The following is a 71,623-nucleotide window of genomic DNA, read 5'->3' as shown; positions in this document are numbered from 1 at the left end:
CCTGCTCTCTTGCCTTTAACAGCACGCTTGTGACTATAGATAGAGACCTGTCAACCCTCCTGAGAATGCTGGTGGGAGGGGCCTGGCTAACTCTGTCCCCCGTTTCCACGGAATAAACAGATGCTTCGCAGGCCTTGTGAACAGAAGGACGAGGCCATGACGGAATCTGTACAATAGTTAGTAACTTGTACCAAGGGCCTCTGTGTGCCCAGCCCTGGGCCAAGCTCTCAGAGGATTCAAAGCCACTTAGGACTAAGTGCATGGTCTTGAGGACCTTTGGTCCGAGGACTGATTATTTCTGACAACACAGCATCTTGGGAGGCAGAAGGAGAGGACAGAAGGAGCCCTGGTTGGGCTCCGGATAATCTGGGGTGAGCTATTTAACCTCATGATCCTGAGTTTTTCATCTGTGAACAGAGGGGCGAAGGTCTTCCTTTGGGGGCTGTTGTTGAAAGGATGACATTAGATAATGTGTGCAAAACAGCAAGCACGGGCCTGGCACACAGGTGTGAAACAAATGTTTGAGGGCTCCTCCCGGGGTGTCCTGGACGCCCCCATCCACTGTAGTCACACTGGGTCTTGCTGTCCCCAGCACTCCCTGCCCTCATCGGGCCCCAACTCTGGGCCTCGCAGCTTCCCCTGACTCAGATGCCACCTCTGTCCACTGAAGCTCAAATGTCTTTGCTCCCGGAGACCTGAGGCGACCTCTCTTACCCGTGTGTGTGCGTGATGCTTGCACTCCACTCTACGTTTTGCGGTGGAAAAGAAATGGCCATAAGTTTGAATGCTGGCTTTTTAACTTATGGATGATGTGCCCATGGACCTCCTACTCCGACACTGCCATGCCTCCTTTTCCTCATTTATGAAATGAGGGTAGGAATAATAGCATCCCAGGCTGGTATGGAAATTGGAATAAAATCATATGGGCAGAGCACAGAGTCTGACCTGCGGGGTCCACTTGGTAAGTGGTTAACTGGACTGGAAGTGCCTGGACGGTGGAGTTTCTGTCTTGCTCGCTGTTCTGTAGTCTCTGTAGTGTGTGGTGTGGATTAGCACTCAGGACAGATCAGTGAACCGAGAGTGAATGGTGCTTTGGAATGGAGCTCTGTCCCAGAGTCAGCAATGTCCTGGAGAGAAACGCAGCCTCAGCCTCGCCTGTGGAATCGGCCTGACCTGTGTTCGAATCTTCGCACCGACCCTCACCCGCTATGCAGTCTTAGGCAGTTCAACCCATGTCTCAGTTTTCTGAACCTAAAATGGAGATAATAACAGCAACTTTAGATGTGAAATGCTGATGCCTTTGTGGGCACCACTCAGCGGCAGCTCGAATGCTTCTAGCGAGGCTGGTTTTGTAGGACACTTCTCCAGGGCGATTCCAACCCCAGCCCGGGTGAGGGCGGAGCCCGTCCTGAGATGGGAGGAACAGGTGAAGAAGCGCCAGGCTTCCCTGGGGCCAGGCTCAGTGCCGCACGTGTCCCCAGCCATATGGCGCGAGAGACACTGATACAGTTGTCTGTGCACAACTGTAACTAACAATCTGCTGATTGTTTGTCTATGGCACCCCCGCCATGTGACAGGTGGTTCTACACCACAGTGGAAGCACTGTGGGAGGCAGAACAAACCCTGTGTGCCCTGGGGCGCAGGCTGGAGAAGGGACAGAAGCAAATGGAAGTGATGGCAATAGGAGAGGTAACAATTTTGTTTACGTAAAAAGATGACCGTTAGGAATTGGGGCCCACCTGCCAGACGGATTCAAGGAAGATAACTTTCCCTTGTGCCTCAGTTTCCTTCTCTCTAAATTAAGGGATTAGGCTGGTTCAGGGCTGAAGGCCTTTCCAGATCCACCATGCTAAGACTTGAAGACAGATGCCTTCCACATCCACCAGTTGGCTTTTTAAGTCTTTGGCCAAAAGATCTCTTGCTAACAGCATTTCAAATGCTCCACGTTCATCTGACCATGTCACTCCTCAGCTTAGAATCTTTTATGGCTCTCCCTTGCCCACAGCATAACCTTCATCCCCCTGGCCTGGCCTTCCAGGCCCCCATGCTCTGGCCCATGCTTCCCTCCAGCCCGCACACCCCTCCCTCTTTGTGCCAGCATTCCCAGAGCATGCCAGGATGCTTTATCGTCTGTGTCTGCTCAGGCTTCTGCTACTCCCAAGACCTACAATGCCTTTCCACGCTCTTCACCTGACTCACTCAGCTTAGGAACTGACTCCCCAGGAACCTTCCAGAGCTTACTTCTCCCTTTCCTAGGTCAGTGCCCCTCCCTCATGCCCACCCTGTGCAGACCTCAGCGTGGCTCTTATCACACTGTTTGGAAATGAAAGGTTTAAAGGCCAGCTTCTCCTACCGACCCAGGAGCTGGCGAAGACCCCTCCTCACTGTCACAGAAGCAAGAGGAAACAAGTGAGATGCGAGAGACTGGGGGGGGGGGTGGGACGGCCCCTGGGAAACTGTAGGAGGGAGAAAGGAATACAGAGAACCTGAGGCCAGGGAAGGGAGAGAGGGAGAAAAAGCAGGGAAGGGAGAGAGGAGGAGAGGGCAGGGAAGAAACAGACAAAGAAGAGACTGGGGAGGAAGCCAGCAGTCATTTCACTTGTTGGGGGTCCCAGTTTCACATCTGTAAAATGAGCATAAAAACCTTCCTGCCTAACAGCTTCATAGTCAGAATCAAAAAGAGAATCGTGTGAAAGCATTGTTCCACCTGGTAATAATCTTGGGGACAACATCAGTGATTACAAATGAAGAAATCACCCAGGGTCTGCAATGGTGACATCTTCTTTGGTGGGTTATTGAGACGATTATAGGTATATATACAACGTACTTCGCTTCCTGCCTGACCAGAGTAGGTACTCAATAAGTACTGGTTATATTAGAACTATTATTATTGGCCTATTGAAGGCCTGTCCACCAGGAAACTCTGACTTCTAAACTTGGCCCAAGTTTCTGAAAGTCTGGTGTCGGACCCTGTTCTAGACCCTGGGGACACGAAGTCAAAGAAAACATTTATATACAGTGCAATCAGAGTCAGGATGCGCCAGAGCTCTTGGTCCTCGGGTCATCTGACCCAACGGCTTCCTTTTCTAGGTCGAGAGAGTGGAGAGCTGGAGGGGGCAGCCCGCCACCTCCACCCTAGGTCACAGCTTCTCCAGGTCCAGAGCTGGAGGGAGCTCATTTCTGCGCTCCAGTGTAGAAGGCAGCCTCCCAAACCAAGAAGAGAAACAGCAGAAATCAAGAATTATTCAAGTGGGGCTGGCCTCGTAGCCTAGTGGTTAAGTTCACGTGCTCTGCTTCAGCGGCCCAGCGTTTCACCGGTTCCGATCCTGGGTGCGGACATGGCACCACTCATCAGGCCATGCTGAGGCGGCATCCCACATGCCACAACTAGAAGGACCCACAACTAAAAACACACAACTATGTACTGGGGGGCTTTGGGAGAAAAAGGAAAAATAAAAATCTTAAAAAAAAAAAATTATTCAAGTGGACAAATATGACCAGAGGGCCCAGAGGGAGGAAGAAGGAACCGTCTTCTCGTTTTTTTCTGAAGTCATTTCTAAGCTGTCTTTTGGAATCAGGCACGTGCTTCAGTTGGTCCTCAAGGTGCTCTGCTGTGGCCGTCAGCAATGGGGCAATTAGTGCAAATTAGCCAGAATATACTAAAGTTGTAACAAGCTCTAGCGATCGCCTGGAAACCATTGCACGTCCTAACGCATAGTCATTACTCATAATATGTTCAAAATGCACTCCCTGGAACCCCAGCTTGAAATACCCAGAGATCAATTTTCAATAGACTGGCAAATAGACGACATTAACCATTATTCATAGAAACAGTGTTTATTTAATCTTTAATGCTACCTAATGCATTTTGGTCAAAGTCATCAGTTCGTGTTCAGGCTTTATTGCGTGGAAAATGGATGTGCTATTAATAAGTCAATACAAATACAAATATGGTTTCAATTGGAAATCATTAGGTTGCATTAAATGGCAAATGAAATCCATAGGAAGGATTTGTTTTATTTTGTTTGCAAGGAGGAAAAGGGGCCCTGAGAGGCATTTCTCCGCTCAGTAATGAGGAGGAATGATTGGTTTCTGCGCCGCGGTGGATTACAGTACAGGCTGGCTCTATTCTCCTTAGGACGGGGACCGGGGCGGTGTCTTTCCTGCGCACAGCTGTTAGCTGCTGTGGGCCAAGCTTGCTTTGCAGAGTAAGCTGGAGTCCCCAGGACACAGGGGGTGGAGTGAGGGGAGGTCTTCTGCTCTTCTCCTCTCCAACGCTGGCTGCCCTGGTGGACCTCAGCCCTCTCTCAAAGTGGCCAACTCTGAGGGCGCTGCCCTGGGCACCTCCCCTCTCCTGGCTCACCAGCAGCACATGGGAAAGAGTGTGCAGGTCTTTACGTGATTAGAAGCTCATTATGAGCAAAAACCAGCCTTTGGTGACCCAAAACACAACCCTCGTTAAAAAGGAGACTCTTGGGGGAATGCAGCGAGCACGTGACTTCTAGGCTTTTTCTGGGGAGATGAGGGTGGAATTTGAAGCTGAATAGATCTGGATTCAGGTTCTGGTCCCTCCGTCTGTATTGGTGTGACCTAGAGAGAGTGACTCAAGAGGTCTGAAGCTCAGCACCCTCGTCGCCCTGCTGACGACTCCGTGAGATGATGTGTACAAACTGCCCAGCACAGAGTAGGGCTGTGCCAACATCGGCTTCCTCCCTCCAACCCTGGGAATCTGTGATTCCATGCTGGAACCTTCTTCCCAAATCTTGCCTTTTCCCACCCGAAGGCAAGGAATATTCAGGACCGAGCAAATATGGATAGATGTTAGTGCTTGCTTGGTATTTTTAATGAGTGAGGTCATCAGTGTTTACCTCATCGTGTTCTTTCTGCTGTGATGATGTCTCACGTAAACCAGGCGGCCGATCGGTCCTCCCGCTTGGCGCTGAGGAGGCGAGACTGCGTGCGCTTTCACGCCAACAGGGCCCCTTTGCTGGGAACCTGGGGTGTCTCTTCATTTCAGTGGGCAGTTCAGCAGGGACCAGAGACTGCTTGTCTGGCCCCCAGGTGCCCTCCACACAGCCTGCCAGCTGCCTGTGAAAATGTGCATGCTGGATGGGCAGTCGAGCTCCAAGAAGTTCCAGCAGAGGCCAGATTCAGGGTTCAAGGTTGCTGAGGAGGGTTTCCTCAGTCTGCAGAACGTCCTTTTGGTTCCATCTCCAGCTGATGGGACCAATGATGATCAGCCCCGGTGAACAGACTGGGGAGTCAGGGAACTGACACTCCATAGTTACTTTTGAGCAGTTTAAGCTACCCAGATAAAAATAAACGGTAATAGCTAACACTTGTATAGCACTTACCGTGTATCAGGCAAGGATCTAAATGCTTTAACTCAGTTCATCCTTATAAGTATCTCCATTCACAGACGATGAAGCCAAGGTACAGAGAGGTTAAGTAGCTTCCCAAAGGTCACACAGCAGGGAGTGGTGGAGCTGGGGTTAGAACACAGGTCTTGCTCCGGAGTCCCACCTCTTAGAACACTATTCCAGTTTTCATGGTGTAAACATTCACTTCTGCTCAGGAAGGCAGGTCACTTCTCAGAATTCTGGTGGTTTGGAGCTGTTCTGCCAGTGCCTGGCCGTGTGTCCTTGCCAAGTCACTTCGCCTCTTTGAGCCAAGTGTGTTTATTTGAACTACCTGGTGGGATTGGGTGAGAGCTGAGAAACTGGGAGCAATGTTGTTAAATGTCTACTGTATTGCCTGGCATACTGCAGACATGCAGACACCTCATACACAGTTGCCATTATTATGATTTCAATGCAGGGAAAAAAAAAAAAGGCCCAGGCACCTTCTCGCTGGTGATTTGCTCTTGATAGCATCTGAGTGGTGACTCTTGGGGCTGAAACTGTCTGTCTAAGTGATGAGTCCTCACTGCCATCCCTGCCGGATCCCTCTTCTGCATCACCATGGATTTCTTGCCGACTTGCCATGGCAGGGCCGCGTGACCTGCTGAAGCAGCTCCTCTTCACACAGCTAGGAGTCAGGTAGAGCTGATTCTAATCTTGACCCTCCCTCTTCCTGTGCGCAGGGCCTGCTACCCCTTGAGCCTCAGCTTCGGAAGCTAGGAGATGTGGATAATCACATTTGCCTGGTGAGTGCTCGTGAGGATTAAGGGGAATAACACGCCCAGTGCCCAGCAGAACACGGGACACACAGTCGGAAGCCAGCGCGTGGGAGCTGTGCATTTTCCATCCCAGAGTCTGTGCTGTGCGGTGCTGGAATCTTTTGCTCTGTGCCTTCCACTCACTGCTTCTTGCGCTTCCCCTGGAGACCACACAGCCGAAGACTAACCCCTCTTCCACATGACAGCCCCCAGGCGTGTGAAGGCAGTTTTCCGCCCGCCCTGAACATTCTCTTCTCCAGGCAAAACAGCCCAGGTCTTCAACGATTTTTTCCCAATGCCAGATTTTGGTCATTTTGCCATACCTGTGGTCCATCTCAGTGATATATACATTCAGTACCTATCTCGTTGACTTTTGTTTATCAGATTGTAGCCAAACCGTGGACATTTTCGAGAATCCGGGGCCTGGGAAGAGAGCTGGCATCAAGTGCTGTGTGTGCAGGGGCCGCCCACGAAGCAGGAGCAAGATGACAACCGCCGCTCTCGCTCGACCTCAGGGGACCCAGGGAGTAATTTAGGGCTTGAAACGGGGATGCAAATGGGGGTCTGCCTCCTCCCTTGCTCCAGGAAGATGGCTTTCATTTCTGAGGGGATTACAGTAAATTACACCTGGAAGAGAGAACCTAGAATGACACCTCAAAGTGCTGTGAATCAATCGAGGAGGACTCGACATCCACACATGTGTCTTGGAAGTGGAGGAGAAAGACGGAGACGGCAAAAGAGAGTGTTTAATAGATTAATTAGGATCAGGAAATAGCTTAGTCCCTGCTTTATTGTGACAGTTTCTGAGTGGCTATGTCTTAAGTATGGGAATAATATGGATAATCAGTAGCAGTCTCTTTACCTGGGGTTTCTAGAACCGAATATATTATCCCAATATAACTTTCATGGATACTTAACAGCAACCACAGAGCTTCTCCTTTGTCTTAGAACATATCATGAATTAAGTGTGGAGAAGCCAAACTAAGAAAACGAACGGGGTGATCGTTTCTTTTCTAAAAAGAGGGTCTGGTATGTGCCTGACTTCTCGGGGTAAAATGAAAAGAGAGAGATGTCATAAGACGCTCGACGAAGGGAGGCATTTTTTGAATTCTTCACCTAGCATCCAAAAAGGAGCCAGGAATTGATACCAGGGCAGTGGTCTAGGCGAGTGGAGGAAGTTCACGGACTGAGGACCACTTAACCGGAGGCGGCGGCCCAAGGGGTCTCATCATGGTGAGGGGGGATGTGAATGGGTCTCATTCAGAAGGGAGCCCCACTCTGTCCTTGCGGGCTGAGAACAGGTTAGGCAAGGGAGGGGTGAAATTGTAGCCCCAAGGACTGGGCCAGCGTGGGTGAGAAGATTCCGGGGGCGAGGCTGCTACAAGAGATTGTTTAGGGAAGGTCCCAAAAGGCTTTGGCTAGAATTTTTCTCACTTCAAACTCATGTTTTCAGAATGGTGTAGACTGGAGTCCTGCTGGGAAGTGAGTCGGGCGGCTGTGGCATGCTTCCCCATGGAATTTTTCTGCCAGTGCCTGTCTAGGAATGTTTCCTAGCAACGAGATCAATTGGCACCTGAGGAGTTTCCTAAGGAAGGGAACCGATTCCTCTTCCTAGGAGCTGGCAGCCCCGGGCAGACCAGGCAAGGACTCTGCGGAGAAGGCCCTGTCCTGGGGTCCCCCACAGAAGGGGCTTCAGGTTCAGGAGGGCAGGCCTAGGTCCCCCTGCTTCAAAGCTGGGTCGGTGCTGCTCAGCCTCAAAGGAGATTGGAAACCTCCAAGGTTAGGAGACAGGCTTTGGATTTGGTCACCATTTTCTTATTGGTAACTCACAACGAAAATATAAGCTGGCTGTCTAAATGTTTCTTTTTTTTTAAAGATTTTATTTTTTTTCCTTTTTCTCCCCAAAGACCCCCGGTACATAGTTGTATATTCTTCGTTGTGGGTCCTTCTAGTTGTGGCATGTGGGATGCTGCCTCAGCGTGGTTTGATGAGCAGTGCCACGTCCGCGCCCAGGATTCGAACCAACGAAACACTGGGCCGCCTGCAGCAGAGCGCATAAACTTAACCACTCGGCCACGGGGCCAGCCCCTAAATGCTTCTAAATAATGTAAAATGATGCTTGTTATTGATAGGAAATATATAAACCCCTACATACATACACGCATGTATTCATACATATCCATGTACGATGTGTATATAATTTATTTGAATGCTACAGTTAAGTTCTAGAAAGTCTCTGCAGACACTGAATCGGTGAATCCTGAACCATTGATCCCCGGGGAAACACACGACTAGGTTCCTGTGAGCTTCTGGTCACGAGATTATTGTCAACCAATCAATACATAGCCTAGTTTCATCTGTGTTTCTGTTCGAAGACACCTTGTTTAATATATGTTGGTGATTCATTAACATTGAGCTACTCACGGCCAGCAGCACTGTAGCTCATGACCCAACAAAGCTTGTCTTTCACACATATTTTCTCCGCGAGGCACATCCCAGCCTTCTCACGCCTGGGAACACTGGACAGCACTTCAGCGCTATGCTTGGCGCCATTTTAAACAACAAAATAACCCTAAAATGCACAAAAATGCTGAAACCACAGCACTAGGTAGACTGAGAAAGGGACGCTGTTTACAGTAGCAGAGCGGGGAGAAGAAAGCAGAGCATTTCCTCCATCCATCTCAGCTGGGAACACCTGCACTGGGCGACTCGAACTTTCCACTACTCTGCCCACGTTCAGGAGCAACTGTGAAAGCACCGTGCATATTGATTTTGGATTACAAATAAATTTTAGCGAGTAGGTGCATTTGGAAATGCTGAATCCTGAATAATGAGGATTGACTTTATTCAGAAAATTGACATTTCCACAGAACATAGTCTTTCTAGGAAGTGAGTAAAAATCACCAAATGAAATCCTTTTGTCGTCTGTGTTTTCGGGGCTAGTCAGGTTAGGAATGAAAGCAAGGTGCTCACTGTAAATACCGTCACCCTTCATTCATTTATGTGCTCAGCACCTGAGTGCAGTGTAACTCCCAGAGCAGTCTGCTTGACACTGAGTCAGTCCCAAGATATGTAAAATGACGCCTCCTGCAGGAGCCAATCACGCAGTTGGGGGTAGCAGACAGAGGACTTAAGTGCTAGGGGCACAAGTGTGAAAAAATGTACTTCAGAATTTTCGAGAAGAGAGCACTGTCAGAGGAGGGGATTGACCAAGGCTTCTTGGAGGAGGTGAGCAAATTGGGCCTTCTAGAATGGAAGGATTCGGGGGCTGGCCCTGTGGCAGGGTGGTTAAGTTCACGTGCTCCACTTCGGCAGCCCAGGGTTTCACCAGTTTGGATCCTGGGCACGGACATGGCACCGTTCATCTCAAGCCATGCTGAGGCAGCATCCCACATGCCAAAACTGGAAGGACGCACAACTAAAAAAATATGTAACTATGTACCAGGGGGCTTTGGGGAGAAAAAGGAAAAGTTAAAAAAAAAAAAAAAAAAGAATGGAAAGATTTGGAGATGTAGAAAGGTAAGGCAGTAGGTGCTCTAAACGTGCGGGTGAGTGTGTGTATTTTGTGTGAGTGTGTGCATGGGGTGTGAGTGAGTGTGTGTGGTGTGTGGGTGTGATGGGCATGAGTGTGAGTGTGTGTGGGCGTGAGTGGCAGGGGTGGGGCTGCGGTGGCGAGTAGCTAGAAGCTAGAGACGGCTGTGGTTCCTGGTGTGAAGCCACACTGTCTGGGGCTGAATCTCCATTCTGTCCCTTACCAGCTGTGTCACCTTGGGCAAGTCACTTCTCTGTGCCTCAGTTTCTCATTTGTAACATGTAGACAATTATAGTATCTCTCTTTTAGGATTATGGTGGAGTCTAAATGAGTTAATTCTTTTAAAGTCATTAAAACAGTGCTGAGCACAGCTAATGGCCATATAAATGTTTGCTGCTGTTGCCTTAGAAGCCAGGAAGACCGAGATGAGAGTCCTGGAATAGGAAGATCTGAGGACCGGCCGACCAGAGGGGCCTCATCTAAGGCCGCCAGTGCTGAGCTGGGAGGGGAGTCAAAGTGGCAGCGGTCACGATGACAAATGTTGTGCTATATCCCACGGGTAGGGGGATGCTGGAGTCAGAACAGTTAAAATATTGGGGGCCGGAGGGAGTCCAGAGCAGGACGAGATGTGGGGTGTAGATCAAAGCAAGTGGATGAGGATGCCGTCCGAAGGGAGAGCGTCCGTTGACAGTGTCCCTGGAGGCCAGCCTGGCAGGGGTGGATTGTTCTGGTAGAAGGAGAGGGAAGCAGCCTCTCCTGAACACCGTGGCTTGCTGTCCACTTTGAGAATCACAGATTCCCCCTGCTCTCTCTGCGTTTCCTCTCAGCTCCATAATGCACCTTCTATCATTTGGGAACCAGAGTATGAGAAGCTGTTTGACCACAGGTGCAACAGAAGTCGATACCCACCAGGATGAACTAAGGGACCTCCTGACTCAGAGGCTACGTCGGATGTTATTAAGAATGAACAGGAGGGGCTGGCCCCGTGGTCTAGTGGTTAAATTTGCCACACTCCACTTCGGCTGCCTGGGTTCAGTTTCCAGGTACAGACCTACACAACTTGGCAGCGGCCATGCTGTGGCAGCGACCCACACACAAAATAGAGGAAGACTGGCTCAGATGTTAGCTCAAGGCCAATCTTCCTCAAGCAAAAAGAGGACTCAAGAAGGATAGTATTTTCTGAATGTGTGGGGAAACTGAGGCCGGAAGGAGCAAAGGGACAAGTGTTACGTTCATCCTGATTAGTCGGTGGCAGGCTGGTACTTTGGATTGTTTTAGTTTACTTATAGGGCTCCCTAAAAAGGTGTGCAGTCAGCATGCTTTGGTCTTAGAGACCTCCTACATGTTTCTGTGCGTTTCCAAATTCCCTCTCTCCTCTCTTCGTGCTCCTGCCACATTCCTCCATCACCTTTCAGCTCAGCTGGAAGCCCCCTCATCTCTTATGAAGAGGAAGCCGGCGGCCCGCTGGGTTCTCTGGGTAAGTGGGACAGTGGCTTTGGCCAGGGGCTTTTAGAACTTAGCCTTTGCTTTTAATTCCCGGAGGGGGATTGGAGCATCAATGGAGCACTGTGCTCCTACTGGCAGACTTTGAATTGTGACCTGGATGGAAAGACGTTTCTTACCAGGTGGATGGGTCTCACCCTCTGAAGGGTCCCTTGGTTTGAGTCCTCCTTGTATAGTCATCCTGACCCTGCACTGTGGCTTGGGGACATCACAGGCTTTGGATCCAGCGAGACCTCAGACTGAATTCAGATTTTACCACTGACCAGCTGTGGGACCTTGGGAAAGTCATATTTGAACCTCAATTACTTTATCTACAAAAAGAATGAAAATAATGCCTCCTTATCTTTCAGGGTTGTGGTTGGGGTTGAATGGGATAACGTACGTGAAACTCCTGAGTCCAAGACCTGATGTCTCGAGTGTGCTCTGAAATGGTTTCCTTCTCTCCTTCTTTCCTCCTTCTCTTCTTTCTTTCCCTTTTGGTTTTTTGAAAATCAACCCTCCATATGTGACAGATATGGTAAACTCCCTCTGACAGGGAATGCTGGAAAAGGTTCATGGCTCGACCACGCCAGAAAGCACGGAGACTTCAGACGGGGAGCTGGAACAGATGATTAAGTGTGTATATATATATATGTCTGCATTGATTAGCTATGTTCACACCCACGTCTCTGTATGATTCTGCGCATGTGCAACAATGGAAGCACAGAAACTGCCTCGTCCAACCTCTTGTATTTTCAGACGTGGCCCAGAGACACTGATTGACTTGGCCCATGTAGCATGGCTGTTTCCTGGCAGGTCTGACCCTAGAGCTTGTCTTCTCGTTCCCAGCCCATTCCCTCCTTCTACCTACATGCACGCATGCGCACACACACACGCACACGCACACACACACATCCCAGGCTGCTTTCTATTTTTTAAAAACTGACATCTGGTCAGGAATCACATTGCACAATGTGGTCCTTTCTTTCTCTCTTTCTGTGTGTGCCCCATTACTCTTGCTGAAGTGTTTGCACTGTCTCTTTGCCCTCTGGACTTTGTTAGAAGAAAGGAATAATGACGAGATATGGGTCAGGCTCTCTGGGGCCCACAGCCCACCCCGTTCTGGGGAGCAGAGATGTGCTGGGTTTTGAAGCAGCTCTGGCCTTGCTGTCCCTTGGTATTCAGAGCTCTTCTTGTCTTTGTATAACACACCAGTGCTCTAAATATATAAACTGTTCGTAACCAAGGGTCAGTTTTTTTGTAAAACAGGGGTCCCCTTGCTTTGGAGGTAGATGGCTGTGGATTGGCTCACAGAACTGGATGTGAAATGGCTGTGCCCTTCTGGGTTTGAGGAGGCACAGCACAATCTTCCCGCCTCATGTTTGGGGCTTCAGCATGCCCCTGAGGCCATACCCATGGCAGACAACTGTGTCTTCCCAGTAAGCAGGAGCTGTCATGTCAACTGTTTCCTTTATCATAGGTTCCTCCTACAAGGCTAATAACAGCTCCCATTTTTTGAGCACATATGATGAATTCTGTTCTAGGCACACATTATCTCATTTAATCCTCACCACAATCCTTAGAGGGCGGTAGTTTATCCCCCTTTTAAAGTCAGGAAACTGAGGCTCAGAGAGATTAAGGGATTTGCCCACAGATTTAAAAGCCATGCCCTTGTATCTCCTTTAGAACAACCCTAGTTTCTCTCTTCATGTCCAGAATCAGACGTTCTAGAAAAGTTAGATAGACTTTACGGTGAAAGGCAAACAGGGCTTGGGTCTTCACGATATCATCTCAAGTCTCTCTTAAGGACCAGGCACCCGCCAGTGCACCACCGTCTTGTGGGGCCAGGAAGCCCTTTTGTGGTCTTACAGGGACCCCGTGTAGGTAGATGGGATTGCCCTTCTCTCTGTCACCATCCCAAGCAGCTGGAAGTGTCCCCGTGGAATGTAGTCTTGTGGAGTTTTTTAGCCTAAATGAACCTCAACTTAAAATCACTTAACAAATATTTGGGGGCTGGATTGAGCTTCTTGAAGGCCTGACATATAATAGGAATCTAGTAAATGTTTGCGCAGGGAATGAAGAAGCACCTCCTCTGTGCCAGGCACTGGGCAAGATCAGTGGGGAACAGAGATGAATAAGATAGAGACCCTTCCTCAAGGAACCCCAAATCGAGATCAGAAGAGAGGATGCTGTGCAAAGAACGCTTGCGGCCCCCTCACATTCGTATGTTGAAGCCCCAGTGTGATGCTATTTGCAGGTGGAGCTTTGGGGAGGTAATTAGGTTATGAGAGTGGAGCCTTGCGAAGGAGATCAGTGCCCTTAGAAGGAGAGACAGGAGAGAGATGATGCCTCTCTGCCAATGTGAGGATAACAGCAAGAAGATGACTGTCTGCAAGACAGAAGAGAGCCCACACCAGAACCCGACCATGCTGGCACCCTGATCTTGGCCTTCCAGTCTCCAGAGCTGTGAGAGATAAGTTTTTATTGTTTAAGTCATCCTGGCTGTGGTATTTGTTACAGCAACCCCAACTGACTAAGACAGAGGAGAAGCTGCAGGTGCTCAGGGAAAATCAGCTAACAGTGCATTGCCTGTGTTAGGGGCCAGATGAGTTTTACTGTCAGGAAATTCAAAGGAGAGAAAGATCCTCTGGGGTCAGAAGGCTCCTCGGGGATGTGAGGAAGCTGGATTAAAGGAGGAGTCTAATTTGTGTGGCAGGAAGAGGAAGAACTTCGTAATGTTGAGAACCACCCAGCAGAACTGCAGAGGGCCTGCGAGGCAGGGGTCTCTCACTGAGAGGATGCAGGAGATTCGAAGGTGGGCAAGGTGTGTGTGGTGGGGAGAGGGGGCTGTCTTCCTGCACTAGGAGAGAGAGGGGACCTAACGATTTCTTCTGAGTCTAAGTTTCTAGTTCCCTCATTGAGTTAGGGAAGCTTTACCAGAGAAAGTTGTTTAGAACCAAAAACCAAAACCGAAACCAATAAAACGTATCCACAAGATGAACCCAAGGATTCTTCTGGAGTGTTGGATAGAATTCCCTTGTGATTATTTCCACTCTCTGTTGCATACCATTTTGAAACTCTCAGTCCCAGATGAGACTTGGGACGAGGAAGGGAATCTCAATCTCAAAGGACGAGACATTCTCATAGACACATGGACTCTGGTGCCATCTCTCAGAGCTGGCTGCTTTCTCTTCCGAGAGGATGTTGGAGCCCTCTTGTGCCTCCAAAGGACTGGCTCTGTTCTAGGGTGTTGCAGTCTGGTGGCATGTGGGCATGGAGCCAGGTAAGTGTGGGCTCCTAGCCCACTTTGACACAGAAGCCCAAGTCCCATGGGACTGCTACACTTCCTGTCAGGGAGCAGGGCAAAGACGACTGTGGGTTTCCAAGGCCAATTTGCCTTGAGGATCATTTATGAGGGGGTTACTCTCCCCCTATGGCTCCTTTGCAAACATCCACCTGCCCCTCCCAGAGGATCTCTGGGGACCCTGTGCGTCCTCCTGCTGTGAGGCAGATATCCATTGTACAGGCGAGGGAGGGAGCCCTGTGAGATTAAATGTATTTGCTCAAGGTTACTGACCGAGTGTGGGGTCAGGCCTTGGGATGAAATCAAATCATCTTCGGCTGGCCCTGTGGCATAGTGGTTAAGTTTGCACACTCTGCTTCAGTGGCTCAGGGTTCACAGGTTCACATCCCAGGTGGGGACCTACACACTGCTCATCAAGCCATGCTGTGGCAGCATCCCACATACAAAATAGAGGAAGATTGGCATGGATGTTAGCTCAGGGCCAATCTTCCTTGCCAAAAAATAAAATAAATCAAATCATCTTGAAAATTGTGTATTCAGTATCATGTTCCTTCTAAACTCCCAACATGCAAATGTCTGCCCAGAGCCTATTTTCAGGTGGTGTCACTGAAAGAGATTGTGGTTGGAGGTGACATGAGTGAGAGCAGAGTTGAATGAGAAAGTGACCACTGAAATGTGTCCCCCACAGCAGCTTAAGAGAGGAAGAGCTCACTGTATTATTGGGGGAATAATGAAAGCGGTCACATGGAGGGGGGTGAGGATTAGTACAAATGCAGGTCCTGAGGCTTCTTGGAGGAGGCAGCATTGAACGAGATCTGGAAGAATGGACTCACAACTTACCATCCGTCCCTCCCTCTCTCCCTCCATCCGTCTACTATCCGCTCACCTGGCCATCCATCTTCCATTCTTTCATTCATCCATGGATCCTTCACTTATCAAGTAGCTACTGAGTTGCTCCTATGTGCCCTGCACTGTGCTAGGCATGTTCACACACAATCCTTGTTTAATTATAGCGTTTCTGTCAGGTAGATAAGAGTATCCCAAATTTACAGATAAGGATGCTGACTCCAGGCAACAAAATTCTTCTCCTTTGACCCCATTCCAGTCTGCCTCATCCTATATCAAGGAAGAAACATCTGCTTATCTTTAAAAAGCCGCCTCCCTTTGCTTCATCATCTCCCCGCCTCTCTTCCCTTCTCCACTCCAATCCATTCAAGCCACTCCTGCCCGAGTCAGCTGAGATAGAGATCTGAGCAAGTCACATTCCTTGTCCATAACTCCACAGGGCTCACCACTGACCAGGGACCAAGTGTCACTTCTTGACTTCAATGGTCAAGACTCTGCACAACCTACTTTTACTGATTTCATCTCAGTACTTTTTCCTCACTAACTTTTATTGCAGTTAAATTAGGCAACCCACTATTCCTTGAGCACCTCCGGATTTTGCCCATTTCTGGGTCTTTGCTCACCCCCTTTGAAATTACTCATCCCGTTGAAGTTGGCCTCTCTGCACAGCACAGAGGTGTTAAAGTGAATTCAGCTCCCCAAGTGCCTTCAGCAAGTATGCAGAAGGCAGTTTTCCAGACCTCACGGTACCTCTTGGAGCCCAGGACAGTAAGTGTGGCCCCAACCCTGGCACGCAAGACTGGGAGCTATTTCAGGCTGGTGGGTTGGGGAGGCAAGGGCCCTGTCCTCAGGGTTAGCTCCCAGGGACCTGCAACTCCTATGTGACAGAAGACAGTGCTCCCAGGACCAATCGCCACACTGGACATGTTGATCATGTGCCAGTAAACTGCATAAACGGTATCATTATTATCTGTAAATACGTGTGGTGGGCATCCTGTCCTTGCTCCAACCCTTTCCTTCCTCAGCTGCTGCTCCAAACCCCAGCCTGATCCTTCCCCATCCCGGACTCATTTCATCCCAGCCTTGACCTCATCCCTTAGAGGCGTTGACAGAGATGTCGGATTTGTCGGTGGTTCTGTTTTCATTAACCAGCAGGGAACGTTACTCATTGTTCTCACGGATGGGAAATGTAAGAACAGTAGCAGCTTTCCTAGTGGGTTTTCACACAATTTATTCCATAAATCAGAGCAGGAGTTTTGCAGGTATGGCCCCAAAGCACTCAGCTCCCAGAGGAGGTAGTTGACAGCAAATACAGCTAAGCAGGGAGCTCAAAATCAATGAGTGGGGGCCGGCCGGGTGGCACAGAGGTTAAGTGCACAGGTTCCGCTTCGGTGGCCTGAGGTTCGCTGGTTGGGATCCTGGGTGCGGACATGGCACCACTTGGTAGGCACCATACTATGGTAGGCGTCCCACACATAAAGTAGAGGAAAATGGGCACAGATGTTAGCTCAGGGCCAGTCTTCCTTAGCACAAAGAGGAGGATTGGCAGCAGATGTTAGCTCAGGGCTAATCTTCCTCAAAAAAAAAGAAAAAAAAATCAATGAAGAAATGAAAGATGGGTGAGGACCAGGGATGGGTGGGGCTAAGACATGGGCAGAGGGACCAAGTGAGGCTCAGATGCAGAATGCCAGTGCCAGGTATCTACATTACTTGGAAATAAAAAGAGATTTTTACGCCCTGTCCAAACGTTTTCTCTACGTAGTCTGGCTTTGAAATTGTCATGTTAAGCAGAGACCAACTGACTTTGAAGGAAAGATCTGTCCTGCCATCCCCAAAGCTCAGTGTTGGGGACCAGAAGTTGGAGACTCCAGTCTGGGTTTCCCCTCTCAGCTCCCCCTAAGATCTCCATCTTCACTCAACTTTCTGAATCAGCTTCCTCCTCTGTCAAATGGAGATAACGCCAGCTTGCAGAATGGCTGAGGGAATTCACCGGCGAGGGCTGGCGGTAAGTGTGTGAAAATGTGCAAGGCCCCCAGGATCCTGCAGAGTGATGATTTAACACAGGCGTCTGGGGGAGAAAGCTCACCCTCCAGCAGAACGCTGACCACAGCCTGTCTCCACAGTGGACCCATGTCACTCCCCACTCTGGGGGCAGAGTGACAAAGAAACAGCACATTTCTGTCTTCATCTGGAGTCCTTGGCAGAGGCCCGCCTCAGCTGGGGTTCAAGACAACACAGACTTGTGAGTAGAAAGCACTCTGACCAGGGCACTACAGCGGCTCGCACAAGCGTGGGCACGCAGGGCCAGGCAGGAGTGAGCCTTGGCGGGGGGCTGGGCAGAGATGAGCCCCATGGCGAAGGGCGCCCAGGGATGAAAAAGAGCCGCCCTCCCACAGCCCCCCCCCCCGCCCCCCCGCATCACGGGCCCCCCCCACTCCGCAATTACATACGTAGCAAGTTTGAATGTCAACAGCTCCTTTCCAGGTTGTTTTTTTTCTTTCCTCAAGTAATACACCCCACCATGTCTTTCCTTGGCGGGCTCCTCCTTACCCCACGGGCGGAGGGGCACATAGTAGGCACTCAAGAAATATTTGCCCAGGGAGTGAATGGACGGTAATCCAGCACTAATCCCCTCTCTTCAGCTCCCCACCCCCAGGAAGAAATAAAAGATGTCCATTTGCGGCTCGGCCACATTCAGGCAAACTTCCATATTGCTGCCAAGTCCTGCCATCTGCCACCTCCGAGGTGCAGGTGCTGGGCAGCCTCGGCACCCACAAAGCCCGGCCGCAGGCACAAAGGCCCGATGTGCACTGATAATTGCTGCGTGTACAGCCCGCCGGCCGGCCAGGCTGCAGCAAGTTTGCTGGGTCTGCTGAGATTTGCATACAGATGGCCAGTCGGCCGCACGGCCGCCCGCCGCCACCGCGCCACCGCCGCCGCCCGCGCCCCGGGTGGAGCGGCCCGCAGCCCCTTTAGAAGTGCGCGCGGCTTTGACTGCAGCCTGAGCCCGAGAGAGGCCTCATTCTGCCTGCCCTGAATAGTCAGTCATTCAAGGGGCTGCTTTGAAATTTGAAAAGAGAGAGAGATTGAGAGAGAGAGTGTGAGAGAGACAGAGACTGAGAGAGATTGAGACAGAGACTGAGACAGATTAAGAGACAAAGAGAGACAGAGACGGAGAGATTGAGAGACAGAGAGAAAGAGATACAGAGACTAACAGAGACTGAAAGACAGAGAGATGGAGACAGATGGAGAGATAAACAGAGAGGGAGACAGCGAGAAAAGGAGACGGAGGAGGAGAAAAAAGCCAATTGTCTTCGAGACAGCGTTGCGGTGGGAAGGGAGCCGGGGTTTCCAGAACGAGAGGAGCCACTCAGACTGCGAGGAGACACGCGTGGAGACGCGACCTCGGCCGTGGGACGTTCGCTCACTCCTGCTCCTGGTTGTCGGAGCAAGGGTTTTTCAGAGTCCCAGAGGTCCAGGACGCAAGGAGAGAGGGGCCCCGGGGGAAAGAAAGGCACCCTGTCACTTTGACATGTTAAAGGCAGGTTGCAGCTGTTTTGAAGCTTAGAAAAAGAAAAGAAAGAAAAAAATCCATGCACAAAAATTAATTTTAAAAATCACTGTAATAAAAAATAAACTCTAAAGGTTACGGGAGAAGCGTCTCCAAAGCAAGTCCTCGAACTCCCTGAAACTGCCCGCGGGCGCAGTCCTGGCTCCTCTTCGCCATCCGGTTCGGTCGGGAGCAGCCGCGGGCTGCGCAGCCGGGCCCGGACGGCGGCCCCGCAGCAGGTGCTGGGCCGGCAGCCGGCGACGCTGGGGAAGGACCCGCGGCGGCAGCGGCTGCTCCGCCCGCTCGGACCCGCGGCCGCGCCTGCGCAGCAGCGTCCTCCCGCCGCCTCGGCGGATGACCGGGACAGACGAAGGAGAAAGGCGTCTTTCAACGCCTGTTGCCTCTCGTGTCCTAACTAAACGAAAGGGAAACAGAAAAGCAACAGGGAGGAGCTATTTCTCATTTTAAACCTGCTTCTGCCCGTGTCGTTTCTGCACGAGAAATGTGGGAGTCAGCCTCGACTTCTTCCCCTCTCTCCCTCCCAGCCCCCGGCACCCCCCCGCCCCCGCACCCAAGCAGGCCCCAAGCCTCGCGTCCCCAAACTCGAGCGCTGCCCGCCCCGCACCTGCCCCTTCTCCCGCCTCCCCATGGCTCGCCTGGACACCGGCACGGCTGCTCTCCTCCACCCGTAACTCCTCCGCCCCCCACCAGCCCGTCTCCCTCACTGCGGCCAGAACGTCCCAAACACCACGCAGTTGTCTCTCTCTTCCTTAAAACCATTCATTGACCCATGATGGTCGTCTAGAGAATAAAGACCAAGTTCTTTCGCTTGGCATGGAAACCCCCATGGTCCAGTTCCTGTTCCTGCTCCAGCCCCGACCCTCCCCGCCCTGTCCCGTGCCCCTCGATTCCATTCTAGTCTAGGCTGTTCCCCCCTGCCTCTTGGCTCCCGGGCGTGGGCCCTCTCCTATCCTGACAGCACGATGAAGGCTCCTTCCTTCCTCCCGCCCACCCTCCCTTCCTTCTTCCATCCCAGCAACAAACACGTTATTGATGCCAACACTACCACGCATGATATCAGGTGCTGAGGATGAAGAGATGCAGAGAGGAGCAATTCTGTCCTCCTCCACCTTTCCCCGGGCGGCGAAGGCAACGAGAGCAGGTCACAGTAGCATCTTCTGCTTTGGTACCGTCTCTTCCCCTTCCCCAGCTGGGACTGTGTCGTTTCTAGCCCCGTGTTTCCACGCTATGACTGTTTTTACATCAGAGGCAGATAGCCATGAACTCAAGACCAGCAAACTGCTAAACTGAAGGATATTCCTCAATATTTTTACTCTGCTTTTCACATCAGAAACCATGCCAGGAACTCGGGGAAGTCATTCATGGAGGATCAATTCTATAAAAAGGAAATTACTGACAATGTGAGCTAGATGTGAACATAGCTTTTATGATCTCTTTTTCCTTTGGCCGCTTGAAAAGCCAGAGCAAAATTCACATTAGAAGCTGTATTTCCTTCTTTCAACAGTCTTTAAGCTGAATGAACGAGACTGTGAGGTATTTGTGTGATTTTTAAAAAGAAATTAGCTCTGAAATTGTTAATATTTTCATGCTTATAAACATATCCCTCCTTGCTGACTCTCTCTGAATGACTCTATACCTGTTTTCACTCACTGCGAGTCTTGCATGGACTTTGGCTAAAAGCAATACAATATAAATATTTATTTCTTTTTTCTTTCTTTCTTTTTTTTTTTTGAGGAAGATCAGCCCTGAGCTAACATCTGCCGCCAATCCTCCTCATTTTCTTGCTGAAGAAGACTGGCCCTGAGCTAACATCCATGCCCATCTTCCTCTACTTTATGTGGGATACCTGCCACAGCATGGCTTGACAAGTGGTTCGTAGGTCGGCACCCGGATCCAGACTGGTGAACCTGGGCCTCTGAAGCAGAAGGTGCGAACTTAACTGCTGCACCACCGGGCTGGCCCCTAACCAGAAATGGAAAGATGTACTATAGTTAAATAACTGTCATGGGGAATAGACCTCCAAGGAAAATGGTTTCTTTGGGGGCTGAATCTGGGTGGCTTTTGTAATGATAACCTTTCACTGGGTTTCAGCTTATTCCTTCATAACACAGCAATTGGAACACCTATTCCAAGGGTGGGGCATGAGGGTAGGGTGGGGTTGGGAATGAAAAATCATAAATATGAGAAAACAATCTAAATATTGTAGGTGATTTCAGAGTGTTCACATTAGCCAGTTTGATCTCCTTTTCACCCTAACTTTGCATCATTATTGGAAACACACTGTGGTAAACATAGAGAAGAGAATCAAAGGCAGAGGAAAATGGCAACCCTGTTACTAGGAACGTGCTTTGGACTAGGTACTTAAGCTTGCTAAGCATCATTTGCCATAGCTTTAAAGATAATAACACCTACTTTCTAGTTTTTTTTAAGGATTAAGTGAAGTAATGTATGCCTAATGCAGTATCTGGGAAATACTAGGTGCTAAAAAAGTAATTATTATTATTTTATTTATTATTGCCAGGAAGGAAATTTTAAAGAGGTGAAATAAATTTATACACAGGTGGGATCTTTTACCCACAAGAAAGTATAAAAAAGAAACAATTAATTATTCTGCCTTAGCTGCCCTGTTTGTAACTGTACTTCCATTTATAACATTTCCTCTACAGCAATTTCACAAGCATAACGTTGTACTAACTTTATTTAGAGTGTGAAACGTTTTGTTCCTCTTTCCAAGTCACGTCAGGAGGCAATAAGCTATTGACGTATAATGTATTATAAGGCATTGTTCAGTTCAATTCAATTTAATTCTATTCAGCAGATTTTTCTAGAACGCAACAGACATTTCTAGAATAGCAAGCCACTATGATATGGGGAACATAGAGAAGAAGAGTATAAGTAATGTGTTTAGGAGATGTGAATGGATTCCTATAGGAACAGACTTGGGTGTCCGGTGCCCCTGACTCTGGATCCTGCCCTGTAACTTATTGCAAGGCCTTGAGCAAGTTATTTGGTTTCTTTAGGCTTTTCTTTCCTCAACTGTTAAAGGGAAAATAGCATCTTATCTTGCAGGGTTGTCGTAAAGAGGAGAGTGGAGACAGGTAGGATGCCCAGCAACGAGGGCACAAGATCCTTGCAGGCCATTTTAAAGGATGGAGGGATGTCTTGAGGCCCTAAGAAGACTGGATGCTTTGTGAGTGGAGCCCTGGCAGCGGCGACTTCCCCCATCAATGGGCGTGGAGAGGGGTTCCCCTACTAGGAGGCTCTCCATGGCCTCTTCTCTCTGCTCCAGGCCAGAGGCTACCAGAGCCATGGGCTGTGAGCCAGTGGCGATGACAGGTGTGGGCAAGGTGAGTCAGCTTTTCAGTGCCACACAGACCTGAGCTGCTCGGAAAATGAGCACCTCCGCAAGCCTCACTTTCTTCCTCTGACAAATGGGTAGAAAATGCCTCCTTGAACCACTTCACAGGGTGGTGCAAGAGCAATGCGACGACAGAGGAAATGGTTCTGTAAACAGTAAGTTGCTATACCGGTGCTAGAGGTTGTTACCAGTTCCCCAAAAAGGGAGGGAGGCACAGAGAAAATCCCATCAGTTAATGAGCTTCCAGAGTTCTGCGTCACTCTTGCAAGGGGATTTTATTATAATGAGCAGGGGAAGGAGCAAGTGCCATTCCAGTCTACAGCCTTTCCCCTCCAAGTGTGGTCCACGGACCAGCAGCATCAGCACCACCTGGGCGCTTGTTATAAATGCAGGGCCGTGGTCCATACCCCGCACCTACCCAATCAGCACCTGCATTTTAACACAATACCCCACGAGTCATAGGCACATTAAAGTTTGAGGAGCATGGTCTCTAGGCCTTAATGTTAAAGAGAAAGAGTTGATGACAACGCGCTCAGCAGGAAATTAACCAGCGCTAGACAAGAAGTGCTGTGTCCCAGGAGGTGAAAGGCCATGTGACCTGCACACACCTTTGGTCCTTTAGAGTTGCTTGGGACAGTGTCAGAACTAATTACAAATAACAAAAGAGAAGGGAAAAAAAGAGCGAGGGAACACCTTCACACAAAAAAAGGCTGGAGAATGTCAGGCTGCCTCAAATACGGGGTCGGGAGGCAGTCGCTGTTCTCTGGGGCTCAGCTTCCCCAGGGGCTCCTTCAGCCCCTGGGTGGTTCCGCCCTGCGGGCACGTCTGTTCCTGGGACAAGCCGTTCAGGTGCTCCTTGGGCAAACCCAGGCAGAAGGCCTGGCTCAGCTGAGCCTAAATCCTTTCAAAGATCCTACTTCCCTCAATCCACATCACAAAGGCTTCTAATGAGGAGCTAGCACTTAGGAACTCTTTGTTATCAATTAGTTAACCATTAGGTCAACTCACACTTATTGATGGCTGGACTAACTACACTTCGAGGCACCCTGACATTTTTACTGTTACAAGATAAATCAGAGGTGGGTCTCATTGTCTACCCAGGCATTTTCATGCTTTCTTACCTTTCCACGAGGAGTTCCTCCTGCTTAGAAACCTTTCTCCTGCATTCTCCTCTCAATTTAACGCTTAATGAGGTACTTATCCTTGAAGACAGCTCAGTTGCCACCTTCTCAGTGTGACCCTGACTTCAGCAGGACTCTCAGGCAGTTTTGGATAAGGGTACGTTCAGAAGCTGAGGATCTGAAATGGGAAATTCGTTCTCTTAAAACTCAGCGACTCACGTTCCCGAGGGATCCCATGTACAGGCTTTGTGTCTCGGGAAAGGTGTTCAGCATTTACTGGAGAGCAGCTCCTTTGTAGCGGGCGCTTTCTAGGTGTTTTAAAGCGACTGAATTCTGTCATCCTTACAAGGGCCTGCCTAGGTAGATTATCATCCCCATTTTACACACAAAGAAAACTGAGACTCAGGGGAGCTAGGATTTATGCACAATATTCTCTATTCCTAAGCTCTGTTCCTTCTATCCTATGCAGATTTGGGGAGGAGGACGGGCGGGAGGGAGGGAGACCCTGTTCATGGCGGGAGCCCCCTGGGAAGTAACCACCAGGCTCTCAGATACCTGGAAGTCCAGTTTGGGAGGGAGCGTGCATGAGGATTTCTAATATGGGTCACTCAGATCGTTGTCCGTCTCTCACCATTCCATGGATTTCTCTTGGGTGGGCATCAGGATCCTATCACTCCAAACTTCAGGACAGGCTAGGATGGGAGGTGCCTTCCAGCTATGGTGTCCACGATACCATGAGACTAAAGGAAAACCATATTCCCTTTTTTTTCTTTCTTGATTAGATTTCCTTTCTTTCTCTCTCTCTCTTTCTTTCTTCTCTCTCTCTCTCTTTAAAGTGGGTGTATTTAATCATTATAACTGGTCAGAAGCCAGAGATAGTTAGGCGTCTTCTGGTTGGAACAGAAATAGCCCTGTTAGCTGTGGACTGCGTCCAAGCTCCTGAACAGCCCCCCGAGAAGATCTCCATATAAATGGTTCCTTCAGGACTCCCCTTTGAATGCTTTCTTGGTCTTGGGGGTCTGAAATGGAGCCAATTTGAGAGAGTTCCAGGCATTTCCCCCAGGGCCTCCTTCCCAAAAGCTTTTCAAAGCAATCCCAGAGGTCCAAGCATCCTCTCTAACTAGGGACTCCCGCATGTGAGGAGTTAGGAAAACTTGCCTTTAGGCCCCTGACACCTTTGCTGGGACCCTCTAAAAGGGCACAGACCTGGCTGGTGTACCCTCTGGTGTAGAGATACCCGGGATGGTAACTGGCACACGCCAGTTTTGCAGTAAATGTTTGTTAGCTTTACCTGTGAAATACGTAAGCACTACACTGACATCCTCTGGAGCTGAGGCCTGTGCATATTCCCAAGTGCGCTGACCGCAGAAGGATTTCGTGGTGTCCACCTCTTGAATAAATGAAATAAACTAGTGACTTATATATGCTCTTAAATATATAAGACAATTTCAGTTAACTTGCTGATATTCCGAGTTTTCACAGCACCGATGTGAAACCTGGGGGTCTTGTGTGTCTGTTAAAATAATAGCAACAAAACCAAAGTCACTTTAGTAAAGCACAGTAGGAAAAGGCACGGACTCGGCAGAAGTGGGTTTGAATCTGTGTTTTCTTACCAGCAGGATGATTTTCGATAAGTCACTTGGTGTCTTTAACCTCAGGTTCCTTATCACTATTAGCTATCTTAAAGACCTTTGCTCAAATGGAATAATAAGTATGAAAATATTTTGCAGAGTATAAACTTAATCATTCTTCCATTTACTTAGGCCAATTTTTAGAGGCTGGTGAACTAGCCTTTTATTTTACTTTATTTTTATTTTTTTGCAGAGGAAGATTTGCCCTGAGCTAACATCTGTGCCAATCTTCCTCTATTGTATGTGGGTCACTGCCACAGCGTGGCCACCAACGAGTGGTGCAGGTCCGCACCAGGAACTGAGCCCAGGATGCTGAAGTGGAGGGCACCGAACTTAACTGCTAGGCCATGGGGCCAGCCCTTAAACTGGGCTTTTTTTAAAAAAAATTCTAAATGAACCCAATCTGAATTAGTAATATTTTACTGAGTTCCAAATGCCTGTGCCATAGGTGGGGGGAGGCAGCTGAGGCCCAGAGAGGTTTAGTAACCGTTCTAGTTCTCACAGCTATGGTAGGTGGCCCAAAGTGTAGTTCTCTGGAATCCAAAACTCTGTGTTCTTATTTTCTTCTTCCCAGGGGCCAAAAGAGCAGTCAGTATACACCGTCTTGCTTTCTTTCCAACTAAGGTCACCATTGTGCTGTGTGACCTTGGGCAGTTCTCCTGCCTTCTCTGGTCTCTGCTTCCCCATCAGTAAAGTGAGCATCATGGACTTTTGAAGATCTTGAGGGCTCTTTCCCGTTCCAGTCTTTCAGCATTCCAGTTCATCTTCACCAGAAGCCCTTTCGGAAAGAGTGTGCTTGGTTTCAAAATCAAAGTCCCCCCTTCGACTGAATTGATTTCTTCTTCCCCTGAGCTGGGAGGAAATTTCTTTAAGTTCAGTCGCAGCTGGTATCTATTGTGCAGCAGTTTCCTTGCAGGTGGGGACAATATCTCACAAACATTTCTTGGTATCTTCTGAGGACCCCAGCACAGAACGGGAGTGGGGTAAGTGTTCAGGAGCTGTTTGCTGAATTGAAAATTCATCAGCCAAGGGGTCAGTAACTGATTCCCCTGTCACTAAAGTGGTAATTAAAGAAACTGAGGAGAACCGTGGAAAAATGACTGAGATACAGGACTGATGAAAACAGCAGATGTGGAGATGGTCTCTCTGACTCAACTGTGAAATGCATCCATCTGGACAAAGCTAAGAGTGGAATAACAAGAATAAATAGTAATAATTCCACCAGCCACTAATATCTGTTGGGCTTGTGTGTGTCTAGTGGTTTTCTAAGCTCTTCAAATAGATTATTCCACTTAATTGTCACAAAATCTTCATGAGGAATGTAATATTACCATCCCCATCTTACAGATGAGGAAACTGAGGCCCAAGGAGGTTCAGTAACCTGCCTCGGGTCACCCGGCCGGCAGACTGCGGGGCTGGGATGCATGTCTGAGTCTGAGCACTCCTACATGTTAGGTCTTCCACAGGGATGAATTCAGTCAGTTTTCACAACAACCCACCTAGGGAGTTATTTTTATCCCCATTTTACACTTGAAGAAACCTGAGACTCCAAAAGGGATGCAGTGGAGCCAGGATTTGCTCTCTATCAAACAGAAGGTAACGGAAGATTGGCGACAAAGGCCGGGTGAGGCCCAGGCTAGGTCACGGCCTCGTCGGGCCCTTCTGCCTGGGCTCCAATCCCCGCTCTACTTTGTGAACTTGGGCAGGTTGTTGAATCCTTCTGTGCCTCAGTTTCTTCATCTATGCAAAGAGGATAATTTCAGATAGTGACACGTGCCTTGAAGAAAATTCAACAGAGGAATGGGATGGAATGATAAAACCACGCCAGGCACGTGGAGGACGGCGTCCAGCCGAGGCTCGGTGTGTTCAGCGGGCAGGAAAGCCCAAGCGGCTGAGCATGGAGAGAGGAGAGGCATGAGGGAGCGCTCTCTAAACGGAGAGCCTGTGCGCACTGCTGTGCAGTGTAGCCTTGGAGATTAGACTAATGCGGATTGCGCATAATATTTGGTTTCTAAACTTGTCCTTATGTTATTCAATCAGTAAACATTTTAGATGGAATTTAAATATGGAATGAAAGAAAAAGGAAATCAATTTCTAAAACTGCCTCACTCACTGTGGAATCTGAAAGTCCTATTTTCCTCGCTGGTCAGGGAACTGCTCATCCTCCATCATATTGTTCTTGTTGTCATTATAATGATGATTATATTAATGCAATTATTAAAAACTGTTGTTACCATTGATTATCGATTTTAAAAAGCATTTGCAAACTGCAAGGCCCTCATTTATATATAAAGAAGGAAAGTCCATTAATGAGCAAAGAGCTGGGTACTGTCAGCTGGTACTTTGATGTGTTAATTGCAAATCATTCTAATCTTACCATTTTTCTTGTTGAGGAGGATTCACCCTGAGCTAACTTCTGTTGCCAGTCTTCCTCTCTTTTTGCTTAAGGAAGATTGTCCCTGAGCTAACATCTGTGCCACTCTTCCTCTATTTTGTATGTGGGTTGCTGCCACAGCATGGCTGACGAGTGGCGTAGGTCCACACTGGGAATCTGAACCCGTGAACCCAGGCCGCTGAAGCAGAGAGTGCCGAACTTAACCACTATATCATGGGGCTGGCCCTTAATCTTACTATTAAAGAACAACTTCTGCTATGCGTGGGGTGAGCCTATTTGTAAATACCCATACGATCTTGAAATTAATCCAACTCCATTTAGTTTGAACACCCCTACAATCTCCACTTCATACAACTGTTTATTAAGCATCTATTGCGCCCTCAGCCTTGTGGTCGGCTCTTTGGGAGAATAAGAAACAGTAAACTATAGGGTCCCTGTTCTCAAAGCTCTTAGAGACTAAGAGTAGATGTGTCTGCTTGAAAGCTAGAGGGAATGGGATTCAAAATTGGATGAGGTGGCTGCATGTGCCATGTGACTTTTTTTTCTTAATAGACTTTATTTTTTATGGCCGTTTAGGTTCACAGCAAAATCGAGAGGAAGATACAGAGATTTCCCGTATACTTTCTAACCCTGTAATCTGCACAGCCTCCTCCTTAATCCACATCCCCCACCAGAGTGGCACATTTTTTACAATTGATGGACCTACAATGACACAACATAATCACCCAAAGTCCATGCTTTACATTAAAGTTCATTCCTGGTGTTGTTCATTCTGTGGGTTTGGATAAATATACAATGACGCGCATCCTCACTGTGGTATCATACAGAGCATTTTCACTGCCCTAAAAATCCTTTCTGCTCCACTATTCACCTTCCCCTCCCCCCAACCCGTGCCATCTCTGATCTTTTGACTGTCTCTGTAGTTTTGCCTTTTCTAGGCTATCGTATAGTTGGAATCATACAGTCTGTAGCCTTTTCAGATTGGCTTCTTTCACTCTTTCACTTAGAAATATGCATTTGTTTCCTCCAATTCTTGTCATGGCTTGACAGCTCATTTTTTTTTTTTTTTTTTTTTTTTAGCATTGAATAGTATTCCGTTGTCTGGATGTACCACAGTTTATTTATCCACTCACCTACTGAAGGACATCTTGGTTGCTTCCAAGTTTTGGCAACTATATGAATGAAGCTGCTATAAACATCTTCCGTGCGATTGTGGGAAGTTATCTTATATCTTTGAGCTGCAATTTCTTCATCAAATAGAGGTAGTAATAGAGGCAGGATAACACAGAATTACACAACTGGACTGGAAACTGACTGGGTTCTCATGGTGGTGCTGACACCAGATATTGGACATGTCACTTAACCCCTCTGTGCCTCAGTTTCCTATCTGGAAAATTAGGGTGATAATAGTTCCTGCTTCATGAGTTTGCTATGAAGATTAAATTAGTTAATAACGTAAAGAGCTTAGAACAGTGCCTGAAAAATCATAAACTCTAAGGATTTGTTAAATGGATGAAATAAACAATGCCCATCTCACAGTATTGCTTTCCAAGTTAAATGAAGAGGGTATACAATGACCTCATATAGGACCTTGCATATAACAGACATTCAATTAATGTTGTTTCCTCCTTTCTTTGCTGGTATCCTTCCTTTCGAAGTTCTGCACCAGGAGCATCTTCTGTCTCCTGTTGTGTAAGAGATGTAGACCAGTGGCTCCGAAACTTGGTGGCATATTAGAATCACTCAGGGAGCTTTAAATATTCCCAATCTCCAAGCACACCCTAGACAAATTAATTCAGATTTTCTGGGAATGGGATCCAGGCATCAATGTTTTTCAAAACTTGTCTTGTGATTCCAATGAGTAGCCAAGTTGGAGAACCAGTAGTGTATAGTAACCATCAGGGTTCCAGCAGGGGCCTGGAAGCGGTCAGGAAGCTTTCTTGGAGGAGGTCTTCTTTTAGTTGGCTCATACAGGCTGTCCCTTTGGCTCAACCCACCTCAGATGCTGAATTCATTCCTTCAACAAATTGTTACTGGCCCCTGTGATGTGCAAGGGATGGAGGGTACATCCCTGAGCAAGGCAAGCCAAGTCCTGTCCTCATAGAGCATACACTAGAAAATGGAGATGGGCGCATGTGCCAAAGAATAAATATGGTGCTAAGAAGAATAGTGATAAGTGCTATAAAGAAGAGGAAACAGCAAAGGTGTAGAGTGACCTGGGTCAGGGAGGAAGGCTCAGAGGGCTTTCTGCAAAGCTGACATTTGAGTTAAGCCCAGAGGGATGTAATGGTACCAGTTGTGTGAAGAAGATTCCAGGTGGAGGCCACAGCTTCATGCATCCAAGGGACAGAAACGCTGTGAGGCTGATGTACAGTCAGTGAGAGGAAGGCATGGACAGGAGCATGGAGAGGCAGGGGCCTGGGCTCACAGGTCCTTTTGGAGATGCTGAGGATTTTATTTCAAGTGCAATAGGAAGCCACTGGCAGCTTCAATGCAGGGAATATGATCTTATTTACATTCTTGTTGTTGTTGTTGTTGAGGAAGATTTGCCCTGAGCTAACATCTGTGCCAGTCCTCCTGTATTTTATATGTGGGTCGCTGCCACAGCATGGCTGCCGATGAGTGGTTTAGTCCGCACCTGGGAACCAAACCCAGCTGCTGAAGTGGAGTACACTGACCTTCACCACTAGGCCACGGTCTGGCCCCAGGTTTACATTTTAAAAAGATGATCCCTGCTACGTGGAGCATGGTGGTTAAGGAGAGCAGTGAATACAGGGAGAACAGGCAGGAGGCTACAGGTGCAGCCCAAGCTGGAGATGACTGTGGTTTGGACTAGGGTGGTAGCAGTGAAGAAGGACAGCAGTCGTCAGATTCTAGAAGTGAATTTGATGAAAGATCAGTGAGACTTGCTGATGGATGGGACCTAGAGGGTGCTGGAAGGAGCAGCATCAAAATGACTCTCAGATGTTGGACCTGAACAACTGAGTGGATGGTGCCATTTGCAGATGGAAAGGACTGTGGGAAGAATATTTGGTGAGAGAGAGAGAGGATGAGGCAGGAAACCAACCACTCTACTACAGATGTGTAAACATGCCACGTAGACATGCAAGTGGAAGTGGAGAAGTCAGGTGGAGATCTCAGTCTTGGTGACGTCCGTGATTAGAAGGCATTTAAGCCATGGGATTCGTTGAGAGCATCCTCTGAGGCTTTACCTTGCCATCCTTTGAGCTCTTTGGCCTAGCTGCTGTTCCCCAAGCTCTGAAGGCCCCTTTCCCACCAGCCTGAGATGTGTGGTGGGGTCTTCTGCTGACCCACTTCTCTCTTCATGGTCTGGATGTCTTGGGGTTGGTACCCTTGGCCAGGCTGGGGAGTGAAGGGGTAAGGATTAACAACTCCTGTGCTCCTTGGGAATGCCAGGCCCATTCAGTGCCTGGGGTGTGGCACTCTGGCCCAAGAACATTTGGGAGAAGCTGTGATCTCACCTTGAAACAGCCATGAAATGTCCACCAGTGACATTACAAATGCTGAGCAGAAAAGCCATGGGAACAGGTTTCATCCAGGTTGGTTTAAACCACTCTTTTTCCTTCCCTTTCTCCAGAAGGTGAGCTGAGCTCAGTTGCCTCAGCAAATCCATCTCAGCAATCTTAAAGCTGAGCTTTGAATTTATTTTCCAGCCACTTATGGAGGCGGCACAGTGGAAAGAGCCGCCAGCTGGAGCCCAGCTGACTGGCTTTGTGATCTTGAGAAAGTCACTTCACCTCCGAGAGCCCCAGTTCCTTCATCTGCAAACGAGGGGGTCGGGTGGGTTGTTTGCGATGGTCCCTTTTAGCTCTAATGATCTTGTTTTTTAAAGCAGAGTCCTTCCTCCTCTTCTATTGAAGAAGTGAGGCAGAGAGAGGAGGCGAGGGAATCGCCTGCCTGGATAAAAGTGTGGCCTCCCAGAGCCCTTGCCTTCTGCCTTGGGACTTTCTCATCCTGCCTCTTAAAAAATAACAGGTAGACGAATGTGACGTTGGAAGACTTTCGTGGATTTCGAGATGGGAATTGACCAATACGTGTTGAGCACCTACTAAGAACCTAAGAATAACCTGGTCACTGGTGATCTAGAGATAATTGATCAAAAGAACAAACGAAGGACTTTTTCAAAAAAAGAAGACAGTTTATTTCCTGCTCTCAAGAAGCTCACCCATATTCTAATTGTGCAGTAAAGCATAATATTATCGAATCCTTACTGTGTGCTAAGTTACTGCGAGATAATGTGTTATGTCATTTCATTCTCTTCTAAAATGCTAGATTCCTCCTTTTCATTAATTTTCAGAATGACTTTGTGCCCAGACAACCTCTAAGGTAAACAATGGGGTTTTAGAAATTATTAAGAACTCATGGATTTTTATATATTTCACATTTCAATCCTTTTGTTTACTTTTCTTTTTCATACTCAAATTATGTCATTTTGGTCAGGGGCGATCCTTCATATTGGCTCTGCTGTCCTTTTGACACAACCTCAGTAATCTTTGAGAGCTTCATTGCTTTCTGGTACAATATTATTCCATTCTTACAACAATCCCAGAGAGATGGATGCTATTGTTATGGGCATTTTAGGGATGATGAAGCTGAGGATTGCCTGAAGCCACAAGGCCAGTGAAGGTGGAGCTGAGGTTTGATCTTCACCACCTGACTCCAGACTTTTAACCATTATACCACGTAGTCTATTAGAAGAGATAAGATTAACATAGGAGAAATAATTAGTAAATAGCAGAGTGTATTAAATTAATTAAACATGGAGGCCATCAGACTGAGGTGGCTCTAATGCCTTAGCAAACCAAAACCTATGCCTGTATTGTCTCAAGGTTAAGAAGTCAAAACCTAAGGACAACCAATCTCAACCAGCTGACTAGACTTTCCCAAACAAGGCACCTGCTTAAGCTGCAGCCAATCAAATCACGCCCTTGCTTTGCTTCCACGTCTTCTCTATAAACATCTCTCCTTGTCTCCTCTTGGAGGAGCTCTCCTAACCACTTCCCGTTTGGTGCTGCCCAATTGGAATTGACTTTTGCTCATGTCAGCTGCAGAAAAATTTTAATATGCCTCAGTTTATCTTTTAACAAGTGGCATGTGTCTTTTGATTAATTCATTAAACATTTGTTGATGACACCGGCCCTGTGGCTGAGTGGTTAAGTTTGCTTGCTCCACTTTGGTGGCCCTGGGTTCACCCATTCGGATCCTGGGTGCGGACCTAGCACTGCTCATCAAGCCATGCGGAGGCGGCGTCCCACATAGAAGAACTAGAAGAACATGTAACTAGGATATACAACCATGTACTGGGGGGCTTTGGGGAGGAAAACAAATCCTGCTTTACTGCATTGTTACTCTCTGCGTCTCCCTCACCTCTCTCTTAAAACAAACAAACAAACATTTATTGAGTTCTAATCATACGCCAAGTTCTGAGAGGGATAAGACGGGTCCCTGTCCTCAAGGAGCTCATGTTTCATTAAGGGCTGACCTTTGTGGTCACGACAATGGATAGGAAATGAATTCAGTGTGGACTGGGGAGGCCTCGGGAGTCTTCTGGGATGGGACTGGATCTGCCTTTGGAGGCCAATTGTGAACTCTTCTGGGAAGAGGCATTCCAGGCAGGGGATGGCGTGAGCAACGGCCCAGAGGCAGGAAGTAGCCTGGCAGAGGAGGTGGCAGGTGCCCCTGTTGTCTCAAATCACTCGTCTTCCATATAGGCTTGACTACAAAAAGAGGGGAGAATCAAAGATCAAGCATGCTATGTCTATGACTCTTAGGTGGGAAAAGAACTTTCAAGTTCTGCCTCGTAGGGAAGCCCAAGGGCTATGGGAGGATTTCCCTCTCAAAGCTCTTCAACATTTTATTGTAGTTTCATTAAACTGTCCCCATACGGGAGGATAGTGGTGGTCCATTTTGCACGGGGACTAGAGTGGTGTGTGCGCATGTGTTATGTGAGCACTCTAAAGGTAGAGGCCACATCTTACTGGTCTCTGTATCCTCAGTGACCGCCATATAGTTGGTTCTTGATAATTTTTAAAAATGGAAATAAATTTTCTTCCAAAACATTTGTGCCCTTCGATTGCATATTTTCATTGTGTGTCCCTGAGAATCCATCACAAAGAGATAATCTTGGATACAGACGCAACTTTATGTCAAAGATGTTCATCATAGATGTATTCCTATCAATAAAACATTAGAAACGACCTAACACTATGGTCCGTTCTATGCTATTTTAGGTATGGTAGCCTTGGAACCTGGTGGAGATGTTAAATATCATGTTTATGGAGAGTTTTTAATCACATGACACTATTCTTAGGATATACTGTTGAGACATTCAGGGTATGAAATTATAAACACAAATGACCCTATCTATATAAAAACATGCATTGAAAAAAGCCTGGCAAGAAATACACCAAGAATGTCAGCAAGAGCTTCTCTCTGGGATGGTTCTTATCTTCTTCCTTTTGCTTTTCTTTATTTTCTATAATTAGTGTCCTTACTCTCATAATTGATAAAACAAAAGCCATATAAAGGATGCTCATTGCTCTTCTTTACCTACTGCCTCAATGTTTTAACAAGCTAAAAGCTGAGTGTTATTTTTGCTGCCTAACTCAGAACAGGGAAGTCAGGAGGGGAGGAGTGGGCAGGTGGGGGGTGGTCCCAGCAGAACAATTCTAGAAGAGAAGTGAGGTCACAGAGTTGGTGAGCTGATGGGCTGGGGAGTTCCTACCTTGGTGGCCCCCACCCCTGCTGCACGGCTACCTGAAGAGGTAGCTAGGCCAATGCTAGTGGAAACTGCAATTTTCCAGTCATTAGGGGCACAGTGGGCTGGGCGGTCAGCGGCGGCTTTGATCTGGTTAACCTCGCTGGGGGTCAGGCGGCTCTGACCCCGGCGGTGTTCTCACTCTAAAGCTGCAGCCGGGTCAGCGCTCCCATTGTTTCCTGGCCCACATTAACTCCTGGGCCAGAGAACAGGGCCCGCTCCCCACTGCCGCCTCCAGCCCAAGTGGGCCCGCTTTGTTCCCTCCCCAGCGGCCCCCATTGTGCCTACTGAGGGGGAAAAAGCCAGCGTTCATTTCCTTACTCTAATGGCTCCATCCTCTTCCAGCCCATAAGCATTTTGTCACTGTGACCCCAGAGGTTATTCGGGCCTTTTGATCTTGCCTACCTATAGCCAGGCTCCCCAGCTGCCATGAGCGGTGGACCCCCCACCCGGAGGGTGTGCCCATTGGCGTGATTGGCCCCAGCACAGAGCAGCTCAGCTAATGGGACTTGGAGACCAGAGGGGATGGGTTCTAGTGGGAGGCATTTCAGGCTCTCTCTCCACCAGAGCCCTCTCCCCTCACAGCGCAAAAGCCTCAAGGCCTGGGGGCCTCTTCCCTTGGGAAGGGGTGTACTGAGCTTTACCTTAAACCCCCAGCCCTCCACAGTCCCAGCCCTGTGACTGCCACTGTCTTCTCTCCCACTCTTGGCCCCAGAACCTTTTCCAGGATTATCTATTTTTTGTCTCCTGGAAGGTTCTCGCCTCCCTGATCCTCCACAAGTTCTCCACAGACTCCACCTTAATGGAACTCTTCTTGGAACTTGCAGTTCTGTGATGACATCTCCGCGCACAGCTACAGCTTCTTCCCCTCCCATCCGGGTCCACCCGACTGTGAGTTCCTCGAAGGCAGGTGCCATGCTTTTTCCCCTGTTGCACCCTCCACTTCCACCCCCACCCCACCTGCCTTCAGCGGTGCCTGAAACAATGAAAGTATAGCATTTAGTCACTTCAAGCCAGGTGTAAGGTGACTTTAGAAGGAGCTTTATGGAGCAGACAAGAAGAAATACAACTTACGGACCACACTCTTCTGAACTGGGTTCTAAAGTGTTGAGAGGTGGTAGAGGTATTGGGAAGGGTTTTGGTGAGCTTTTTAAAACATTGGAAGGATCAATTTATTTGCTTGTTATTTATACAATCAGAAATTGAGCACCTTCTCTGGATGATTATTAAATTGCTCTTAGCACTGGGAATGCAGAAGGAAGAAATCCTAGTCCCCGCCCTTGGTGGGCACAGTCTGGTGGTGGTAGCAGTACCTAAGTAGGAGAGCGAGACCCTCAGGAGGATGACAGGATGCATGCTGAATTCTACATGGAGAGAGACAGAGCTGGCCCTTAAAGGGACGGTAAAACCCACTGAGACAGATGTAAAGTGTTCACAATAACAAATTTATTAGGCAATATTGTATAGCCTGGGAGAATTAATCTATTTCCTCCAAAGTGAATAATCTCCAGTCAAATTCCAATTAATGACTTTGAGGAAATGACACCGAAGCATCAAACAGCAAGTTAAATGCAGCCTCTTCTCTCTGCCTCTAGACAGCCGGATGCACTTTATTGACATTTGTCTCTGTGCCTCTTCAGGAAATTTGGGCTCGCCCATCGGCAGCTGGCCAGAGCTGCCTCTGCTCTGTGCCAACCCTTTAGGAATCTACCTAGAGTCCCCTCTGTGGCAGGGTGGAGTCTGTTATTAGTCTATTAGCTGCTCCTTTTCGGCCCAGATTTAATACTGTCCAAGAGTAAACTTATGTTCTTTCATTAATACACTCGTTCGTTCATTCATTTCCAATCAATAATCTATTCTTTGTCGGTCAATGAGTTATTTTCATGTATTCACTCCACAAACACATTGTTAAGAGCTTGTAACTGTGTTAGGTTCAGGAGATACAAAGGGAATACAAGGTGGTCTCTGCCCTCTAGAACATTATTTCAGTGAGGGTCAATGACAAGGCCACCCGAGAAGTGCCGTGATGAAGAAAACACGAGGTGTTAGGAGAACCCTCCAGAGGAGCCTTAACCGGGTCTGGGGGTAGCCAAGGAAGGCAAAAGCTTTGCTAGACAGGATTCTACCTGAATGAATCTTGAAGGCTAAGGAGTTATCAGCCGGGTGAGGAAAAGGGGTGGAGTGGAGAATCGCATTGGAGGTCAGAAGGAAGACCCTGGGAACAGTGAGGAGATTGGAAAAGGAATGCAGGCCAGCCCAGAGTGGGCTCTGGCCCTGTGTTCTGACGGGCCCCGAGGGCACGGAGATGTGCACTCCCTTCTGTCAGTGTGGTCCCTCTGCTGGAACTTCCCACTTGACCTGGGGATGAACCGGCTCTGACCACCACCTCTTGACAGAGGCTGCGTCTGAGTACACCCTTGTACATGCCACTTTCAAATGGGACCTGCCTCTGTCATTTGTAAAACACCCTAGTAACGCACAAAAGTCTCACTATCCTCCAAAATGTTACATTGTCTGTGTAGAAAATTTTTGAGAGCATTTACTGGTTTCAGACGGTTCTGTATTCAGTTGGGTGGCATCCTTTCCTTCCCACCCTCCCAGATATGTGGATAGATGCCTCTGAACGTGCTGTCTGGATCTGAGGCAGAAAGATAATTATTTGCCTTTCTCATAAGGAAAAGCTAATTACTAGAAGGAACCCCGGCATAATTACACAGTTAGACTTAGTGTCTTTGTCCACATTGCTTCCTGACAAAGACATCCCCGTTAGCCTCTAGCCATTTGGAGGAGGAGGGGGTGATCATTTCTGGTTCTATCTACCTTGGCCACTCTGTGGCCTGTTCCTGACTGATGGCCCCTCGGGGTAAGTAACCAGGGTAATAGGAAATAGGTGCCTGGTAATAGGAAAGGGAGAGTGGTAACTTATAGACATTTGCTCCTCCCAGTAATCCCATCAGGGAGTTACTAGAGCCTTCCACAGGTGAGAACATTGGTGCTCAGGAGGTCATGTCACTTGCTCAAGGTCTCTGCCTATAAGAGTTGGAATTGGAATTTGAAAGTAGGTCTCTGGCTGGAAACTTGTGGTTTTCCCTGTGGCAGGCTCGCTGTTGGATGTTGACCCGGTTGTTGGGGTGCCCCATGCAGAGAGGCAGTGAGGCCAGGGAGGGGATGATGAACTTGCTTCTCAGTAGGACTTGGCCAGGCTAGCCATGACCTGGAGTTGAGGGCTGGGCTGCGGGTAGGCCAGAGAGGAAGAAAATGTGTGAAGTGATGGAACACTTACTCTGTGTTCGTGTAGGGGCAGGCACACCCGTGGCAGGGAGGGTGGGATGAGAGATGTGATCCTCAGGGTGAGGGGGTCTTAGCAGGGACCTTCATATTCCTATAGGTCCATCGTGCTCCCCGCACAAATGATAATCAACCGACAGGGTGGGAAACCCCCACAGAAGAAGGCCCTTGAAGTCTGGGTGATTTCTCCACAAAGAAATGGGCCAGGAGGCAGCGTGAGGATATTCCAGGCACAGGCAAGAGCAAAGCATTGAGCAAAGGCCAAATGCACGCTGTTGCTGGAAGTGAGTAAAATCTAGGATGGGGGCCATTTTGTTGAATGAGTAGCGACTGCTGACCACGATCTCATAGGCCCACTGGGATTTCTCATCTGGAAGTGGAAGAAGTTGGACAAGGTGATTTTAAAACTTCCTTCCTATTTTGACACTCTGTGAGTCAATGTTTAAAGTACGTTCAAATATTTATAATGCTGTTTGGACACATCTATCGAGGATCTTAAACTCTTCATACACTTTGACCTAGTAGTTGCACTTTGTGGGATCTTTCTGAAGGAAATCTATAAACACGTATGTTCATTACAGCATTGTTTATAACAGGGAAAAATTGAGAATAACCTAGAGATCCAACAATGGGGGATTCACTATGTAAACTGTGTTCCATTCTCACAATGGGTATTTATACAGTTATTGAAAGGATGTTTACGAAGACTTTCTAAAAACAGAGGGAAATGGTTACGTCATAACATTAGGAGGGAGTGACAGGATATAAAATTGTGCATTTAGTCACAACTATGAAAACACACAGTCTCATAAAGCAGCAGGCACACAATTACGAATAGAAAAAAGCTAGAAAGAAGTATTAATGGTGGTCATCTTTGATTGATAGAATGATAGGGGATTTAAAAATTAATTTTACTTCTCTAATAGAAAAGATCAACTTTATTAATGTTTTAAAAATGAAAATGCAGAACAATGGCAACAAAAATAACAAAACTCGAGAGGCAGGGCCAGACTGTTCTTATCCCTTTTCTGGCAGTTGGGGACTATGGCTGGGTCCATGACTTGGAAGAAGGCAGTTTCAGGCCTTGGAAGAGGCTTGGGGAGGAGGACAACTATGCAAGGAAGCCCTCGAGACAGCCGTGGGGGACCCCAGACCAAAGGGTAGGTTTCTTAGTGATAAAGCTCCTCAGAGCTCTGACGGAAGCGCTCAGGGGCAACACTGACTCCCAGGCATCCGTTAGGACCTGATATGAAGAAAGTTGTGATTCTGTCTATCCAGGGTTTTGTGAAATGTTACAGTGGCCTAATTTCTATCCTTAAACTTCGTGGGAAACAGTAGAGGCTGAGAAGTTTCATGGCAGAGCCTAGACTTTGGGTCAGAGATTCAGGCTCAAATCCTGCTTCTACTTCTTATTTCTTCTGGGATCTTAGGTTTCATCCGTCAAAGAGGGAATTATAACACTGACCCCAAAGAGGTAGGCACAGAGATTTCAATGAAGTGCTGTCTGCAAAGTCTGCCTCGGAGGAGGGACTCAGCCCAAGGGAGCTCACGTCTGTAGGATTCTTCTTAGCTGTCTTGCAATGTGTCCTCCTTTGTTGGTGAGAGATGCATCCCTGGTTGTAAGCGCTTGCTGTGCTGATCTCAGTTTTAAATTGACCAGTTTGGTCAATGACATGACCTAGTAGGCAGGCCTTATTGTGTGAACAAGCACTAAATTAGTCCTGCAAAGGAAATTGCTTTACTGATGTCCTGCACTGATACCAACGAGAAAGTCCCCCTTCCCCCCAGACAAAGCCGATGGCCAATAGCTTCCCTCTGCCCAGGGGTTCCACAAGATCTGAGAACTGGAGGCAAAATCAGCTTTCGCCATGTCAAGCAGGGTTCCTGGCACTGCTCCCAGGAAGGCGAGCTGGCGCACCCTTCTGCTCTGGTCTCCTACCTGCCTGGCTCCAGTTCAGTGAAGTCGTAGATTCCTTGGATATGAGCAAAACCTCCCCATTGTTACCAAATGGGATTTCACAAAGGTCGATGATACTTATTTTCCCACCAGATGGCTCTGAGAAGCCCTGGGAGGCCCAAGATGACCCAGTAAGCTGGAGGCTTAGCTGGCGAGGATTTGTGGGGTTGTGAGGGAGATTGCCGTGTCCAGAGAGACCACCCTGATTAATGCCCGCCATTCTACCACAAGAGCTCCAACTCCACAGAGCCCAGAAGGCCTTAGACTTTAGTCCTTCTTAAAAGTTGACCTTGTGGGGAAGGTCACATCCTATGCCATTGTTAGTAACTGCTATTAGGTCAGGTTAATAGGAACAAGTAAGGAGAGGGTGGTGGCTAAAGGTTCTGACAAGTAGGGCCCTGCGAAAGTGAAGCCAAGCAGGAGAACAGTAGTGGAGACACAGTAGACCAGCCCGCTCTGATTCTCTGGGGTTTAGATTTCATCCGCTTTTAAATTTAGTGTATGTGAAGCCTAAAGAAAGATTATGATTCAGGCAGGAAAGAATCTAGGAGGATATCTCAAATGAGGGATGGGTGGGTATGGGGTGGGGTCAGTGAGATAGGAGGTACTAATGCATGATGCATGGGAAGGGAACATTGGCTGTTCATCTAGGAATTGGGGAGGTGGGGGCTGAGATAACATCCAGAGCCAACTTCATCCCCAAATGGTTTGCCTTCCATTCTTAGAGTCCGACTCCTGGGAGGAAATCCAGTGATGACCCTTCAAGAGAGTTATAGTTGTGGTCCAAGTCCTGAGCCTTCTGCTCCGCCCCGTCATCGAAACAGGCTTCGCCCACTGCAATGGAGAGGCTGCTTCTGATAGGCTGATCTCTGGGGGACACCAAAGCATCGGATTTTCACGGAGTCAGGATCGGCTGAAGAGACAGCAGGAACTATACTGCAAAGTCAAATTCATTACCACACAACTATTCATACATTCATCTGCGAAGCAGTTACATAAAGCCTCCTAATCTCCCTGTCCACCTGGGCTGTCACTATGAAGAGGACCCTAGTGTGTCCGAGCCATAATTCTAAGATGGGGAAACTGAGGCCCAACAGGGGCAGTGACTTACCTCCCTTATAGTCACAGAAAGAATTAGAATGAGTCCCTAAGTCCTTCTTCCTTTGACCTCCAGACCCACGTCCTTCCCACCATGCCACCCCGCCTCTGACCATGCCCCCAGGCAGAGCTCCTCGGCGTGTCCTGCCTCTTGTGTACAATTGTGAGGATTTATTGTAGCCGGGATTTTGTTTCAAGCTTTTAATATGATTAGCAAACATCAAATATCAAAAGCTTATCTAGTAAACACCTCCCGTCCATGCCGTGGATGTTATGGTCAGCCTTGGATTGAAGTCGAGTCACATTTCAAAACAGATGCAATTTCAAGAGGCCAGAGCGAGGCCGCCCACATCTGTGGGCTGTGATCTTTCGTGTGCAGTAAATGGCATTGTTGGAGAGCTCGGCTGGAAAACATCAGTCTGGTCAGCAGGACCTGCTTACAATGCCCGGAGCTTTCCGGGGGATTTTAAAAATGCAGTTGAGCACTCCCAGTCTGGTGGATAGTTTGCCGGGGCAAGGACAAGCTGTCCAGTTAGGGCTGGGATGTTCAAATTCAATATTTATTATCTTTGACCAAAATCCAAGTGATACTATTAGGAGCAGCAGGGTTTCCAGGAACAATTCTGTTGGGAGTGGAGGGAAGGAGATGGTGAGCATTTGTAAAATAAGACTGTGGTGCACCCCCCAATCTCCTCATGGACGCCAAAGGAAGCACACTTCCATCCTTGCCACAGAGGAAATGAAAAAGAAAATTCTTTGTCCCGTTTGTGACTAAAAGTGAGGCAAGAACTTGACTCATGCTCAGTATCCTTTGGGTCTGTAAATACTGTGGCTGAATGTGGTGCCTTTTCTTGGATGTATCAGCACCAGACGTTGGGCTCTGTCTGGTGTCCACTGAGCACCCCAGCTCATCTTCAGGGATGCAGGGTGTATTATTTGAGTGGGCGTACGTGAGAGTTTGAGTATGCGTGAGTGCCTGTTCTTCCTAGTGATTCCAGTCCCTGCAACAGGGCCGCCACCATCCCCCCAGTGGCTTTCCCTTTCTACTGCTCACATGGAAAGAAGGAGACACTCTATCTGGGGGGCTAATGTTTCTCCGGGCGTCACAGCCCATGGATTTGAGTGACCCATTCCAGCTGTTTCTGGCAGCAACTCCGAAGCTGGCTGTAGCCCGGCGGGTGGCAGGGTGGTTTACACCGTGGAAAATGCGTTCTTAATGGGGCAGCAGCTGCCACTGGCAAGAGCTCGAGGAGTTGGTGTAATGAGAGAAATTGTTCTCTGCTGTTGGGTCTGGCAGATTTCACCCATAAATGAAGATTTGCTGCTTCCAGTAGGGGAGGCATTTGTTTGTTTAGATTCCTAGAATGATAAGGAGGTGGGGCTGACCCAAAGAGAAAGTTAGCAAGTACTCCAGTGAGAAACATTGCAATGGCATGCTCAGGATTCGAGCTGGATCTGAACGGGGCTGATCCAGGTCCCACCTGCGGTCTGCAATGTTGCTGATGGTGCAAGTGCCCTGGGTCTCTCAGGATGAACCCCATTGTAGGAGCTGAGGAATCTTGGAGGGCACAGGAGCGGAGGAAGAGGGGAGGACTCATGAGACGGGCCTTTGGAGGGGTGCCCCTGGAAGGGATTTTCAAAACTACTCTTTCATCATCAGATACCACAATGGCCAAGGGTTTAGGTTATTGGCATCATTTGGTCTATTACATTCAATAAGGATTTCAGTTTTCTTTAATTTAGTTTTTAATTTTGTATCAAAGTTATACATGCATATTATTGGAACAATTCTGCAAGTCTTATGAAAAGCAACAGCTTCCCCCAACTTCTCCCTCCCTATTTCCTTTTCCCCAGAGGCGATGACTTTTAACTCTTTTAGTTGACTCTTGTCATTTTCCTCCACTTCTTCCACTAACATGTTTCTTGATGTTACAGTTTGAGGAATAATCTATTGGCTTCCCACTAGGGAAGATGAAAATTTAGCTTTTTTTGTGACTTCCCAATGTCTGTTGACATAAACATTGCTTTCCTCCCTTACTTCACAACTTCGATAGGGACGAGGAAAACGACACAAGAAACCAAATATGGAGCCCAGACACCCCAAGCCAAGGGAAGAGAAAACTGTTTCTCAGTAAATTGTGGCAAATGTGGAGTTTGGGGCTAAAGTTAGCTATGTAAAGGATGCTCGGTGCGTGCAGACCCCAAAGCCATGAGATGTATTCCACAAAGCAGGAAATCTCTAGAAAAGCTGAATGTTGGTAAAGTGTGTCCTCCTCCATCTGTGTATCCCTTGCAACAGTGGGTGAAAGAGAACCTAGTTGGGATTAGAAACACACTTTGCTCAGAGCTCAGCAGCCCCGGGAGGGGAGTGCAGGGGGCACATGAATAATGGAAAACCTATGGCAAATGCATTAGAAGGGAGCCATCTGTCCACCCTGCAGAGCAGATCCATGAAAATATGATTCGGCCCACAAGGTCCCGGAAAAGGAAAGGATCTGTTTACATTTGTGACAGGCGCTGCATGGAGCATTGTGCTCGGCATAAAAGAAGGTGCTCGAAACATATTTGTTTTCAATAACTGAAATAACTCATTTTGCAGATGGGTAAACTGAGACTCAAAGAATTAAAATGACATGCTCCGGGTCATGCAACAGATTAATGGCAGAGCTGGTAGAGGAACCAAGGTACTCAGGTACGCTTCGTCCCCCCACCTCCCTCATTCTCTCATATTGGTGTATTGAAGACTACTCAGTACAAGAACTGTGTTAGGCCCTAAGGATGAAAAAGCAGAAGACCAGACCCTAAGCCAGAGGAGCTAAGAGTCTTGTTGAGAGACAAGTAAACAGTTCAGAAGAGTGTGGAGTGTGCTGTGATAGAGGCAAATTTAGGCGAGGTACTTTGGGAAGACAGACAAGGGGAATTAACTCAGATTACTAATCAAGGAAGGCTTCCCAGAGAGAAGGATGATTGAGCTTGATTGGGAAGGAAGAACAAACTTCAGCTAAGAAGAATATGGTCAGCCTGTTATTATGCAATCGCTTGACGGAGTGTGTGGGGAAGAGCGGAAGCAGGAGGCCGGGGAGGAGACTTGCGTGCTTATTCAGATGAGAGATGACATGGGCTTGAACAAGCAAGACAGTGGCCAGGGGATAACGGAGGGAAGATGTAAGAAATCCTGTGGTGCGAGAACTGACATCACCCAGTGATTGGCTGGAGGGGTTGGGAGAGGGAGGTTCTAGACTGCCTCCCACATCCCTGACTCCGTCACTTGCCTGGATGGTGCTGCCATTCACAAGGAGAGAAAACACAAGAGATGAGTGAGGTTTTTGGGGAAAGAGGGTGCATTCAGGTTTGAACGTGTAGATTTGACAGCTGAGAAATTTAAGTGGAAATGTTCAGTGGTCAGCTTGGTTTGAAGGGCTGTAAATACAGAAGAGAGGGCTGGAGAGGCGTCGGAGGCTAGACTCATTGTTGACGCCACAGAAAGAGATATCAGCCGGGGGCATGTGGCATGAGAGGAGAAGAGGGTTGAGGACAGAGCCCCAGGGAGCATCAATGTATCAGGGATTACGAGAAGGAAAATGCATGAAGGCATCTAGGAGACCTGGATTCTCAAAGGAAAATCCAGACATACAGGAGGAACTTCTCTCAATGAGAGAAAACAGATTTCAGGAAGGAGATGACAGTCAATGTGTCTAATGCAGCAGGAGTCTAGAGTGGAAGAGACTGATAAAGTCCATGAAGTCAGGCAACGTGGTCGTAAGTGAACTTTGGTGAGGGCAGTGTCAGTGGAATGGTGGAGGGTGGAAGCCAGAATTCAGCAGAGCAGAATTCAGTGAACCTTTGGGCAGCACACTTCCATGTCCTGTAGAAACTCTCGCTGGCCTTGGGATGAGTGAGATCAGTATGCCTTGAGGATACTAGTCTGCAATCCTTGCTCCCTGGGACCCACTGAGGAGCTTCCCTGGAAGACTGGAGGATGGTAAGTCCTGTCCGTGAGATTCCAGCCCAGGCTGAGGCCAAGCCAATTTGACCGTGAGAGAAGAGGGCACATTTCTGCCTTCTTGTGATGCTATGCCCTGGTCAATATTTGTTCTTCCTAATCTGACCAGTGCATATATTTATGAGCATCCAGTGGATAATGTTTGCTGGGTTTCCAGGTGGAGTTCACCCAGAGTAAGATATTGCCGAGTCGGGATCCAAGGATTAAGTACAACAGAGTTTCTTTCAACTCACTAAGACCGTCTCCTTCCTGATGTGAAGACTGAGCTAAGCAGTTTCATTTCTGTTCTTTAGTAAACAAATTGGCAAATCTTCTTGTATGTATGGTCTCGAAACCTTGGCTTGGATGAGGAGCTTGCCTTTATTTTTTGGATGAGAAAAATAAACGATATAGACCCCCAATAGATGTAAGAATTTCTGCTTGTTTATCTAAATGAGACATTTAGATACCAGGTAAATAAAAGATATTCGTGTTTTCTACCGATTATTTTCTGATTTTGGCTTATTTAATAGTTTCCTTTGAGTTTCCATGGTGGGGCTGTTGGAAAGCCAGTCCTGACTTTGGCTCAAATGGCACTTAACCTTTGTCATTAAAACTCCGCCTCTTCCAAAAAAGGATTGGAGAGAGCTTTCAGAATTCATGTCAGTGAAGCCAAACCACTAATGAATAAAAAAGCCAAAGATGTGGGCCGGCCTGGTGGCACAGCGGTTAAGTTCCCACGTTCTGGCTTGGGGTTCAGTGGTTTGGATCCTGGGTGCAGACATGGCATCACTTGGCAAGCCATGCTGTGGCAGGTGTCCTGCATATAAAGTAGAGGAAGATGGGCCCAGATGTTAGCTCAGGGCCAGTCTTCCTCAGCAAAGAGAGGAGGATTGATGGTAGATGTTAGCTCAGGGCTAATCTTCCTCAAAAAAAAAAAAAAGAAAAAAAAAGCCAAAGATTTGAATCTCTCACATGAGGGAATAAGAAAAACCAAACAGGGAATTGGGATAACATAGTAAGTGTGGGTGAGGATGGCTTTGAGCCATCAAAAAAGCCATTTTGGTTTTGAGCTTCTTGATCCCAAGGCGAGAAGGAAAGCGGGCTGGATTGCATAATTGTCCATATCAAAATTCACACAAAAATATGGTCAGCAGTGACTTTAGAGATTAGGTAATCATCTATTTAGATGAAAGGGGAGCCATCTTGGATAAAGTTGGTATGGGAGATGTGAAGCCCCACCTGCTTCACACCCACCAGGTACCAGTGTTGGCTTTTGAGGAAGAGGCCAGGCCACTTTTCTCATTCAACACTTCATTTCACTTATGGGGAAACTGAGGCCAAAGGCGCCAACAAATCTGCTCAGTGCTGTTCATACACACATACACACATATAGACATAAACGATTTATAGATTATGTATCAGTTTCTTTTTACTTTTTTAACTTCACATTATATCATAAATGTTTTACCATGACATTAGGAATTTTTCTGTAGATGTGATTTTTAATATTTATATAGGATATTGTCATATAAATATATCGTTTAATGAACGTATCTGAACGATTGATTGTATTTTTTTTTGCAGGTAGAATCTGTTTAAAGCCATGTACATCAGCCCAGCCTTTTGAGGGCAGGCAAAACAATCCCAGGGACATTTTCTGGCTTGGAGAGCTTGGCTACACTTCCCACATGGTGATATCTGGGCACAATGGACCCACAGTTTCTGAATTCCTTAGAGGGACTTCCATTGTTTCCATACTTTCTGGCTCTGAGGAAAAGACTGTCTCCTCTCCGCTCGACTTCCACATCTTGGGTTGCACAGCTTGGCTCTCTGACTGAGCCAGTAGCCCTCAGCTCTTCCCCAGTCAGCTGAGGAGCAAATGGGAAGCCATGGATTTTTCCAGCATCATCAGTAGAACCTCCAAAGAGGTTTTGTGTTTACCGAAGAGAAAGTAGATTCTTTGAGATTTTAGAATGGCCAACATGAAATCAAGTCATACAAGACTAACACATTAGGAAAGAATGAAGAAGGATGTTCAGAGGAGTGACCTCGGGTCATTGCCAGGTCCTTAAAGTGCCTTCTGAATCATCAAAGAAAGACTGCATGACTGCCAGGATGGTTATACTGTCAGGTTCAATTTATTATGTCTGGATGCCTGGAAAATTAATCCCTTAAGTATAAGTATTTTATTATTTATTTATGTTCTATGCCCTACTGACTTTAAAAATGAATCAGACAGAGCATGATATATATATATTTTTTGTACTTTTGTTAAAGTAAAATGTACATTCTTTTTGTTTTGTTTTGCTGAGGAAGATTCACCCTGAGCTAACATCTGTGCCAGTCTTCCTCTATTTTGTGTGTGGGTCACCGTCACAGCATGGCTGCCAACAAGTGGTGTAGGTCTGTGCCTGGGAACTGAACCCGGGCTGCCGAAGTGGAGTTTACTGAACTTAACCACTAGGTCACAGGGCCAGCCCCACTAAAATGTACATTGTTTTAACAAAAACAAAAATCCCCTACTTTCCCCTCTCACTTCTTTTTTGCTCCTTAAAGGCATCCAGTTGCAGCACTTCATGCTGGTTTTCACATGATTATTTCCATTTTCTATGTGCTTATATTGCTATTTTAAAATTTATTAATGCTAGGCATGATCCGTATTGACTGTCAGTGCATCCCTGGTGGATTACCGTGTGTTTCTGGTTCTTGGTGGAGCACACTCAGAGTGAGATATTACAGAATCAGACTCCAGGAAGAATATTTCTAAGCTTCGGTTTACTTTAGTAGACCTGAGGGTTTAAATCTCTTATAACTATGCCCTTTATGTCCTCTCTTTCCATCCTCCCAATATAATTACTTCATAATTTGTAGTTCAATCAGCAGTCAGGATTTACATTTTTATTATGAAGGTATTGTTCACCAAAGAGTCAAGTACATTATTAGGAATATTTCCTTTTTTTATATAATTTTTTTGGTTTCTGCTAGAGTTCATAATTCTTTGCATAGGACTGCGTACATATTCTTAGCTTCTTTTTTATCTGTAAGGTTTATCAGTCGTTTTTGGGAAGTGCTTATATAAAGCAGATCATCTATCAGTTGCATTTTCCCACCTGTAGAGCTCCCTCCCGTGACCCTCTGTCTTCTGCTCCAGTTTGGGGTGCTTTTTAAGCCTGATACGCAGCTGTCATCCTGCGATGTGGTGGACTGCATGTTAAAACACATTCACTGTCACTTCCTGCGTGAAGATTATATTTCTGAGTCCTGTTGATATCAGGCTTAGTCCTGTACCTTGCCTTGGCCAATGAAATGTGAGGAGCAGTGGCATGTGTGTGTATCACTTCTGAGAAGAAAGTTGGAGCCAGAGGATAGCTTGCTCTGATCTCTTTCATCCTCTGCCATGATGGCTGTCAACATTTCAGATAGAGGATGCTCCATCAAGTCAGATCAGGAGTAAAGATGACATGGAGCAGAGCCATAGTCAACCCACAATGGACATGTAGCAGGAAATAAACCTTTATAGTTGTAAGCCTATTTTGTCTGGGTCACGTGACTTATCATTGTTGCCTTTCTGTTGGCTGTTCTGTTCCTAGTTGGCTTGTTCATTTGACTGATCTCTCTCTTTCTCTATCTATCATATCATATCTATCTATCTATCTATCTATCTATCTATCTGTCTATCTATCATCTATCTGTCTTTCTATCTATCTATCTATCTATCCATCTGTCTATCTATCATTTGTCTATCTATCTACAGATCTTTCTATTGTTTAATTCCTTATTTTGATGGAGCATAACTTCCTAAAAAATGGTGTATGGGATGTAAGATTTTTGAGTTTTGCATAACAAAAAACTTCTTTATTCTATTTTCACATTATTTAGTTAGTTTGGCTGGGTATAGAGATCTATGTTGAAAATCACTTTCTCAGGGGCTGGCCCTGTGGCCAAATGGTTAAGTTTGCGTGCTCCGCTGCAGGCGGCCCAGTGTTTCGTTGGTTCGAATCCTGGGCGCGGACATGGCACTGCTCATCAAACCACGCTGAGGCGGCATCCCACATGCCACAACTAGAAGGACCCACAGCAAAGAATATACAACTATGTACTGGGGGGCTTTGGGGAGAAAAAGGAAAAGAAATAAAATCTTTAAAAAAAAAGAAAAAGAAAATCACTTTCTCTCGGAAATTCAAAAGCACTGTTTCTTTGTTTTCTAATATTCTGTATTGTTATTGAGAAGTCTGATGCCATTCTGATCCCCAATCTTTTTGATAGAATTTTCATTTTCTTCCCTGGAAGCTTTTAAGATCTTTCGTTATTTCAGTATTTTGAAACTTTACACTAATGTAACTTACTATGGATCTTTTGTTCTTCTTTTTTCTTTTTTTGATATACTTTCAATCCTGGAGCTCATGTCCTTCCCTTCTACGAAATTTTTTTAAAAAGTAATTATTATACCTTTAATAATTTTCTTCCCTCTGTTTTCTCTTTCTGTGAATAGTATTAGTCAGATGTTGTATATCCTGGATTGATCCTGACATTTCATCTTTTCTGTCCTATTTTCCAATTCTTTACTATTTAAAAAAAATAATTCAAAGACTCTTTAACTTTATTTTCTGATCTTTCTATTGAATTTTCTTTCTTTCTTTCTTTTTTGGTTTTTTTTACGTTTTCTCTTCATATCCCCCCAGTACATAGTTGTATATTTTTTAATTGTGGGTCCTTCTAGTTGTGTCATGTGGGATGCTGCCTCAGTGTAGCCTGATGAGCGGTGCCAGGTCTGTGTCCAGGATTTGAACTGCTGAAACCCTGGGCCGCCGAAGCAGAGTGTGTGAACTCAACCACTTGGCCACAGGGCTGGCCCCTCTACTGAATTTTCTATTTTAGCGATGTTGTCTAATTCAAAGGAATCACTTACAGGATAATGAAAAGGAGATGACTTTGAGGATCTAAATTCACGATGTTTAGCTTTAAAATTTGTATGAACCTTAAAGTTGCTGACTTCAGAGTCTCCCATCTCCTAGTGGCAGCCCCACTTGACAGTGAAGATGGTTTCCAGAAAGGAAAAGGACTTATCGAAGGTAATGTGCTGCCACTTCCTGCTTCAGGGTCAGCTGCCTTTCCACCACCATGTTATGCCTTTTCATCTTATCATGGCTAAAACTTTGTTCCAATTCTAAAAAGGACACTTTTTAAATTAGTAAACAATGAAGATTGGCTGGGTGCCATTGAAAAGCGGGCACTGAATGTAACGGTAAATGAGCGTGACTCAGAGACCTGGAAATCTCGTTCGTCTTTTGTCTCTGACTTACATTCTGATTTTGACAAGTCATTTCATCTCTCTAGACCTTGGTGTTGTCATCTACAAACGGAGAAGCTTCTTAAGAGCCCTGGAAGTTCCATGGGTGCCTTGGGCCTCGCTGGCTTGGGGAGAGGGTTGAAATAGGGAAAGGGAGGTAGGACTTGGGGCCTCATTCTACTTCTATCACGGCGGTTCCACTCAGCTCTGTTTTTGTATTTGATTTTCATCTAAGCTTCTATTGCAAAAACAAGATCCTGTGGCTAAATGTTTGAGAACCATTGGACCAAGCTTCTCCAGGTTTTCTTGGGCAATGTGCTTTTCTCCCTCTCTGATTAGAGATGCTCTTTCAGAGACTCACTTAGACAGGCTCAAATTTATATGCTGTTGAGCTCTCTGGAGTTCCTATAAATTAGGATGCACATTGAGATAATTACCATTCTGGAATTCTAAGCACTTAAATACAAGTCAATCCTTATAACCCCTTTTTAAACCAATTGCTTCACTGCAGACATGGCCACTCAATATATATTATCGAATGCCAATGAAAAAGGAAACCCGATCCTGCCATTTTCCCAATTAGATGGTACAGACGGGGTAAAGCTAGAATGTCAGCCATCATCCTGCTGGCAGGATCTTGCTTCTCTCTGCGGAGTCAAACTCCGGTTGTCAGGCCAGGCACAGAGGTAGACCCGACAGCTTCTATCCCCTTGGCTCCAGAGAGTCACAGAATAGAACAGCTTGCAGTCTCTTGCCTTTGGGAAAGAAACTGGTTTCTGCTCCATTCAACCATGTTTACTAATCGTTAAAGGAAACAATAGATCCAGGCCGAACTCTACTATCAAATGTTGGGGCTGGGAGTGAGCAGATCAGAGTGGAGCCTGGCATTAAGGAGGCCAAGGTCAGTGCTGGATTCTACAGGACCAGAGAGACAGCTTCTCCAGGGCTCACCTGCTCTGTAAAAGAGCCTGGTGACGTGGAGGACCAAGGCAGAGAATGGCTTTAGGACTCTAAAGTCAGAATGACCTTCCTAGAAAGTCCTTAGAGATTATGTGATGAAACCTCTTCATTGGATACATGGAGAAACCAAAACCCAGAGAAGGGACACCCCTTACCCAGGGTCACCCACAAATCAATATTTCATTTCTCCCAGTCTATGTTTGTGAGTCCTCAGGCACCTCTGAACAGGGGCTGGACACTTACACGAGGTAACTGACAAGGAACGTCTCCTTGAGGGGTAGCCTTGAGCAGGAGGGGTGAGAGGACTGGATTTTTCCACCATAGGCCATTGCTCAATAGGCAGAAGCCAGTGCTGCCTTAGCCAAACCCAGACTGAATTTATCACAGTGCTAGACTCTGGACCCCACACTGGACTAGGGACCTCAGAGAGTAACCGGTGTGTGTAGGAATTCCTTCCTGCCTCCCCTGGCTCTGAGCCCACACCAGTCTGTGCCTGTTGTTAAGTTTATCTTGAGTTAAAAATACCACCACACCCCAAACAGTCAGTCCTCGGGTCAGCTCTGTACTGAAGCGTTTCTGCTGTGTTTATTACTGACAGAGCATCCTGCCCTTTCTGAGGTTGACAGTCTGTGGCGCTTCTGACAGGGACGGAGAACTTAGACATATCGTTTACTTCCGCAAATAGTTATTCAATTAATGAGCAGACACGGAGAGAAGCAGGTTCATTTCCAGCCTCCCAGGCCATGGGCTTTGGTTTCAGGAAAACGCAGACTGGGCAGCAGATGGAATAAAGCCATCACCAGCTCTTAGGGCAGTTTCAAGATGGGTGACTCTCTCTGTCTTCTACAATTGTTGCCAGGGAGCAGTTTGCCCTTGAATCCAACATACCATTCCTAAATTGACAATTTCATTTCCCTCCCAGCCCGCCCCCTGCCCCAAAGATCTGCTGAAACCGCGAGTTCCATCTGAGAAGGCGGCGGGATAATAGGTGAGGTCCATCCATCCATCAGCGATAATGGTCACAGACACTCGCGACGCCTTTTGTCTGCTGGTTTCCCTGAGGATGCAGGCTGGGGACCTGGGGTATTTACTCTGCCTTTGTGTGTGTGTGCTTTTAAAATCAGTCCTCTTGTTTACTTTCCTGCCTTCACCCAGGCTGTTTACTACTTTTGGAGGGGCCCGGCCACTAAGTCAACACGCATTAAGACCCAACATCAAAATGTCATAATGCGAATGAGCAGAATTCGGAAAGGCCGGGCACATTGGCTGCTCTGTTCAGTCCTGTTTAGTCTGAGGGTAATGAAGAGCTCACAGATGACCTGATTTCATTAAACTAGGTCAGATTCAGCTGAAAAGCGGCTATGACTCTCACCCAGTTATCCAGCGAGCCCTCCCTCCCTCCACCCCCGCCCCCACCTCGGGGCTTGAATGCTTTCTGGGAATTAACGCTGAGTTTTGTCAATACAGTAGCTAAATCTCCATGGAATAATTGGACCTTTCCCTTTGGCTTCTGTTTGTGCAGTGGTGAGGCCAGGGCTGGGAGAGAAGGGGGTGGAAGAAATCTGAAGTTGCCTTTTGGAGGACAGTAACGCAGGCTATACGATTCAGTTGTAGCCGATTTCTCCTGAGCCAAACATTCTGAGTTACAGCATCTTATCTGAGGGCTGTATTGACGGAAGCAGCTGAACCGACTCAAAGAGGAGTCACCATGCAAACAAGGCTTTCAATGTGTGCAGTCTCCCCAGGAACATGCAGGCCCTCTGCAGCTTCAGAGATCTCACTGTGGGGAGCAGGAAAGGGACAAGTCCGAGGGTGGTGGTGGGAAGCAGTGGGGTCTGAAGGGCTGCTGGGGGCCGAGGGGCTGTCCTTCTCTGGGCTCTGGAGGGCAAGACTGGGTCATTGGTGGGCATGCTGGGCAAGCAGGATTCCGCTCATCCACATAGAAGAAACTATTTCTAACAGTTAGAACTGAACGGAGGTTGGACAGGCTGTCAGATGAGGTCATTTAAATGTTAGACTTTATTAAGCATCTGCTTGCTACGTCTGGGCCTTTACTTTGGGCACTTCAGCTACCTTTTCTCTGAGCGCTACAACATTTCAGTTGAAGATGAGAGATGAGGAAACTGAGGTTGAGAAATATTAAGTGACTCAATTAGGGTCCCAAGCAAATACATGGCAGAAACAGGATTTGAACCCAGATCATTCTGTGCTCATGCTCTTTCCACCACCCCTACTGCCCCCCGCCTCTTGTTCCAGAGCAGGGGGTTTGAGCATTGCTGGGATTTTGCAGCGAGCATTCATGCATTGGTTGGACTAGATGCTTTCTTCAGCAAACTTTCTCAAGGAGGATTGTGACGTTTGAGGATGGAGAAGTTCAGATTTCTTATTCCCAAAGAATCTGGGGAGATCTTTGGGAGAACATAGGAATTTTGGAGCACCGTCTCCCTCACCTCTTGCTTGTCCAAATCTTCTTGACCTTCTAGCCCCATCTCTTTTGGACAGCTTCTCTGGTCACCTCAGCCTGAGGAGTCTCTTGTCTGGACCACCCACAGTGTTGACTGGGCACATTTCTCCCTGGGTACTGAGTTCACTGGGCGTTGGATACTCAGCACTCTGCTTCCTTGGCTGAGGGTCTGGTCTCCCAAGGACTGGCCTGAATTCTGGACATCCCTGAGTCCTACCTGGCAGCAAGTAGAGGCTGTGGACACACGGTTGGTTTCTGAGGACAAACCAGATGTCACCTGTCCACACCTACAGAGCCGGAGGAAGAAACGGCTCCCACACAGAGCTTGGCATTTGGAGACATAGGTTCTAGTTCTGGTTTATAATCCTGGCTTCTGCCTGTGAGCCTTAACCATCTCACTTTCTCAGGACTTCCATTTCTTCTTCTCTGTACATCTACAGAGTTTTGGTCAGGATCATATGAGATCATACGAGGCTCAGTGGCTGTGTGGGTAGATGTGGGAAATACCTTAGGTTGCAGAAACCAACACAAGCTAACTTAAGCAGAACAGGGGGAAATCATTTTAAAGAGATGGCTTGGAGGTTGCTCTCTGGAGCTTCACGAACTGAAAGTCCTTCTGAGACCTGGGCACTATTCTATTTCCTTTGCCTCTGCTCTTCCCTGTGTGTCTGTTTCTTTCTCTTTCTCTATTGGCCAGTCTACATGGCATGGAAGATGGCTGCCCCAGCGCTCCTGAATTTACATGCCACAGGACCCAGTCACAGCAGGAGAATCCAGCTTTCTCTGATTTTCTCTCTCAATTCCAAATTTCTGAGACAGGACTCGGGTTGGCCCAGTTTGGTCAGGTTAATACTCCTAGTCCAATCGTCCCTGGCTGGAGGGTTGGAGTTACCTTGTACAAGCAAGGTGTGGAGGCATTCTCTCTCTGCATATGTGGATGGGGTGGGTGTATGTGGAGGGAGTTCTAGAGGAGAGGCGGGGGAGTGGGTAGTTCCTGGGCTGGATAGACATCACGTAAGTATCTGTCATACTTGCTCTGGTTATCTGATGCTGTATAACAAAGTACCCCAAATTCAGAGGCTTATATCAACCATTTATGATGCTCACTGATCTTCTGGGCCAGGAATTCTAACAGGGCACAGAGAGGATAACTTGTTCTTGCTCCATCATGTCTGGGGCCTTAGCTGCCAGACTCAAACATTGGAGCTGGAATCATCTGAAGGCTTGTTTGATCATACGACTGGCAGTTGATGCTGGCTGTTGGCTACAGGGTTCTCAGCTCTTCTCCACGTGGGCTTCTCCATATGGACTCACCACATGAGCTGCTTTCGCTTCCTCACAACATGGTGGTGGAGTTCCAAGGGTGAGCATCCCAAGAGAGAGGCAGGCTGAAGTTGTGTTACCTTTCTGATCTGGCCTTGAACGTCACAGAGCATCGCTTCTGAACGCTGTATTCCATAGCATTCCTGAGAAGCGAGTCACAAAGCCTGACTCAAGTTCAAATGGAAGGGAAATTAAACTCCACCCTTTGGTAAGAGGAGAGGCAAGGTTCTAGAAAAATACATGAGACCAGAAATACTGCTGTGGCCTTTTAGGGGAAATAAATCTGCCACAATATTCATAATCATTATCATTGTGTTCTAATATAGCTTTATAAATAAGAAGCTGAAAGACCATCTGATAGGGTTGTAAGCTTAAACCAGAGGTTTCCCAAACTATTTTGGTTATAGTACCCGTAGGCCACAAGAAATACTTAACACTTCTATTTATTATGTAGTTACATCCAACAACATAATAATTATTTGTCCCCTAAGAAGTTTGTAGCCATTGAGAATAATAATACCCATAAATTGAAAGTGAAAGTACTATTTTTATTTCATTTTTAAATAACTACAACTAACAGGATGTGTGAGCCTGTTGGGTACTACACAGCTTCTCAGATCTTGGGATCTGATTGGACCCCACCACCTTCATTTCCTGTTCCACACTGATTTTCATACTGAGCATGCTTGTTATCACTGAAACCACTCCAAACCCAGTTTTGCAAGGATATGATGTCATGGAAAGGAATGTAGCACAACCTAATGCTGAAATACTGAACGACCTCATGCTTGCAGTTTGCATGTTGTCTAGAGGACATCAGGTATTGCTCCAAAATATAAAATACTCATCAGTGCTCCCGTGAGTTTGCTGTGGGCCTCAGAGCACCTCAGCACAGAGTTTAGGAATCACGGGCTTCAACATGGTGATCCAGAATTAGGGACTAGTTAATATGCCAAAGGAACAGTTTCTTAACAGATATCCATCCAACATTCAGGGGATTCAGACTTCAAATTTTTAGGATACACTGAACTTGAGTACTTCTGAGTCCTGGGTAGTTAAGCTGATTCGTCCAAACTGACGAATTTTCAGGAAGCACTTTGGTTTTCTTTCGTGTGTGGAACAGGTGAGAAACAACAATTTCCTCCCCTTCTCTTAGGGAGGCTGAGCTATGAGTTACACATTGTCTTTAAGACTTTGACAATTGCCCTGGAAAATGCCATCCGTAGAGACGGAGGGGATGACGTAATACATATGGGAACATATCTATGTTAGGAGACTTGCCAAGCCGGGTCACACAGGTGGAGAAGGGCAGAGCACAGTTTCATTGCAAACTTAAGGCAGTGTTCTTTCCATTACCCTATGGTGCTGCCCAATATAGTATGAATATTATATGAAAATACATGAATTGTTACACGACTTGTATGAATAATATGTGAAATATCATATGGATTATCAAAAATTAAGATGAGCCCACTCCATCTCCAAACTAAAATAGTTTCTGAGACTTCTGAAGCTAAATGAACCTAGAACATTGACATATTCTCCAAAGCAACTTCTTATTTAGTTCAGAACTCTATATATGACCCCAATAAGGTCATTTTTATAGCTCTTAGGTTCTTTAAATAGAGCACCTGAGGTAGTGAGACGTGATTATTTTTCTCTAAAGTTAAATTTCAAATGAAATTTCAGTGAAAGAGAAAATATACGTGCAACTGGAGAGTTCATCACCTTCCTGAACTAGAAAATATGGCCCAATTTCTCTCTGTCTCTCTCTTTCTTGGTTTCTCATAATTCTCAGCCAAGACAATAGGAGTCATGTGATGTGACCAAGAAATTGGGCCAGTTAAAAATAGAAGGCACATTCCACCAAGTTCATTAGAAAGTTGAAGTTTCATTGTTGATTGCCATCAATTTATCTCTGCCACATATGCGAGGGAGCAAGGCAACAGACAATTGTCGATTCTCAGAGCTGGAGCCCCCCGAACTGCCCCCAACCTCATCCTCTGTTTCTATTTCCTCCCCTGGCTGAGCCACCTCACCAATTTGAGCTCACCTGGGCCTGGATAATGCCTTCTCCCAGCCCCAGGGACTCTCTCCTCTGGGACCAATTTTAGTTGTGAAATAGCTCTGGCTGGCTTCTCTTCTCTCTCAATAGGGGTTCTCAATACCAGCTTTCATAAATGGGAAATGAAGGTCCTCAGGCTCATGTATTCAACGTATCACTTGTACCTTTGTACTTGCTGCAGTCTACAGATGTCTCTGCGAGCCCTGTCTGCATAGCTGAAGGTGTTAAGAGGGGTGTGGCCTCACTGAGACCTACGAGTTTTATAAATGGAACCAAGTCCTCTTCATACACTCCTCCTTGTCACAAATGTGTAAGCCCCCACTGTGTCTCAGGCAATGCATTGGTCCCTGGATATGGGAAGGCCAAAGAGACACACTTCCAGGCCTCGAGGGTTCACAGTGGAGGGTCTGAGGAAGGCCGGGCCAAGCCCAGAGCTCTCCGACCTGACTCCCTCCAATAGTGGGGAATATTCTTCACATTACGATTTGTAAATCGCTTCATTGAACTGGCTAGTCTTTCCCTTGTTTTACAGATGAGCAAACTGAGGCCCTGAGAGGTGAAGTGGTGGGGCTGGAACTGGAACCCTCTCCTTCTAGGTTGAGTGATTTGTCATTTGTTGGCCTTCCCTATCCTCATGTTGTAGGACCAAGGCCTGCATTCTAAACCTGGTCCCTCCCTGGTGGAGAGTCCTAGAGATAGGGATGGGATGGGTAAGGCTGTGCTATGTGGCACGTCACCTCAGCACAGCGTGATGAGCAGTATTAGGTCCGTGGCCAGGATCCAAACGGGTGAAACCCTGGGCCGCTGAAGCTGAGCACATAAACTTAACCACTCGGCCATGGGATGGCCCTACTCTTCCTGATGTTAAAATAGTAGCAGTGGGGTTGGAATTGTGTTGCTCACATCCCTGCGTTTCCCTCTGAGTTGGGGCCAATTGAGAAGCAGACACAGGAGTGGGCCAATGGATGTTCAATTCTTAGCTTCATTGCTGATGAGGTTGGCTTGTGGGGCAAGGCCTGGCCCTCTAGCCATAGTCCGGCTTCCTAATACCCCCACCCCAAGTTTATACTTTAAGAACCACCTGAGGAAGAGTGAGGGGCCATCGAGCTGTATCTTTTCCTGTTTGCTGCCTCACCCCATTCAACCCGTTTGTGCCAGGTGCAAGAGCTGGGGCTCCAGTTCTGGGTGTGGTAGGCAGGCCGGGTCCTGACCTTGAGCCTTCAAGGTCATCCTACTGAACACCCTATGGAACATGGGCAGATCACACCAGCTGGCCATGCTGGCCTGGGGAAGGGCTGAAAGGTAATCCTCTTCCTTCTTTAGGGAGACCTGAGTGAAGAGGTGGAGGCGAGCCCAGTGTCTCTCCATCTTTTTGTTTTATGTTTTTTTGTTTTCTTTTGAGGAAGATTAGCCCTGAGCTAAGATCCACTACCAATCCTCCTTTTTTTGCTGAGGAAGACTGGCCCTGAGCTAACATCTCTGCTCATCTTCCTCTACTTTACATGTGGGAAGCCTACCACTGCATGGCTTGACAAATGGTGCCATGTCTGCACCCGGGATCCAAACCGGCGAACCCCAAGCCGCTCAAGCAGAGTGTATGAACTTAACTGCTGAGCCACTGGGCCGCTCCTCTCTGCATCTCTTCATTCCCTTTCTTGAAGAGGGTTTGTGGGTTCTCCTAATAGTCACTGAGTAGGGGCTGCCTCTTGTTTCACGCTTAGTTTGCCCTAAGCTATGGGTCTTAATGTCATGTACCTCCCAGCCCTGCTTCCCCACGGGGTCCACCACACATGGCGCGCTCAGACAGCAGGTATTGAATGACCTGCGGTGCTGAACAGAGCTGTGCAGGAGGCCCAAACCACAAACGCCTGACAAAGAGCCGGTTCCTCAGCGTGGTGAGGGCTGCGGAAGGCTATGCCATTGGCCCTCACGGCAGAGAAGGTGGTTTGTCAGAGAGCAGCTGCCCCACCTGCTCTCCAGGTGGAGTTTTAAGCCTCAACTAACCACAGTGCTGTGTGTCAATGGGACACACCCATCCCATCCCCACCTGGTGTTCTTTTGGACGACTTCTCTGAGGGCAGCTGGTGCAAGGAGAACTTGGGGCAGGAGCATTTAGCGGAGGGGCTGGGAGGAGGGTATTAGAATCACTCACTTGTGAAGTTTTGGGACACATATGTCAGCCACCAGCTCCCTCCACTGCCCAGAAATTAAGCTAGACCAGCTTACTATTAGAATGTCAGGGTGTTCTGTAGAGTGTTTTTGACCTCCGAGGATAAAGAACAGGACCTTGGGGACATCACCAGGAGATTCTGAGAGCTTTCTCCTGTTTTTCCTTTTACTGCTCTTTCTAGGTTCTTCTCTCCGCCCATTCCTAAAATATGGGGCTTCTGCTGACAAATGACTCTCTCTCATAACTCTGCCAACTCTACCCTCTTCCTCCCTTCTCCCTCCGTCTCCTCCTTTTCCCTTCTCCTCTTCTGTAGACCTCAGGTGAAAATAGGCCCCTAGGCCAGAGAAGGAGAGGATCTGAGAGTTCTGGTCTGGTCTCTGCATTTTATAGGTGAGAAAACTGAGGCCCAGAACAGAAAAGAGACTTTTCGGACATTCTAGGTCTGAAATGAGTTTGTAGAAATAGCACTTCTGTGTAGTGAGGAAGAAGCATTTTCGGAGCCACAGTCCCGTGTGTATTAAGGCAGTATCCTTGGCGTGGCCTTAACCACATTATGGTCCATGTGGCACATACCATATAGAAGAGGTGGAATATTGCTTCACTTGTTAAATGGGGACATTTGCTTGTCTTTGTCCTAGGATTGTCCCCAGTGATGAGTGAGCTTGTCTATGGAAAGGGCTAATATGGTATCCGGTACACTGTGCATGGTGAACGCCGTTCACTCATTTCTACAGAGCAACAGATCACGGTGGTTAGGATGTGGGTTCTGGAGCCAGATCGCCTGGGTTCTGATGCTAACTTTGCAAGTTACCGGCTGCATGACCTTGGGCAAGTTACTTTACCTCTCTGGGACTCAAATTTCTTGTGTATAAAATGAAGATAATACTACTACTCCATAGGGTTGATATGCAGATAAAATGAGGAGTGAGTTAAGCACCAAGAACAGTGCCTGGCATATAAGCACTCAATAAATGTTAGCTGCTATAAGGAATATTGCTGTTGGCAAACATGAGCGCTATTGCTATCATTGTTATTCCATCTTCCAGAACCTCAGGGCCCTGGGTGATGAAGAAGGCAGAGTGCCTATAGAAAGAGGGTTAATCCACAAGGCCCCCTGCTTACACGGCTGGGGTGATGTGTAATATCGCTGGGGAAATAATGAACAACTCTTTTTTTTCTGGAATGCTGAAAAGAAGATTCCTGTGTGGTAAGAGAAATTAGAACTAATGTTCTCTTCAAAGACTCCATGTTTCATGACAACTCTGTGAATTTTTAGGGTTTTTTTTTTTTTTTGAGGAAGATTAGCCCTGAGCTAACTACTGACAATCCCCCTCTTTTTTCTGAGGAAGGCTTGCCCTGAGCTAACATCCATGCCCATCTCCCTCTACTTTATATGTGGGATGCCTACCACAGCATGGCTTGCCATCCGGTGCCATGTTCACACCCGGGATCCGAACCAGTGAACCCAGGGCTTCCAAGAAGTGGAACGTGCAAACTTAACCGCTGCGCCCCCGGGCTGGCCCTGGGTATTTAAATAAATGTGCAAGCAGACACTGAACTTCCTTTTTAAGAAGTTCATCTCTGTCTTCTCTCACTTATTCATTCAGTGCTTCCAGAACACCTTCTATGCGGCAGACTCTGCACAGGCTCTGATGGCCCAGTGATGGATGAGGTATGGCCCTTGTCCACAGGAAAGACAGACAGAATAAGCCCATGTTTTGGGGACAGTGTGTTGGGTACAGTGAGTTTACATGGTGCAGCATATGGCAAAGGGGATGCTATGATTACTTTGGGGGAGTTCTGTTGAAGAAGTCTTCAGAGAAGGAAAAGCATTTGCTCTGGGACTTGTGAGACAGGTGAGCGGGAGTGCCCCAGACAGCTGAGTGGTGAAGGATGCTCCCGGGGGAGGGAGTGCCTTCTTCTCTATGCCTCTCCGATGGCATCTTGAGACAGAGACCATCATGGCTCTATAGGTGCTTTGTAAAATAGCAAGTGAGAAAGGTTCTTGACAGACTAGCCAGTGCGCCTCTGAATTTGCAAGAAGCCTCTGTCTCAGGCTTTGGGGTTCAGATCTCAGATCTTCACCACATCTGAGCTGTTTTATTAACAATATCAACCTAAGGGTTTATGAATATCAGGCAGCCTTCCTCGGCTGAGGAGACGCCAGACAAGGTGAAATCTCTGTTTTTGAAATGCGGATCGAATGGAGCAAACTTTATTTCTCTCTTCACCTCGTCTTTTATAAATGTCAAGAAAAGGTCCAGCATTTCCCCCACCCCAACCCCGACCCATTCAAATCAAAAGAGGAGATCAACCCCCCACCTCCAAAAAAAAGCTTCTGGAATCCAATAGCCTGTGCCCTGCCTGCATCATCACATCCTTTCCCATAGTACAGTCAAGTCAGGTGCGGGTTTCAGTTTACCTGGGATCAGGTATTGAAGGCTGAGTGCCCGCCAATTACCTCTATAAAAGCAGGGCCCTGGACTGGAGAAAGGAAACAGCCATCCTGTCAGGCATGTGCGATTATAGGAGAAAGGAGGAATTCAGGTGGGAGAATTGTGGGGAGGGGAGGAGAAAGCAGAGCCCCGGGGATTATGTGTCCATGTGGGCTCTGTCGGAGGCAGACTGATCCTGCTCACCCTGATCCGGTGACTCCAGGGGGGCTGTGCCAACATGGCTCAGCGCACACCGAGGGCTTCAGCCTGGTGCAGCAGGAAGAGCAGGGCATTGGGAGTCACCCAGACCTGGGCTAGAAGCCTGGTGGTGGCACCAGGCAGCTGTGTGACATTGCACCTGTTCCTTATTTAAGTACCAGTTGCCTTACTGGTAAAATGAGGCTAGTAAAACTCACATCTGAAGGTAATGTGGACTAAACAATATAATAAAGGCAAAGATCCAGGCCTGGTGTTAGCTACATAGCACATAGCAGGTGATCAGCCAATATTAATATGTCAACCAACAGGCATTTATTGAACACCAGCTAAGAGCCTTCCATATTGGACTGATGGTCCCTGACCATTGTGTCCAACCTTCAGTCACTCATTCACTCAACAAATGTTTGTTGAGATAAACTGTATATCAAACCTTGAGAATGATTCTGAGTATGGAGACAAGAACAAGACGAGTGAGTGTCCTTGTGGAGCTCACACATCATAAAGTCTCTGCAGCTTCTTCTCTAAGGTTGAAATATTGGAAACAATTTGAAGGCCCCAAAATAAGGGAATGGTTAAGTAGATGATGGTTTGTCCACACAAAGGCTCAGTATTGTAGAGTAACATTGACAATTGTTTATAATATAATAGGAACCGAAGCAAGCAGGAAATGAAATTGAAAGTACAGGTGGTTCTCAACATTCGCGGTAGTTGTGTTCTGAAAGTCACCGTGTGCACTGAATGAATGAACACGGATAGTTGCTCCTAGGAGAGCTACATGGTTAGGTTCCTGGGAGCCTCGGTTACAACATTTTCGTCAACTGATCAATTCATAACCTTGTTTGACGTGTGCTGCTGTTTAAAGACACCTTGTTTAATATATATTGTTGATTCTCTAACATGGAACTCATGGCCAACAGCACTATAGCTCATCCCCAAAGGAAGCTTTTCCAGCACACATATTTTTTCTCTAAAGCACATCACAGCCTTCTTGCGCTTGGAACACTAGTCAGCGCTGTGGCTCGGGCCACATTAAGCGGTGAAATCGCCAACAGAAAGCACAAAAGCGAACAACATAGCATTAGACAGACTGGGAAAAGGACACTGGTTTACGGTATGAGCTGAAACAGGAAGGTGGAGCATCACTTTGTTCATCCTCCGCTGGGGACGTGAGAGTGGGACGACTCAAATTTTTCTCTTTGTGCACGTCTGTGAATGACAGCTACAGCATTTCGATTTTTGGTTTTGAGGTTACAAATACGTTTTGTTGAGTAGGCAAGTCCACAAATAAGGAATCCACAAATAATGAGTATGTGCATGTGGATAAAGACTGGAGGTGATGTAGAAAAAATAAAACCAGTGGTCACAGCATTACTAATTGATGCTTTTCTGTTTTGAAATTTTCATTAATGTTATCAAGTTCTTCTTCATTTTACAATAAATGCACCTCAGGGAAAACAAACACAAAGCCTACGTGTGGCCTCCCAAACCGTCCCTCCCCACCCGCTTGCTCCCACGGCTTGGTCAGTGGGCTCAGAAATAGTGGAAATGAAGCTTAAAGGTCAGTGGTTCCCAGCCTGGGTGACTCCATACCAACCGAGATTTCCGGAATGGCAGCGACGGGAGCCGTGAACAGCTAGAACTGTGGCCCCTGCGCAGCTGCAGTCGCACTCTGACACAGGACCCTTCCCCAGAGCGCACAGCACTGACCAGCTTCTCTCTGGCTGTGATTGTGTCCTCTCTGTGTCACAGCTCCCGTGACCTCAGCCCCCTCAGAAGCTCCAATATTCATTTTCTTGTTTTGATGACTAAAACCTGGGAAAACAAATGAATTAAAATGGTGCAGTTTGCTTAATAGAATCTTCCCAAAACTTGGGCTCTTTGGAGGAAAGATTTAAAGAAAAGGAAATACTTGTAATTGAAATATTTAGAATTATTTCTCTAAGTTATGTAAAAGGCACCTTTTTCAGTTCCTTTTCAAAAGTATTTGGCCAGAAGACAGCTCACCCGTTGATGGGAACCAGGATGCTCCAATGGATTATTCTAGGGGGCTATTTGAAGGGGAAGATCCAGAAACTTCTTCATCAATACTTGCAGAGGCTAGGAGAAGTATTGTCCTAATTTCTGACTATGGGGACAGGAAATTCCAGGCCACAAAGGTTGCTAACATTTTTACCTGACTTGACTCCGGATTTGGAGTTATTTGAATGGCTTGTTTGTCTAACTCAGCTCTGCTCAAATCAATCTTTCATGGATCCCCCAGTAAAGATCACCTTGGGTCAAAGATCATAGGTCATCATGGTTCTCAAATACCTACTCACTTTGTAAGTGTTCCAAAGCGGACAGTTACCCAGAAATTAGGGAGGAACAAAAGCAAGTATTTCAAGACTAATTGGAAAAAAATGAGTATGGCATGTGCAACAATGTTTCAAATGTTCTTTATGCCTATCCCGGTTAATTTCCAGTTTTTCCCCAGCCTGAGTTTTAATCACACAGGATATGATAGAGAGCACCTGCCGTGGACGCAGAGCCCCCTTGTGCTATAGCTGCGGCATGGTGTCTTGGCCACTGTGATATTCATTCTTCCTGTGCCTGTGTGTGCTCACACACACCACCTTCCTAACATACGTGAGTCCAGACACAGACATACAATGTCCTAACCAAAGGATTTCCCTGAGTTAATCCAGGGCTACCACCGAGAAAAAAAAACCTTAGAAGGACTTTCCAAAAATGTCATAGTTTTGCAGCTCGTTCTTGATTTCTTAGGGTGCAAAACTACTAACTTTCATTTAAGGAAAAGTCAAAGTGTTCCCAGAAGTGCGCGAGAAATAAATAGGGGCGTGAAGATTCTCTGGAAAGTCAGAGACGGAAAGGTGAGCTATGGATCGTCTCAGTGACAGATGGAGGCAGTGTGGGCAACGTGAATGGTGCAGGTTGGTTCAATACATGCAGTTGACGAGGGTGGGGTCACGCACACAACAGCTCATGGTCTTTGCCTTCTGGAGAGCCAAGGAGATGCTTTTGGAGGAAAGAAAATCATTTTGTACGTGGGGAGCGAGAGTGCTTTTAGATGTTTGCTCCTTTGAAGTGTGACCTCCACATGTTAACATCAAGATCCCTCATATTTGCGTTCATGCTGTGCTTTAAAATCAATTTTTGGCAAATTTTAACATTTCTATTGTGACGTTTTAGAGCAAGGATTAAAAAGAAATCCATCTGCTGATATTTATTTTTCCTGTTGTTGCTAACTGAAGATTCTTTGGGATGTTCCCATTTAAAGTAACAACTTCTATCCATCTTGTTTAGGAGCAGCTTCGGGAGCTCAGGCCCTCCTTCTAGGGAAAAGGACCCTATAGAAGGGGCGGAGCTTTGTGACCCCTGCCCAGTGACCCTGTCCCTTCTCTAGTCGGCAGAGTGAGATTCTAAAAAGTATAGGCCTGGCTCCAAGGTGCTGAATGGCTTCACTCCAAATGGCTGCTTGTTCCTTTGGCCTCAAGTGTGAGAGAAGTAGCTTTTGGAGCATCTACTGTGTGCTAGACACTGAGCTGGACTCCTTGTCAATCTCCTCTAAGCTTTCTAATGATGTTGCAAAGTGGACCTTATAAATTTCCCTGTTTAAATGAGGTGGCACAGAGAGGTTAAGTGACTTACCTGCAGTCACCCAGCTAAATGGCTGAGCTGGGATTCAAGCCAGATGTGTCTGTCTTTGTGGCTTCTATTGGGTCATACTTCCCAGAAGCTCTGAAATCACCATCCAAGAGAGATGACATCCCTGAGAGCCCACTGAGTTGGGTGGGGGATTTAGGCTCATTTCGCCAGGATGGAGAGGAGGTGGGATGGAGGGAGTAGCCAGATGCTGTAGCCATCTCAGGTCAAATGAAGCCTGATCCTTTCTCAGCTTGATTTGACCTAGAACTGGGAAACAGATGGGTCCAAGCTGCCCGAGGGTCTGAGGGAGGCTCAGCAGACCAAGGGGTCCTGGCTGCAATGGCTCCTGTTCTGAGCACCTGGGGCTGGGGGCTGCTCTGGGAACGGAGCTCCAGTGTGCACCTTTGGACTTATAAAACCTTAGATAGGAATTCAACTGTGAGGCTGCGAGGCTGGACGGCTCCTCCTTTCGGAGGGTAGCAGACCCTGGGAGACCCAGGGCAAATCCGGAGATAAGGCAGTTATCAACAGATGCATTATAAACAGTGTGGCTAGTTGCCGGAAGAGATAGCCAAGGAGATAAACAAGGCCAAAGAAAGGTGCCTAATGGACAGAATGCTTGCTCAATGCCAGAGACCCGGCCTGTGCAGTGCTGGGCGGCGGGGCTGTTTTGAAGAGATGTTGGGTCGTTTAGAAATGCCCTGCACTGGATGAGCATGGGACTCAGCCCACAGATTTTTACTGTACACGTGCTGAATGAATGAATGAGTGGATGGAGACTTCGGCCACCTGTCCGGTTTGCCTAGGATCAAGGTGTTTCCTGGGATGTGGGACTTGCAGTGCTAACATGAGGGCTGTCCTGGGTACACCAGGGCTGGTTGGTCCCTTCCTTACTGAGAACCCATGATGGACCAGGCCCTGGGCCCCAACTGGGCATTTGAGGCTAACTTGCTCCCTGCTCTCAAAGAGTCCACATATGGTCAGGACACAAATGTGACATTATGGTAAATGTCACGATACGGCCATGTTCAAGAGCAACGCTGTGGAATCAGAAGCACCATGATGGCTTTTAAAAGGAGGAGCACACACTGGAGGTGAGTCTCAGGTGGGAAGGAGTCACCAGACTCTCTGAGAAGCTTGGGAAGTGCCTTGAGGCTAAGGGACAAGCTGGGACAAAGGCTGGGGCTCACACAACCAGTGTTTGGTTCAAGAAACAGTAGGCAGCATGTGCGTGGGTTTGTGTGTGTGCTGGGGGACCTGGGGGCCTGTAGGGGAGCAAAGTGGGGATTGTGAGGTAGGAGAGGTATTTGTGGGGCTAGGTGGCAAGTTGTAGGCCATGTTAAGAAGAATGAAATTTATGCTATAGGCAAGAGGGAGCTATTGAAGGTTTTTTGAGCAGGGAGAGAAGAATCAGACATTTCAAAATGTTTCATTCATTCAACAAATGTTTCCCGAGCACCTACTGTGTGTTGGGTGTTGTGCTAGAGGAGTGGATGAATGAAGGTGTGGCTGTCTGCCAGGAAAAGTTTCTTTAATTTTCCAATCGCTGTGAGGGTCCTTGAAATCCAGGCATCAGCTGACATGACGTTTGGGCCTGTGGCCTCTGTCAGAAAGATTGTTGTGCAAATCTAACGCGAAGACTGCCAGCCCTGGCTCCAACCATCACCCCCTTATCAGTTTTTCTTTTTCCAAAAGACCTTGAGGACTGTAGTCGATTCCACTACAAAATGGTTACACAATTTCCCCCGGAGAAAGCGAGTTTCCACCTCAGGAGATGAATAAGCCTTTTCTTTCTTGGTGGGCTGGCCAATGCAGGCCCAGGCTGGGTCCTGCAGGAGGGGCAGTGCAGGGAACAGCGGGCCTGGGTCTAATTTGGGGTGACTGTTTGTTTTCTCATTAAACAAAGTCTGCATGGCGGGGACTGAGGCTGCAGGAGCCCCCGGAGGCTGATCAAGCAGGTAACAGTAGTCTGCCTGCTGCGGCGGGCCAATGAACGGCCGGCGGATCCCGCGGGGGACCAAAGCATCCATTTTTCTGGGGCTGCGTGTCCTATAAATGGTGCCTTTGAGGAGGCTGCCCTGGTGACAGCAGGACCCTCCCTGCAGCACCCACTCGACCACTGGGTTCTGAAAGCTGATTGTCCCTCCTCAGGCCCTGCCCTCCTGCGACATTCCTCATGCTGACCATTGTCTGCAGAAAGAGGCCATTGTCTGGGGCTGACATATCTGCTGACGGAGGCACATGAAACAAGCAGAGCTTTGGGGAGAAAGAAATCCACCCAAAACAACAAAAAACCTGAGCCTAGCCGGAGGGCAGGGCTTATTCTGGGCTTGTTGAATTTCCTGATTTGCTGGTGTTCTTCCCAAGAGGAAATGCCCCCCATTATGGGAGGATCAGCGTTTTATCTCTGGGCTGGAATGACACCATTTGTGCCTTTGTGTCAACAGCACTGAGGGGCCTTGTTTAGGGTTCTGTGGCCAGCGCTGGGAATGGCTTGTTTGAAGAGAAAAAAGAAAAAACCCAGAACAATGTTTACCCAGAAGGCAGCTCCTGCCAACTGGATGTCAGCGGCTCGCCCAGGCCCCTGGGCTGCTCCTTGGCCTTGAGTGCAGTGGGGCGGGCAGGCAGCTGGCGGCGACAGGTATGCCGTGCCAGCTCTTAAAACACGGGTAAACAGTGGAGCGCCCATTCCCACCTCCCCTTTCCCAGACGCACCCGCCTGGGGCCTTGACTGCCCAGCCCTTCCCGGCATGCCCCCAGTGCAGAGCTAAAGGTTAGCGCCTGGGAGAGCAGAATCACTGCCCCCGGGTGCAAGCAAGATCCTGAGGCCTGTTGAATTGCTTTGGGGATTCAGCCTCTGAGACTCCTGCTACTCAAAGTTTGGTCCCCGGACCAGCAGCATGGCATTACCAGGAACCTGTTAGAAACACAGAATCTCAGGCCCCACCCTAGACCTGCTGCAGCCAAAGCTGCTTTACTTTCTTCCAGGTTTTTAATTATTTTATTGAGGTCATATTGGTTTATAACATTGTACACATTTCAGGGGTACGTTATTCTATTTCAGCTTTTGTATACGAAGCTGCATTTTAACAAAATCCCCTGGGTGTATTTACACTCTAAGTCAAGAAGCACTGATCTAAATCAGAGGTTCTCAAACACGACTGCAGATTGGAATCAGCTGGGGAGGTTTTAAATGTTCCAATGACCAGGGAGCATCTCAGGCCAATGATGTCAGGATCTCAGGGAGCCAGATGGAACCTCAATATTTTCTAAGACTCCCCGAAGGATTCCAGTGTGTCTCCAAACAGAGGAGTGAGGATGATACTGTCTTTCCTCTGTCCTAGGACTGAGTCTGCAATGGTTATGATGCCACTGTTCCCGAGTATCTTCTATGTGCCAGGCACAACCACCACAGTCTCTGAGGCTTCATTAGTGAAGATGGTACATGTTCACAACTGCAATCCCTTTCTAGCCAAAAGAACTCCTATTCATCCTTCTAAACCCAGTTGAAAAACCTTTTCCTCTGTGATGCATTCCTGGATTTCCTGAAGCAGAGAAAAATGCTTCTCCTGAACTTTCATTGCCTTCTGTATTTTTCTATTATAGCACTGATCACATTGAAGTTTAATGATCTGTTTACCTGTCACTGGCTTGAGAGTCCTGAGGAGAGGGACCACATCTTATTTATCTCTGTATCTCTAGGGCCTAGGGCAGGGCCTGGGTACAAAGCAGGTGCTCAGTACATGTTACTGACTGGCAACAGGAATACATGGTTGAATGCCTGAACGAATACAAAGGTAGTGAAGATACATTCCCTGCCCTTAAAAAACTAAAATCCTAGCAGAAGAGACCACCTTGCACAAAATTAATGACACGTTAACCGCTGATGGGTGTTGTGACAGAGGTTTGACCACAGTCCTGTGGGACAGCAAAGCAGGGAAGAGGGGCACCCTCTAACCATACTGCTCTAGGCCTGCAGGGGTCAGAGGGTCGTCCACACTCTTTGCTCATTGTTGTGTCTCTAGTCTATACCCTACAGATCCCAATCAAGTGGTCCTCTCGGGCTCCTTTCTTTGTTATATTTGGAGACAAGAAGATCCTCCAACTGATGGGCAGTAAAGGTCCTGTTTGCATTTCGAGACGATGCTGTTACTGTCACCTGTAGGACAGGTGACTGTCCTTGTATTATCAGGCCCCAGAACTTGAGCCTGGAGAGGGGAGGGAGGAGTCTCATAGGCCTGGATGATTACCGAGCAGATGGTGCGGCTGCCTTGGCTGCTGTGGGTCTGCAGCAGCTTGGGCTGTGGGCTGGCTGGTCATGGCTAAGGTCAGGGCCCTGGCTGGCTGAAGGCCTTTCTGGTCAGAGGTGGGACAGGCTGCCCAGTCTGCACGTGCAGCAGACTGAGGCAAGCTCCCTTACGGTGGAGGATTTGTGAAGCCACATGGTCCTGGAGGGTGGGCAGAGGTCAGTCAATGGGATAAATGGGTGCAAAGGGGCCGAGGCAGGTGCTGGGAACTGGTGTGCAGAGGCCAGAGTCAGAGGGCCCAAGGGTTTGAGCCAAGGGACAGCGGGCAGAAATAGGCAAAGTGGAGGGGGTCGAGGACAACACCCAGGAGAGGGGGTTCACTCTGGCGGCTGAGTTTTAAGCCCTCTTGATGGTGTGATAAGGAAGAGGAGCTTTCAGAGAGGGGAGCAGGGACCTGTGTGGTCTACTTGCCGGACAGAAGGGAAAAGAAGCTAGATGGGCTGACGCCAGCGTTGTTAGTTGGCAGTTGGGCTGGAATCTTCTGGAGAGCATCCTCTGCCGGTCCCTCCAAGAGCTCAGTGGAGACACCGTTCTAGAGCTGCCTCGCTGCTGGGCTGCTGACAGATAGTCTGGGATGCCGGGACATTTGGGAGGGAGGTTTCCATCTCCCGCTCTTTCCTCTTTCTCCTGCACAGCCCGGGGGCTCATTTTCTGTGTCAAAGAGATCAGTTCTGCTCCTTATTAAAGTACCTCTCTGCTCCCTCTGCACCGTACATGGACATCTCATGCGTGAGGAAGTCAAGAAAATTCACTCAAGTGAAAATCTCCCTAGAAATCATCAAATCCTCACAAGCATGGTCCCCAAAGTCTCCTTTTGGAAAATAGCCTCAAGAACTGAAGGACAAGGATCTAGAAGACAGGCAAATGGGTCATCAACTTCAGGAGATGAAGGAAGCACAGGGGTCTTTGGGACATGTCCTTGTCTTCAGTGTTCTGCTTTCCAATCCCTCCGCTGCTGGGCCAGCTCCCAGGGCTGGGCAGGACCGGGCACCTGAAAAAGCTGGGAGGGAAGAGCCAGTGGATTCCAGTGGGAGTCCGTACATGATCCCGAGGGTCAAATTGAGTGGGCCTAGTTGAGGGAGGTCATGAGGCTGGAAAAGGAACAGAGCTGCCATGTAGACACTCTGTGTAGACAGCTCTAGCTGAGCTGGGAGTGGGAGCCAAGGATGAATCAGAGACAGGGAGCCTGGTACATGGCCTCCTTTAATAGGCCGAGGAAGCCTAAGGCATCCTTTTGTTGGCTATCGGGTGAGAGATGTGGGAACATGCTCAGGAACTTGACAGGTGCATTCCCATCCAGGAAGATGCCCTGATAACCCCAGAGGGAAGTAACCAAACCTCCTAGGGCTTTACTCTGCACCTTTCCTTTCCCCTGGTTACAGGTATGTGTCTCCATGTCCTAGCACCCATAGCCCAGCACCTTCTGCAGGGCTGCTCAGTCTTGTCCCTTCCTAGTCTCCTGGGTGCCCAGCTCGGGACCTGACCTGGCCTAGTGCAGGGCGAGCATTTCCCAAATGGAGTGACCTGCCTCTGCCGAGAGTGCCCTCTTTCGGGGTTTTGGGATAGAGGCAGGAGAGGAGCTCAGAATGCTGCTCCGAACAGCTGGCTTTTTCGATTTTCCACCTGCAAGGTGGGCATAAGACTCCCCTGCCTATCTGCCTGCTGCAGGGTGCTACGAGGAGCCCATGAGAACCGGAATGTCAAACACGGACAGTTCAAAACCAAAATTAGGCAAAAGGCAGTGTAGAGTAACGGTCGGGGCTTTGACTCTGTCGCCAGGCTGCCAGGCAGTGAATCTGGCGCTGCTGCTCATGAGATGTATAACCCAGGGCCAGAGACTTGATTTCCCTGTGCCTCAGATTCCTCGTCTGTAAAATGGGTTGTTATGAGGATGCAAGGAGTGAATTTATGCAAAGCCCCTGGAACAGTGTCCGGAGGTTGGGGATGGATGGTGGCAGGGCATGATCTGTGCTCCAAAGTTGGGGACCCTTGTCCTGGTTTCAGATTGCCTATGTTACCAGTCTTTAAGACAATAATATTGACTTCTGTGGGCTGTCCCGGTTAATTGAGGAACAGAGATGGGAATGGGGCTGCAGGGCCTCTGGAAGGGAGCAGGGTTGGCCTGGATCTGGCTCCTTCCAGCTCCAAGTCAATAGTTGATGGAGGGGATGGTCTCCCTTGTATGGGGAAGTCAGACCTAAATGCATGCCCTTTGGGAGAAAGCATCCCTGATCCTTGGCAT

The 71,623-nt window shown here is 47.6% G+C and overlaps 1 long non-coding RNA gene across 3 annotated transcripts; it reads left to right on the top strand.

Annotated features, from left to right (window-relative positions):
• Window positions 1–34,707: 34,707 nt before the first annotated feature.
• LOC139045562 (uncharacterized) lies at window positions 34,708–48,602 on the top strand. Of its 3 annotated transcripts, XR_011504194.1 has the most exons (4): window positions 34,708–35,066; window positions 40,146–41,295; window positions 43,118–43,210; window positions 46,088–48,602. It is a non-coding gene; the product is annotated as an uncharacterized lncRNA (long non-coding RNA). The 3 variants fall into 3 exon arrangements; XR_011504192.1 differs by having other exon boundaries at window positions 40,146–43,210; XR_011504193.1 differs by lacking the exon at window positions 34,708–35,066 and adding an exon at window positions 38,461–38,623 and having other exon boundaries at window positions 40,146–43,210.
• The last annotated feature ends 23,021 nt before the right edge of the window (window positions 48,603–71,623 follow it).

This window comes from Equus asinus, chromosome 6 (genome assembly GCF_041296235.1).
Source record: "Equus asinus isolate D_3611 breed Donkey chromosome 6, EquAss-T2T_v2, whole genome shotgun sequence".
Taxonomy (NCBI): Eukaryota; Metazoa; Chordata; class Mammalia; order Perissodactyla; family Equidae; genus Equus; species Equus asinus.
The sequence above is the reverse complement of the archived record's forward strand: the minus strand, read 5'-3'. Positions and strand labels throughout refer to the sequence as shown.